Here is a 72089-nt window from a genome sequence, read left to right as displayed (position 1 = left end):
GCAGGCACCCTGGCTGAGATACATGAATTAGATAGAACTGCAGATGCTGGTTTAAACAGAAAATAGACACAAAAAGCTGGAGTAACTCAGCGGGACGGGCGGCAACTGGAGAGGAGGAATGGGTGACGTTTGGCGTCTAGCTTTTGGAATAAGTCAAACCTGTGCTCCATCTACACTAGTCCCACCAGCCTGACCTTTTCCTTAATACCTTCCACTTCTCTGAAACAGATCAGCATGTGTTTCAAAAAGCAACAACCTTTGAAATTGAGAATGTCTCAACATTTTCTATAACCCTTCCAGAGCTGCGAAGCAACACAGGTATAAATCTCATTACTTGAGCAAAATTAAAACTCAGTTTAATACTGCTCATGCCCGACAAAGTTTCAGCACATTATTGTGTTTTCAAATCCCTTGGTGACCATGAAATGATGCCCTTAAGAAAGCTTCCTCTTCTCCTGAGCAGCAAATGTAGTTTGTACAGATTGTGCAGCCTCTACCAGCATATCCTGCTAAGTTTCAATGGCAACGCATCATAAGAAACGTTCAGAACTATCATTAGCTTTAATATTACATTTTGCTGGCAACCTTTGCCAATTTTGGAGTCACCTGCAGCACTCATGGGCAGGCAGTAATTCTGGTCTGCAATATATCATTCTTATGGAAAAAAAATGCTTTTAGTTTTGATTCGGAAGAACCCTGGACTATAATTGCATAAAAGAGTAATGAAAAAATCCAATAATGTTACTAGGAAAAGATCTCTGATCTGGACATTCATTTAGCAATTCCTGTATTAGTTGACTCACTGCGTGGCCCCTACAGTGTGCAAAAGTCACATCCACTATCACGCTTACTCCATTACATAGTGTTACAAGTATTTTCCTGGAAGCCCGTTGGACTGATATTGATGTACTGGAAGAGAACGGAGAAACTGCCCTCTACTGGCACGAACTAGCATAACGGGGTGGTGCAGCTTCAGAGGGGCATAGACAAACAATAGAATGCTAACTAAATGGACCTCCAATAAAAGCTCCAGTCACTAGGGTAACTTCAGATCATTCCACAGTCGCCAACATTGGCAGCGAGCTGCAGGAAGGCTAGCCTTTAAAGGAGACAATCTCCTTTATGCCTATGCATAATACCTGTGACATTTCTTGTTATAATTTATCTGTGGTCACCCGTCCATTGATGCCTCAACTAGAAAAACCTCACAAACCTTTTAGTTTTAGTTTAATTTAGAGATACAGCGTGGAAACGGGCCATTTGGCCCACCGATTCCACACTGCCCAGCGATCCCTACATATTAATACTATCCTACACACTAGGGACAATTTAGATTTATACCAAGCCAATTAACCTACAAACCTGTATGCCTTTGGAGCGTGGATAAAACCCGAAAAACCTGGAGAAAACCCACGCAGGTTATGGGGAGAACGTACAAACTCCGTACAGACAGCACCCATAGTCGGGATCGAACCCGGGTCTCTGGTGATATAAGATAGCAACTCTACAGCTGAGCCACCTTCTACTTGAAAAATGTTTCACTAATCTCTCACAGTCTATCTTTGTACAAAATATACTCAGTTCAGCAGCTGTTATTTTCACGCTTGTTCTTCAACGACAATCCGCTTTGAAAGCATATACACGCAACTCATAATAAATATGCGTTTTAGTCAATCGGAAGCAAATGAAAGCTCTATTTATTTTATATGCATAAATTTCAATAAACGAGTTTGCTTCTGATCACAAGCAATAACTCATTAGTCACAAAAAATCCTGGTAGATTTTAAAACCTTCAATTTAATCTTGTAAAGTATTCTGCTTTACAATCTAAAGGCCACTATTACAAGTAACATCACAAATGTTTTCAAAGATGTATGCCTGGGGAGGCGAGGAGCAGAGGCAAGAGGACAATTGCCGTGCCTCTTTGTGTGAAGGGAACACCATGCTTTTGCCATCTTATTTCTTTCTGACATGATTTATCGCCCACTAAGATTTAAACTTGATAAAGCAAATTAATCTTTTATTGCAGGAGCCACAAGAGGTTGCCATTAGGAATCTGATTTGGTAAGGTGGCGTGCGTTTCATTTACCAGTTGTGCTGCAGCAAGAGCCCAGCAGGGATAACTAACTGCAGTTTCAAATGGACAGGGGTCTGAGGGGCTCGGGTAGCGAAACACATTCAGTGGACAGGGTGCCAACATGGCGTATCTTTTTTTAAATGAATTTGTTTCCGATACCAAGATTATTGGATTTATTTTAAGAATCTGGCATAAATATCTAAACATGAGTATGCTTCTTAATTTGCCTTATCAAGTCGAGCCCTCAGAAAATAATTTAATTCTGCAGGAAAATCAAATATTCCCTTCATTTTCTGTTCCAAATTTCACCTTTTTTTAAAATGTCACATTCTAAATATTTTACAGTGCCTCCAAATAGACTTTGAGTGTTAATCATTTAGATTGTCGAGCTGGCAATGAGAGGTTGCTAGAGACAGGCACAAAAAGATGGAGTAACTCAGTGGGTCAGGCAGCATCTTTGGAGAAAAGGAATAGGTGATGTTTCCATGTCGAGACCTTTCTTCAGACAGAGAGTCAGGGGAAAAGGAAACAAAAGATATAGATGGTGATGTCGAGAGATTTAGAACAAATGAATGAAAGTTATGCAAAAAAAGTAACGACGAGAAAGAAAACAGGCCATTGTTTGCGAGGTGAATAGGAGTTGCAGCCAATGGGACTCAACATGACGTCTTTGTAGATGCTGCCTGATCCTGCCGTGTAATTGCTGCCTGATTCTGTGTCGTGAAACACAAGGGGCTGGAAATAGAGAGACTAAAGTGAAATATTCTTTTCAATCCGTGAAACTGGAGCTTGAGCTATAGTTAGTATATGTTATTGCCGCGGTGATCCATGATGCTTCCTTACTCAAAGGTTTTCAATGAACATTGTCTGGCACTAAAACAGAACAAGGAATTCACATACCAGTCTATCCCCTTCAACTTCACAGCACTTAACTGAGAGATCTGTGTTTTTACATGGTGAATCCAGATAAATGGTTAATGACTAGTGTGCCCTGCAGAGATAACTGAATGGGAAAAGATACAGATGGAATAATACAGATGGAGACACCATCCTTGGGTTTTAATAGACCATTAATTCAGTACGAGGAAGACATTAGTTGAGTTCAGTTTAGTTTGGAGATACAGCTTGGAAACGCGCCCTTTGGCCCACGCCGACCAGTGATCCCGCACATTAACACTATCCAGACAGAGCGTCTGAAACAACTGACAGACCATAGACACCCATTACACAACCATGTGCTCCCTCCTAGGTGGTTAAAATCCCGTAAGAGCTTCCTAACCAGCATCACCCCATTGGAAACAACACCAACTGAAGCTGGCCTCCAGATGTAGAAGAACAGACTAGCCACTGTCCCTATTTCCACCAAGATGGGCACATACCAGCAGCAGAGCGCTAAGCACCAGGTGATGATGAACACTGGCTGAACTGGAGTTGTCTCAACGGACTGCGAATCGCAGTCGGGCGTTGAAGGGTGACAATGCACAATGGGGCTACATCGAGGGTACAACAACCTGTGACTGTGGCACACAGACCCAGACAATGCAACACCTACTGCAATGCCCATTGCTAGATAATCCATGTACTACTGCAGACCTTGCACTTAACACTCCAACAGCACATCGATGTGTACAGCAGTGGCGAGCCACTATATAGCATAAGGACATGAAAGAAGAACACTATCCTACACACGCTAGGGACTATTTTTCAATTTATACCAAGCCAACCTTCGGACCTGGATGTCTTTGGAGTGAGGGAGGAAACCAAAGATTTCGGAGAAAACCCACGCAGGTCACGGGGAGAACTTACAAACGCCAGACAATCCCCCGTAGTCAGGATCGAGCCAGGATCTCTGGCTGTAAGTGCTGTAAGGCAGCAACTCTACCACTGCGAAACCGTGCCTCCAACACCTACCAACAAAGAAACTAACTGCTATTATACAATTCCTCTACATGTCAAGATACTAAAATGAATCAAACAGTTTGAATTGTTAACACAGTAATCTTATGAACAAACACAATGGCTTGGCTTAGATAATCTGCTTTAGTAATGCTGGTTAAGGATTAAATATTGCAAGAATTTCACTGCTTTTCTTACTCCACAGCATCATTTATATCCACAGGAAAGGACATATAGTTTCAGCTTGATATCTTTCTGAGTTATGCATAGAAATGTCTGCATTTTCACTGGGCTTAAGAGGTAGACTTGCTTTAAACCTACCGTCATTTGGCTCAATGGTGAGAACTGCACCAGCTGAGCCAAGGTGATACTTGACTGACAATGCATTTAACAGTCTCGTCCAGACGTCTCGACCCGAAACCTCACCCACTCATTCTATCCAAGCGGAATGAATATTGACTTCTCTAACGTTAAGTAACCCTTGAAAAGGATAAAACCACATCTATTGGAAATCTAAAATTTATCAGAGAATGTTAGAAATGCATCACAGATTATCTAGCATCTGTAAAGCGCGAGACATGCTAGGACTTGAAAGATCATCAAACTGTAAAACTGATCTGGGGTTTCTCTCATTGTTGATGCTGCCTGATCCACTCAATTCGTCCAAAATATTTCCTATGTTTAATAACCTGGTTATCCATTTAAACTGCGTGACTCAAAAAACACATAGGCGGTACAGTGGCGTAGTGGTAGTGCTACTGCCTCACAGTACCAGAGGCCCGGGTTCGATCCCGGCTACGGGTGCTGCCTGTACGGAGTTTGTACGTTCTTCCCGTGACCTGCGTGAGTTTTCTCCTAGATCTTCGGTTTCCTCTCACACTCCAAAGACGTACAGGTTTGTAGGTTAATTGGTTTGGTGTAAAGTAAAAAATTGTCTCTAGTGTATGTGTGTTGGACAGTGTTTTCCGCGCTGGATCTTTCCGCGCTGTATCTCTAAACTAAACTAAACATTTTGTTCCTCCCAAACTTGAAAGATAGCAAATAAGCAAACTATTGTTAAAATAGCAACCATGTCATACTCAAAAACAGGCAAGTCAATAAACTAAATCTTTTCTGACTGCCAATTAACTTATATCACCCTCGTGAAATTGTTACCATCTAGTTTTGCGACACTTGACTCATGTTTACTTCCATCTTGACATCTATGTTATTGGGAAAGGAAAGTGTATCACTAAATTGGTATCAAATTTAAACTTTTCAATTTAATACCATGATAATTTTCAAAAATGTTTATCCTTCCTATATTCACTATTCCACCTTTCCAAGCCGCCACCACCCTTTGATGAAGGCAAGTGACATTGTGTATACTTTCACAAATACAGAATATCCTCTGGTACCTCTTTCAGATATCTATATAACCCAAGAGAGTGTGCGAGTGCACACTTTAAAATGAATCATTTGGAAATGTCACAGAAAGGTTTAATGAAAAACAGCCAGTGGTGCTAGATGAAGGCTTTTGGTCAAGAAAGGTAAATAGTACTTTATAAATATATAACTCAGCAGTCTTTTGGGGGGGATAATTGCACGGCATAAAATCAAATTCCTTGTGGTCTATTGTCAAGCTTGTCTACGTTATACGCTTACTTATAAGTAGTCTTACTCAATCCCAATATTCCATTCTTCCTTTATTAGGCAGCAGACAATATATGTACGATGTTTGCCATTGTTGATTGGAAGGGATATTTCATTTGTAAAGTGATGAGATTATAACGAATATTCAACCACCGTAATTTATATGCTGATGCACATAATGAATTATTTTTTGATATTTTCAATTCTGCTTTCGAAATCAAAACTAAAATGGAATGATATTAAAAAAAATGAGTAAATTAGTTTGTCCAAATGTAAAGAACACTGCCAAATTCTAATAAAAACGTAATTATTCCAGACCATTACTCACCACAATAAAACACTTTCTGAAGATTTGCTGTTTTCCAATTGCATGAATGCTTCCGTAGACTTTCACATGACAGCTGAAAACATCACCCCATGTACCAGGAAAACCAGCGGGATATACATTGTAAATGGCTCGATCGTAAATCATGTATTGTTGTTCTGCAGACTGGATAACACACGACAAAAACTTTTCACTGTACCTCGATACATGTGACAATAAACTAATCTGAATCTGATACCAAACTGATACAGATTCAACGTCTTAAGGATAAACAGAAAAGTGGCATGCAATGTAGACTGTGTCCATATGTGGCTAAAACGGACAATACTGAAAAACACTGTGAGGATTGTTTTGTGTGATTAATGTATGCCTGTTCAACACAGTGCAAGATGCACATTGAGACTGTGCTGTTTACTGCCTTAGTAGTTATAAAGGAGTAGGATTTCATGGATGACAAACATCAGTTGATGAAAGCAATGGGCCAGGGAGCATCTGTGGAGGTAAAAAAGAGTGAACTCCTCTGGTTCATGACCTGTTATCAGATACATATTTCCACCCCTTTTCAGTATTCCTTTCAAAGTTGCAACGGTGTTTTCTTTGAAGATCAGTTACCACTAGCTACCTCTGATCAAAGCCATGTCAGCAGCAGTGAAGAGGGAGGTGTTTTACGGCTGCAATTGCATGTGGAAATAATTCTAAAGGTCTTTGGAGCAATAGGCAACAATAATTCAAGACTCCTTTGCACAAAACTATAAATCATCTCTCGAGCACTCCAAGCAGCAGGAACAACTCTTCAGGAATCTATAATTTTTTTTAGTTTTAGTTTTAGAGATACAGCATGGAAACAGGCCTTTCAGCCCACCAAGTCCGTGCCGACCAGCGATCCCCGCACATTAACATTATCCTACACACTAGGGACAATTTACATTTATACCAAGCCTATTAACCTACAAATCTGTGCGTCTTTGCAGTGTGGGAGGAAACTGAAGATCTTGGAGAAATCTGCTTGGAGAGCTTTCAAATTCCATACAGGCAAGCACCCGTAGTCAGGATCAAGCCCGGGTCTCTGGCGCTGTGAGCGCTGTAAGGCAGCAAATCTACTGTTGCCCCACCGTGCCTCCCTTAAGTTTGTTCCATAAAGGTCTGGCTAGCAGACTGATTCTTGTTAAGTGGAAGTTCCCTTTCTGAGCACAGCCTCTGAATGTATATGAGCTGAAAGTGCAATGAATATGGTCCCCAGGTAAACATCCTTTGCTTTGATCCTGTTGCTGAAAAAGCGAGTGCAGTATAGATTCTTGTTGCAAGTGGATTCGGCCCTTTCTGACCGCCATTCACATGCTGATCATCCAACTCAGATCCCGTACCTGCCTATATGATCCCCTGCCAAAGGGCAATGAATATAGCCAATGAACTGGCCTCAACTACCCTCTGTGGCAGAGAGTTCCAGAGATTCACCACTCTCTGCGTGAAAAAAAGTTCTTCTCATCTCGGTTTTAAAGGATTTCCCCCTTATCCTTAAGCTGTGACCCCTTGTCCTGGACTTCCCCAACATCGGGAACAATCTTCCTGCATCTAGCCTGTCCACCCCCTTAAGAATTTTGTAAGTTTCTATAGAAAGGTAAAGAAATCATAGCTCTTTACTGGTTTGAGACGTTCATCATTACTATTCTTCAGGCATGATCACAGATCAGCTCGTCCATCTGTTTCAGCTCCTGTGAATCTCTAGGTATTAGAACGGCAACATCAAGTGATGTGGATTAAATTAATGTGAGGAAACTGAAGATCTTGGAGAAAATCTGCTTGGAGAACTTACAAATTCCATACAGACAAGCACCCGTAGTCAGGATCAAGCTCTTTCAAAACCAAAGGCAAGGCAGCTTGCTTTAGCACTTGCTTTAGCACTTCAAAACCAAAGCTTGCTTTAGCACTTTCAAAACCAAAGGCAACACAGCTTTAGCACTTTCAAACCAAAACACACTTTTGCATTTTCAAACTACATTTTCAAACCACATTAAGGGCACTGACAGGTCAGTAAAACCACTCACAATTTAGTAGACATGTATTCAGTATTATTCACAGCTCAGACTGAGAATTGCGACCTCTCGCTCCCCCATCTTGCAAAGAACTGAGGCACCTCCACACTTCCGGGTTTTATAGTCCCTCTGGATGGGGCGCGGCCTTCAGGAGAGAGAATCTCAACATTTTTTAAACACTAATAGCTCTTTTATTTTTCATAGAAGAGAAAAATCCTCTTGTCCTGCGCAGCGGAGGGGGACAATGAGTAAGATGGTCAAAAATCACAGCAGTAAGTGGCAGCGTTTTTTTCTAAAATCAATATACAGAACAACAGGAAGTGGTCAAGATCAGACTTTTAGTAATATTGATGAACGATAGATATGCAAAAAGGTAACAATGATAAAGGAAACAGGCCATTGTTCACTGGCCCATGCGTAAACAAGTTCACTGTTGCCTAGGTGTACACGAGTTATGGACAATGGGACTCAACAAGATGACTTTGAACCTAGTAAGACAACTTGTGTGGGGGAGGGACTGAGAGAGAGGGAATGCAGGGATTACTTGAAGTTAGAGTAACCCACAAGGCTCAGACCTCGGCTGCTCCATGGCCCGCCGGGACTCGGCATTCGGTCCTGGCAATCGGAGAATCAGCTGATCTGAGAGGAGCTTAAGAAGAGCATAGTTAAGAAGACCATGGTTAAAGTAAGAAATGCTGCAATTGAAGTAGAGATTTAAAAGAGAAGAGTGATTGGAATGCGTGATTACAGATCCATTTCTGGGACCAGCATGCAGATTGTCGCTTGGTTGGGGCAACATCTCCCATCGACATGTAGTCCATGTATTTTAATTGTTTATTTATTTTACCACTTTAATAGTTTCGTGATGTCCTGCACTTTGGAAATTCCCTTTACTTACTTTGTTTCCTTTAAACTCTCCTTTTTGTCTACCTTCAATTTTTCCAGCATCTGCAGTTTTTTTTAAACATTCCCATATTACCCGGTCCCTCTTCCACCTCACCCGCTGACTTCACATCTTAATTCTTGCAGAAGCCAAAGTCAGACCTTGATTATCCGAGTCTGGCTTTGACCAACAGTCAGGCTCCTACTTCTAGCATTAACACCCACCATTCACCCCCATCCCTCTTCCCCACCCTCCCCACCCCCTCAAATCCACTCAGCTTCATTTCTGTTATTGAAACCTGTAACTTAGGTATTGACATCCAATTGGCCTTCCTGACTCCTCATTCCCCTGCTCGCCTCCAATCCCAGCCATTCAAGAGTCAAGATTGTCAAATGCCCCAGATAATAGCGCAGTAATAACAATAATAGTCTATGACTCTTGAATGGCTGGGATTGGAGGCGAGCAGTGCTTATTGGTTGTAGTGTTTATCTACTCAATTGCACCTCCACCCCACAAACTCTGGTTGTGCCTTCAGTCAGCTTCCCAATCCTGCCCCTTGCTCAACCTTGCCATTAATTTAATATCGGCAAGCTGCCTTGCCTTTGGTTTTGAAAGTGCTAAAGCAAGCAAGCAACTTGCACCCTGCTTGCGATGGAATTTCAAGGAATAGCCATGAGTCAACTGCGAGCCCACCAGCCGTGAGTGAGCTGCCAGCACATCAGGCTTGAGTGACTGAACTGTCAGCCCAAGAATTCATTCGGCCCAAAATGTCCATATTAGCCCTCTGGAAAACCAGTCCCTTCAGTGCACAACATCCATACTAGCGCTCAAGAAAGCCCCTCCCCCTCCCCCCCCTCAATCTCTCTGTATTGCCAGTGATATCTCTCTTTTCCCTATCCCCTGAGTCTCAGTCTGAAGAAGGTTCTCGACCTTCACATATTCCTCGAAACCTCACCTATTCTTTTTCTCCATAGATGCTCTGACCTGTTGAATTTCTCCAGCTTTTTGTGTCTATCTTCTGTTTAAACCAGCACCTGCAATTCCTTCCTACTACCTTCTATAGACTCCATTTCTACCGCACTCTGCCTCAGCAACATCACCAGCATACTCAAGGATGAGTCTCACCCAGATCATTCCCTCTACCTTCCTCTCCTATCAGGCAAGACGTACAGAAGTGTGAAAACGCACACCTTCAAATTCAAGGACAGTTTCTTCCCAGCTGTTATCAGGCACTGAACAATCCAACCAACAACTAGAGAGCAGTCCTGAGCTACCATCTCCCTCATTGGAGACCCTCAGACTATCTTTAATTGGACTTTACCGAACTTAATTTTAAACTGAACGTTATTCCCTTAGTCCTGTATCTGTACACTGTGGATGGCTCAATTGTAATCATGTATTATCTTTCTGCTGACTGGATAACATGCAACAAAAGCTTTTCACTGTACCTTGGTACACATGACAATAAACTAAACCAAACTAAACTAAACTACAATATGTTTAAGAACGAACTGCAGATGCTGGAAAATTGAAGGTACACAAAAATGCTGGAGAAACTCAGCGGGGGCAGCAGCATCAATGGAGCGAAGGAAATAGGCAACGTTTCGGGCCGAAACCGTTCTTCAGACGGGCGGGAAGAAGAAAGGAAAAAGGAGGAGGAGGAGGAGCCCGGGGGCTGAGGGATGGGAGAAGACAGCCCGAGGGCTGAGGAAGGGGAGTAGACAGCAAGGGCTAACAAAATTGGGAGAAGACTCCCCAAGCAGAATACGAGGTGCTGTTCCTACAATTTCCAGTGTTGCTCGCTCTGACCATGGAGGAGACCCAGGACAGAGAGGTCGGATATGGAATGGGAGGGGGAGTTGAAGTGCTGAGCCACCGGGAGGTCAGGTTGGTTATTGCGGACCGAGCGGAGGTGTTTGGCGAAACGATCGCCCAGCCTCCGCTTGGTCTCCCCGATGTAGATCAGCTGACATCTAGAGCAGCGGATGCAATAGATGAGGTTGGAGGAGATGCAGGTGAACCTTTGTCGCACCTGGAACGACTGCTTGGGTCCTTGAATGGAGTCGAGGGGGGAGGTAAAGGGTTCCATCTCTTGTGGTTGCAAGGGAAAGTGCCCGGGGAGGGGGTGGTACAGGAGGCAAGGGAAGAATTGACAAGGGAGTTACGAAGGGAGCGATCTTTGCGGAAGGCAGAAATGGGGGGAGATGGGAAGATGTGGCGAGTGTTGGGGTCACGTTGGAGGTGGCGAAACTGATGGAGGATTATTTGTTGTATATGACGGCTGGTGGGGTGAAAGGTGAGGACTAGGGGGACTCTGCCCCTGTTGCGAGTGGGGGAATGGGGAGGGAGAGCAGTGTTGCGGGGTATGGAAGAGACCCTGGTGCGAGCCTCATCTATGATGGAGGAGGGGAACCCCCGTTCCCTGAAGAATGAGGACATTTGAGATGCCCTGGTGTGGAATGCCTCACCATGGGAGCAGATGCGGCGTAGACGGAGGAATTGGAAGTAGGGGATGGAGTCCTTACAGGAAGCAGGGTGGGAAGAAGTGTAGTCCAGATAGCCATGGGAGTCAGTAGGTTTATAGTGGATGTCAGTCAGAAGTCTATCACCTGCGATGGAGATAGTGAGATCAAGGAATGGTTGGGAAGTGTCGGAAATGGTCCAGGTGTATTTGAGTTCTGGATGGAAGTTGGTGGTGAAGTGGATGGTCAGTCAGTTGTGTGTGGGTGCAGGAGGTGGCACCAAAGCAGTCGTCGATGTAGCCGAGGTAGAGGTCGGGGATGTGGCCCTGGTACGTATAGAACAAGGATTGCTTGACGTACCCGACAAAGAGGGAGGCGTAGCTGGGGCCCATGCGTGTGCCCATAGCTACGCCTTGTATTTGGAGGAAATCGGAGGCGTCAAACGAGAAGTTATTGAGGGTAAGGACCAGCACCGAATTCAATGTTCATGCCTACATAACTACAATATGATTGTTCTGGGAGTGCAGAACAATTGTTGCACCTTTCAACACCATGAATTAATTTCCCAAGATGAAGAAGGAAAAATTCATCCATATTAAAACAATCTGCTTTGTCCTTTTGGATACAAAATACTGCAGATGCTGAAATCCAGGCAAAAATTAAATGGCTTGAGAACTCAGTGGGTCAGGCAGAACTTACAAAGGGAAATGGACAATCGATATTCTGGTCGAGACCCTTCCTCTGTCCAAACAAAATATCGACTGTCCATTTCCACCAGAGATGCTGCCTGACCCACTGAGTTCCTCCAGCAGTTTGTTTTTTGCTTCTCTTGTTATCACTTACATATATATAACATATAACATATAACATATAACATATAACAATTACAGCACGGAAACAGGCCATCTCAGCCCTACAAGTCCGTGCCGAACAATTTTTTTTCCCCTTAGTCCCACCTGCCTGCACTCATACCATAACCCTCCATTCCTTTCTCATCCATATGCCTATCCAATTTATTTTTAAATCAAGAGTCAATTTAATTGTCATTTGGACCCCTAGAGGTCCAAACGAAATGCCGTTTCTGCAGCCATACATTACACACAAATAGACCCAGACACAACATAATTACATTTTACATAAACATCCATCACATAGCTGTGATGGAAGGCCAAAAAAAACTCCACTGCACTCTCTCCCCCCCGATGTCAGAGTCAAAGTCAAAGCCCCCGGCTGGCGATGGCGATTGTCCCGCGGCCATTAAAGCCACGCCGGGTGGTGCGAGGTCGCACACCGGGTCTTGGTGTTGGAGCCCCCGGTGTGCGCTCGTAAAGTCCCGCGGCCATTCCAGCCGCACGGGGCAATGGTGTTAGGCCCCGCTCCAGGAGCTCTTCGACCCCGCAACTCGGGCGGGAGAATTCGCCGTTGCAGGAGCCCCGAAAAGCGGTCTCTCTCTAGGGATCCGCGGGCTCCCGGCGCCGCTGTCCGCAGACCCGCAGCAGCAGCCTCCGACTCAGCAGCAGCCTCCGACTCAGCAGAAGCAGCAGCAGCAGCGCTCCTCCACCCGCTCCAACCGCTCCGGACTCGGCCAGCCCCGCGACGGCGACGGTGAGTAGCACCTGAGTCCCCGGCTTCCCCCTGTTGGAGGCCGCTCCTCGTTGCGGCCTCAACGACAAGGGGAACCCGACGAGAAAGGTCGGGTCTCCAGTGCAGGGAGAGATTTAAAAAGTTTCCCCCCCCCCTCCCACCCCACCCCCACCCCCCCACACACACACCCCAACAAAAAATAACAAAAACTACATTAAAACACAAACAGAAAATAATAAAAAACGCGGACAGACTGCAGAGGCCGCTGCTGGCCAGAGCCGCGCCGCCTACCTAAATGATACCAATGAACCTGCCTCCACCACTTCCACTGGAAGCTCATTCACACACCGCTACCACTCTCTGAGTAAAGAAGTTCCCCCTCATATTACCCCTAAACTTCTGTCCCTTAATTCTGAAGTCATGTCCTCTTGTTTGAATCTTCCCTATTCTCAAAGGGAAAAGCTTGTCCACATCAACTCTGTCTATCCCTCTCATCATTTTAAAGACCTCTATCAGGTCCCCCCTTAACCTTCTGCGCTCCAGAGAATAAAGACCTAACTTATTCAACCTATCTCTGTAACTTAGTTGTTGAAACCCAGGCAACATTCTAGTAAATCTCCTCTGTACTCTCTCTATTTTGTTGACATCCTTCCTATATTTGAGCGACCATAATTGTACACCATACTCCAGATTTGGTCTCACCAATGCCTTGTACAATTTTAACATTACATCCCAGTTTCTATACTCAATGCTCTGATTTATAAAGGCTAGCATACCAAAAGCTTACTGCATCTGGCATAAGGACATCATGTTTCAGAACATATTCATTGCCAAGGAACTGCAACCCTTCTCTCTGGTTGGGTCGGACCTATGATTTAAGCATAAAGACATTGGATGCAAAAAGTCAAGTGGCATATCTGCACGATGTTTAGAGTTTTAGAGGCAACAAATTCTTTTTACAGTGCCTGCTAATTTGTAGATACCATTTTCTACGAATTTTGGCAATGACCCACATAATATTTTAATGCAATTGATTTAGGGATGAACGTGAATAGGCACTAAAGGGAACTCAGTGTTTTCTCTTCAAATCCATATCAACGAATGCATTAACTGTGAAGGGGTTTTGCAGCCTCAGTACATTTTGTTTCCTGCCCATAATATGAACATTGCTAAACTGTGTCCTTGGATTGCTGAGCACCATATGTTTACATAAGCTTCTCCTGTATTGTGATTATCCTTTTCTTCTACCATTCTCCATTACTCCTCAGCCAAATTCATTCATAGAGCTCCTTCCTTTCATATATAACCATATAACCATATAACAATTACAGCACAGAAACAGGCCATCTCCGCCCTTCTAGTCCGTGACGAACATTTATTCTCCCCTAGTCCCAATTACCTGCACTCAGACCATAACCCTCCATTCCTTTCTCATCCATATACCTATCCAATTTATTTTTAAATGATGAAATCGAACCTGCCTCCACCACTTCCACTGGAGGCTCATTCCACACAGCCACCACTCCCTGAGTGAAGAAGTTCCCCCTCACGTTGCCCCTAAACCTTTGTCCCTTAATTCTCAAATCATGTCCTCTCGCTTGAATCTTCCATACTCTCAATGGGAAAAGCTTATCCACGTCAACTCTGTCTATCCCTCTCATAATTTAAAAACCTCTATCAAGTTCCCCCTTAACCTTCTGCGCTCCAAAGAATAAAGACCTATCTTGTTTAACCTTTCTCTGAAACTTAGGTGCTGATTTCATTATACCTTTCCTCTTTAGTCTGCTCTCCAAAGTTCACTTTGCCTCAATAGCTTTATCTTGCTTCCAACACTTTCAAGTGTGTCTTCATTTTTCTTCAACAGTGACTCCTCTCACCCAGAAAAACAATGTGAGCTTCTCATGAGCCAGGCAGACTTTGTCTCATTTAAGCACAAGACTCATTTTCCTTATAACATTCTGATTATTTTTTTGTGACTCTTAATTGTGTCTTCTTACCTGTAATGATATTGCACCTCATGTACCTTGGCATTGTGACCATCCTTGCTCTGTTGAAACCTACACGTTGCAAAGTCTCCATCTCTAATGCACACACAGTAAACCTTTCAAAACCTAACCTCTGGAATTGCCCCATCAGTGATTCCTGAGTTTTCACGTTCATAAGTTCATAAGTAATAGGAACAGAATTAGGCAATTCGGCCCCTCAAGTCTATTCCACCATTCAATCATGGCTGATCACACAAAGGGTGTTGGATGTATGGAACAAACACAGGCAGGTGGGAGTAGTGTAGCTGGCACATGTTGGGCAAGTTGGGCCTGTTTCCACACTGTATCACCCCCTTGAGCCTGATTCCACCATTCAATCATCATTGATCAGACTCAAAAGGGTGATCGATCCTATGAACTAACACAGGACAGGGGGAGTGTGTAGCTGGGAACAGTCATGTTGACATTGATAAATCTTAAGTAACAAACTTAGGCTCAATCTCTGGAAACAATATCACGTCTCAGACTCAGACGATCTCTGCCTTAAAAATTCCATAACCTTGGATCCTCCACAGACATTGGTGGCAATCTCATTATCTCTGATTTAAAAAATCTCCTGATAGACTTGGCCTCCACAGCAGCATGGTGGAATGAATTTATTCAGAATCTCACCACTATGATACTCTGACTCTCCCTGGCAATGTGGACTGGAACCTCATTTTAGAAACTGTTTTCAACTAGACAGATATTGCAGTACCTGACAGGTCCCTGCAGGCATCCTATGACTCTTGACAGACATAAAACAGAGTGACCCATATTGGACCCATAAATTGACAGAAATTTGATTACCAAGGACACCCACCACAGGAGCAAGACAGAAGATGAGAGTTGAAAGATTCTTTTCACAGGCTTTGAACCAGAACTTTCCCTTAAACACAGAAGTTGACTTCTACCAGAACAGGCATTAAGGTGACATTTATTAGCCAACATTTTTTGTAGCTTATGAACACAGACAGAACAGAACAGTTAGAAAATTCAGATATAAGATTACAGCACAGACAGACAGTAATGAAACAGAAGACAGGAAGACCAGACAGATGAAAACACAGAAACAGACAGCAGACACCTCCAGACCACTGAGACCAAATCAGAAGTCATGACAGCACAGACAGGAGAATTCCCACACCCACAGAACCAGAAGAGGGACAGAAGATGATCCAGGAAGAGAAGAGACCAGAACCAGCAGACAAGGAACAGAAAGACAGACAGCAGAGAAGACTCAGAGGATGGAACATGACACAGACAGGACTCAGCAGACAGAATCCAAGGAACAGACAGCACAGAAGAGGAGACAGGCAGAGAGGAAGAGAAGGAGAGATGACCTCAGAAGAGAAGAAGTAAACAGACCCATCAGACGAAGAAGTCATACAAGAGAAAGTTGTGAAAGCAAGACAGAATCAGAAGACAGAAAGATGACAGAAGACAATTGAAGAGGACGAGAGACCCAACAGACAGACAGACAGGACTCTCAGACAGGCATACAGACAGACAGACTTCAGACAGAGGCAGAACAGACAGACTAGAACCAGACAGATGACATATCCCCCCAATCATGAGCAGCAGAAATTAGAATCGATAATATAATAGACAGGGAATAACCAGACAACCGGGAGAACAGATAGAAAGAACAGGAAAATAGCAGATAGAAGAATGAGACTTAGGAACACAGAGGCCCAGACAAGCAGAACATAAATAGAAGACCACAGAGACTGCGAGACAAGATTAGACAAGACCACAGACAAAGACAGATCAGACAGAATCATAAATTACAGAGCAGAAGACAGAAGACAGGTCAGAAATGAAGACAGAACAGTTTCAGCCTAAGCACAGAAGAGAGAACAGACCAGAGAGAACAGACCTAGATCATCACAGATGGCAGAGCAGGAAACCTCAGAGCACAGACAGAACAAAAAGACAGAAGTGGACAGATCCTCAGATTTATGCTGAGAAACAGAACAGGAAGACAGAAGTTGACAGAGCAGAATCAGACAGAGACCAGAGGAGCAGAGAATAAGAGAAGACACAGACAGAATAGACAGACGACAATAGGAGAGGTCCAGAACAGATTACACTCATTTACAAGGCCAGACAGAGAAGAAGAACAGAATTAAGGATGACTCAGGAGATGATAGACAGAGACAGAGACAGATGGAAAGGGACATCAGAAGACAGAATTGTGAAAGACAGGAGGCATCAAGACAGACAGACAGGACAGACAATACAGACAGATAGACCAGACAGAGACAGTTGAGAGAGGGACCAACATGACAGGGATGTACAGAGAGAGAGACAGAGACCAGAACAGTCAGATGAGGACAGAAAGACAGACAGACAGACAGGGACAGATGGACAGACAGACAGTTCAGAAGACAGACAACAGAGACAGACAGAAAACAGAAAGACAGACAGAACAAGATTGGAGACACAGACAGACAGATTCTGAGGAGAGTTAACTGAGTTAAGAGACAGACAGACAGAACAGAAGAAAGAACCAGACCCAAACAGATAGGACAGAGAGAGACAGGACAGAGAGAACAAGTCAGACCACGGACATCACCAGACACCAGACACAGACAGGGAGGAGACACAGACTGGGACGCAGAGACAGAAAGATGACCAGGGGGAAATCCAGGGACAACAGGGAAAGACAGGGGACAAGAAATACGAGACAGAAGAGACAGACACAGGACAGAGACAGACAGAACAACACAGACCCAGAAAGACAAGACAGGAGGAGCCCATGCAGACAGGACAGACAGACAAGGACCCATTCAGAGAGAAAGACGACAGACAGCAGAACAGCAAGAGAGGAACACACACAGAGAGACAATAGATGACAGAGACAGAGAATTAGAGAGACCGCAGGGAGAGAGATAAGACAGGACAGACAGCAGGCAACAGACAGAAAAGACAGAGGGAGAGACAGACAGAGAGACAACAGACCAGACAAGGACAGACAGACCAGACAGAGCAGAAGACAGACCAGACAGACAATGACAGAGAGAAGACAGAGACAGACAGAGAGAAGACAGACAACAGAGAGGACAAAGAAAGAGAGAAGAACAAGAGAGGCGAGGCATGCGACAGATGAGAGAGCAGAGCAGAACCAGAGATACAGTAGACCAGATAAGCAGAGAACAGACAGAGAGCAGAGCAGACAGAAGAGACAGACAGGAGAGAGGACAGACAAGACGGACAGACAGAAGACCAAGAGAACAGACATCAGAGACACCAGACAAAGATAGAGGCGAAACAGACAGACCAGACAGAAGGCACACAGAGGAGCAGACAGACCAGATGAAGACATGAAAGCAGAAGAAGAGCAGAACTGATGGGGAGAGAGACAGACAGAGCCAGATAGATGAGAGATAGATAGAAGAGCAAGAACAGAGAGATTCAGAATAGACCGACAGACAGAAGAGAGATCAGAAACAGAGACAGACAAGACAGACAGAGTAGAGAGCATATATAAAGAAAGAGAACAGACCAGACCAGCCAGACAGACAGAGACAGAAAAGACCTCATGGCAGACAGACAGACAGACTCAGACAGAGACAGACAGACAGACAGATGTTTTAGACAGACAGAGCCTACCAGACAGAAATCAGATAGACAGCGCAGGGACAGGACAGACATAGACATCAGCCAGGACAGAGACAGAGGAGAGAGGCAGAAACCAGATAGAACAGAGGGGATTAAAGAGCAGAGAGAGAGAAGATCAGACAGAAGAGAACAGACAGAAGACCAAGCAGACAGACAGGACTTTGAACCTCAGACCCCAGAACCAGATTCAGCCAGGAGAAGAGAAAACAGAGAGAATTGACCAGAGATTTACAGATAGAAATAGACAGAACAGACACAGACAGAAGACAGACAGACAGACGAATAGAAGACCCACCAGACAGATAGACACATACTTATTACCCAGATCCAGATAGATAGACCCTCAGATTGACAGACAGATGAGCAGGAACAGACAGACAGACAGACACAGCCAGACAGACAGACAGCAGATCTGCAGACAATCAGTATGCATGAGACAGCAGATAGGAAATCACTTAATTACTCTCATTTACATCCAGACGAATACTGAGTTGTCATCAGCAGTGATTATATATTGCATACTGGGAATATAACACCACAACTATACACAAATAACATAAATCACTTTCCACTACTTCAAACTTCTTGATTAACTCCCCACATAAATTAATTTGACATTAAATTGAAGGCTGAATTTAAGACCAAGGTCTTCGCCCTATTCATATTGACCTAAATGTCTACAAATCTAAAGGGTGGTTATCCTTGCCTGTCTGCTAAACCCACGTTTAAATCAAGCAGATTGCCAATTCATACTTTGTCAGACAAAAAAAATGTCCCTGATCTGATCGTAGGTGGAGTAGAGCTGGCAGAATAGCTGTCTCCAAATTCCCGCAACCAAGTCAAGTCAAGTCAAGTCAAGTTCATTCGTCACATACACATACGAGATGTGCAGTGAAATGAAAAGTGGACTTTGTGAAAAAGACAAACAAACAAACAACCGAACAAACTACAAACAGAATGGAACAGAATCACATATTCTTTTACATATTACATATTGAGGGCGGAAGGAAAAACGGAAAAAAAAAAAAGAAAAAAAAGATGAACTTCATCTTGTCCTCCAGAGCTACCTGTGTGAAGTTGTCCCTGTGATTACATATGGTTTCCCTTCCAACCTCTGAAAGACATTCAGGTTGTTAGGTCCGCTGGCTATTATCCACCACCCCTCGTGTAGGAGGCTAATTAAACATATTTGTGGGGGAGTATTAGTAGGCATGTATGAGAGAAAATGTAGCAGAGAAATATTTAGAGAATTGGGCTGGTCTGAGAGCTATCACATCTTCGATGGGATGAATGGTCTTCTAATCAGATGCTTCCTTCCATCAACGCCATTCTACTCCTTTGAAATAATTGAAGTTGCTGATTAAAAAACCCCAGAAAATGCTGGAAATACTCAGAAGAACTGACAGCATCACTGGGGAGAGAACATTTCATGTCACTGAACAGGAATTCACCTGAAATGTCAACTCTGATACATTTAGGGAGATGTATTTGCCATAAATGCTGTCTGATTTGCAGAACAACATTTTTAATTTTAATTGTAGATTTACAACAACTGGAGTGTTTTGCTTGCTGTTAATTAGGAAACAGGCACCCCCCCCCGCCCCCCCTCCCCCCTCCCGAGAGCTACATATGTATGTGAAAGAGTGCAAACGTTTGCACTCCTGTGTTGTGCCTGGTGTCAAGGTACAAATGAAATGACAGGACCAAAGTATGATGTAGACGTTCTGGATTTCACTCGGAGCCTCAAACAGAATGTAGATTTTCAGTGGAAATGTCTAACTATTGTTTCCATTAGTCATTTAATTATATTTACTTGAGTCGTGAAATTACCTCTCTCTAGCTTCAAAATCCGCACTCTTCAAACTTGTCTGGCACCTTCCTTCCTTTCCCTCCCCCCCAAAATCCGACTGAAGAAGGGTCTCGACCCAAAACATCTCCCTTCCATGTTCTCCAGAAATCCTGCCTGTCATGCTGACTTATTCCAGCACTTTGTGCCTTTCTGTCTACAATCATCCTATCCATACCCATCATCATTTTATACCTCTTTACAAGATCACCCCTCAGTCTCTCACACACCAAGGAATAAAGACCCAGCCTGCCAATCTCTCCCTATACCTCAGTCCCTCAAGTCCTGGCAACATTCTTGTTAATCCTTTCTGGACTCTTTCCCACTGAATGGTATTTTTTTGTTCAGCATGGTATCCAAATCTAAACATCATATTTCAAGTACGGCCTCACCAGCATCCTACACAACTTTGACATAACATGCACACTTCTATACTCTTTTACCTTATTGATGAAAGTCAGCATGCCAAAATCCTTCATCACCACCCTGTCTACCTGTGACGCCTCGTTTTAGGGAACGATGGATTTGTACTCCTGGGTCCCTCTGTTCTTCATTCTCATTAGGGTACCACTGTTGAAAATGCAAACCTCACACTTAATTGAAATAAAATCAGTTTGCCATTCGTAAGCCCACTTACCGTTGATTAAGATCCCACTGCAATGCTTGATAATCTGTCTATAATACCACCTTCCATTGGAATTTTCAAACTTTTACAAACTATATATATCACCAAGTTCTAGAGTAACTACTATTCATGCGCCTAGTATGGCCATTTTTAAAAACATATGAAGAGCATTAGAAGATCACTTGTAGCAATATTCACAACAATCTAAGAGATAAAGTGAATTCAGAAAATGAATTTGTAGTGCATGCAATAACCAGAGTCCATTAACATAGATGAGTGAAATTGAAAGTCGAAGCAGATGACACCAAAATTGATGGCATAGTTAAGAAGGGCAGTTGAGTAGACATTGGGATGCCATATTAAAGTTGTAAAAATCATTGGTTAGAGTACATTTGGTTGTTATGTGTGTAATTATGGTCAGCACATTATAGGGTGGCTGTGATTTAGTTAGTGGGGGATATATAAAAGACTCACAATGATGTTGCCTGGCCAAGGGGTATGAATTACAAGGAGAAGTTGGATTGGCTGGAACTGTTTTACCTGGAGCCAAGGAGACTCAGGGGGTACTTCATAGAGGTTTATAAAATCATTAGAGGCACAGGTAGAGGAGATAGCCACAAGATTTTTCCCAGCGTAGGAGAGTCTAAAACTAGAGGGTATAGGTTTAAGGTGAGTGGAAAGATTTAAAGGGAATCTAAGCAGCAGATTTCACATACAAAGCATGCTGCATAGAAATAACAAGCTGCAAGAAGAAGTGACAGTGGCAAACTGTCCAAAGGTACATCTTTTGGACTGTATCATCAATAGGAAAGGTTGAGAGCAACAAGGGTCAAACACAGGCAAACGGGACTAGCTTAGATAGGCACCTTGGTCAGCATGGTCAAATGCAGCTGAAGGGCCTACTTCCATCCTGTACAACTCCATGACTAAGGTAGTTTAGGTAGAACCTCATTATCAAAGTATGGCAAATGCTTGGAATGATCCAGATAATCAAATAATTATCCAAGTGAAAACACTGCAGCCATCCAAAATGTAATTGAATATTACACCTGGGAATCATGTAGACATGGTTAAATTATCTTTGTGTTTAGGACTTTCATTTTTATATAGTTCTAGGAATTTACCATTGAGTGTGTTAGAATGTTTTCCCTCAGACAAGATGAGTTATCATCAACCTCCAGAGACTCAGCCAATAAAATAAGTATTGGAACAGAAGGCCATTCAGCCCCATGAGCTGCTCTGCAATATAATCATAATCATAATATTTTATTAGCCAAGTATGTTTTGCAACATATACGAGGAATTTCATTTGCCATACAGTCATACCAGTAAAAAGCAACGGAACACATAAAATACATTTTAACATAAACATCCACCACAGTGACTCCTCCGCATTCCTCACTAATGGAAGGTTTAAATCTTTCCCTTCTTTGTTCTCCAGCGGTCGGGAGCCTCTAGCCTTTCGTTGATGGGACGATCTTCTTCCCGTAGCGGGCGGCGGGCCTACCTCGTCGGGGCGATCAAGCTCCTGCATCGGAGGGGTCGGGGCAAGCCGATCGTCGTGCGGCTTTTGGAGCTTCCCAATGTCGGTCTCAATCCGAGACTGCGAGCTCCCGACGATGAAATCCGCAGGCCACGGTTGGAGCATCAATCCCAGGTAAGGAATCGGCTCCGATGGAGCTCAAAGTCAGTTCAAAGCAAGGCCTCCTCTCCGCGTTGTTAGGCCGCAGAGCAACCGGAGATATGATCTGGTAAACAATCGCATCTCCGGTAAGGTAAGAGATTGAGAAAAAGTTTCCCCCTACCTCCCCCCCCCACCCATCCACCATTTTAAACAAACCAGAGAACATTAAAACATACTTTTTAAACACATTAAAAATAACAAAAATAAGACGAAAAGGACAGACAGACTGTAGGCGAGGCTGCCATCGAAGCGCCACCCGATGGAATCATTATTGAACTACACCTCAAAGTCACACATGGAATTGCCTTAGCTCTATATTCATTGATATCAAAAGGTGCAACCAATTCATTTCTGAAAGTTTCAATTACTTCAGATTAAAAGCCTGAAAAAACACCATGATGTATTTCAGAAGTGGACATCTGGCACAGCTGATGGAACGTTTAACATGGTCACCACACAGTTAAAGACTGAAATTATAACTGCTACATTTCCCAAGCTCCAAATACAAACAGGAACAAAGCAAGAGAACACTCAGCAGAATTGTGAAACCTACCACAACCGGAAAAATAATTGGAAATTGACAGCACGCTTGTCAAAATATGAATGTTTCAAATGAAAGATACCATTCCCAAATATTTGTCTCAGAAACCAATTCACCTATAATAATTTCCTAGTGTTTTCTGCTAAAATAATAGATTACTGGCATTCACATTCGTTATTCTTTTCATCTCCATTCCCTTGAAATGGAATATACAATTGTTTTTGGGCAGCCTACAAAACATGATGTAACGTTCCATAAATTCAATTAAAACAAATGGACCTGTCTGGAAATAGGTGAGTGCACTCTATCATAATTGCTACAAGACAGAATAATTTCTGCGTTTTCTTTCAATCAAGTCTTCTCAATGTGTCCAACACTAGCAATAGTCTTTGATGTGGGAAGAATAAAGATTGCACTGCACAGCAGCGATAGATGACTTTTATAATGTGTTTTCATAGAAAATGTTAATGAAATAATTAACATTTAGAGTCAATGAAGAATTCTTAATGAAAGCTTTTTATTACACTCTGGTCTCTGCTTTATTGCTGATGCCCGTTAATGCTTCCTATCGACTTCTGAAAAATTATCCTTCATTGATTATAAGAGAATAACTAACAAAGCATGGCAAATGGCCCACAATTTTCACAGACAATGCATAATATGCTCTGTCATGGATTTTACACAAAACATCTGCCATTTTAAGTCAAAACTAAACACTCCAGATGCTATTGCTTAAGAATAATGTTTTTCTGTTTGGCTTAAGAATGTTGTTATTAAATAGCTGTGTACCTGCCTTTGCTTTCTTGGTTCTTCGTCCTCCAAAAATATTTCAAATGGAATTTAAACTGGAGGTGGCGGAGGGTGGACTTAAGGAATAAAGGGTTCTTGCTTCATGGCTTTGTAACAACCATCTTCTTAAAATGCTTTGAAATTCCCCTTTATTGACCTCAATTTCAATGTAAATAGTTATTTATCAAACTCTGTATAAGGAAATTAATATAGTCTTTAACTAAACTAAAAACTAAACTAAACGTTGTCAGGAGCATACCTTGCATATCAGCCATTGTATTTTCTTTAAAATCTAATTTTCAGTTCTCTAATTATGTTGCCACACTGCAGCTTTAAGAATGTGTCTGTACTGGCATTAGGAATTCCTGTCAGCATTTTCACAATGATCTACCTGCTTTCTACAATAAAACAAATGTGCTCACTCAAGTTCCTCACTATCTCTTTCTGATCTTAGCCTCCAACATGCCTCCTTCCTCTTGATTTTTCCGAAGTATAGCTTCTTCACACTGCCTAAATACCATCTGATTCATGATAACATTACAATCCTTTAGGGGCTTGACTTTTGCTGGAAAATGTTCTCTTCACCTGGTGTCCCAATGCACGTAAACATTCATTTACACAAGCAGCTTCAGATACAAGTGTAGTATCTTCCTATTGAGACAAAATCTCATTATCATATGCTGTGTGGCACTAGCACTATGCAAAAATGGGATAGGTTCAAATGGAAACAATAGCTTAAAATTGGGAATCTTCAGCAAGAGAAGGAATGTACCTTTTAATGTATTTACCTTCAGGACTCTGCATATTCCAATTTGCAACATTGCCATCAAGTCAACATTCCAAATGTGGTTCAGTATATTGTACAGCATGTCAACAGCAGCACCAAGTTTATCTAAAAATGACATACATGGCAAACGAAACGCATCATAACAGCAGAAGTGGTGACTTTAGATATTCCACACAAATGGTTTATTTAAATTTCTGTAGTTCTGCTAAAATCATTGGTGGCACAGTGGTGTAGCAGTAGAGCTACTGCTTTACAGCGCTAGAGAGCGGAATTCAATCCCGCCCACGGGTGCTGTCTGTATGGAGTTTGTACGATCCCCTCGTGACTGCATGAGTTTTCTCCGAGATCCATGGTTTCCTCCCACATTCCAAAGACGTACAGGCTTGTCGGTAAAGGGCCTGTCCCACGAGCATGCGACTGCATGCGGCAAGCGCGACCTAACGTGGTCACTTGAGCCGTACAGCCTCGCGGGGCCAGTCCCACTTCAATCGCCGGAGCCGTATGGAGTTGTGCGGAGCTGGTCCCGACATCGCGCGGGGCTCCGAAAAACTGACAGTGTTCAGAAATTCCTGCAGCCGCCTCGACGGGCATACGCAGCGTCTCAACGGCGGATGCAGCGTCTTGACACCGTACGCGTGTACTTCCCGCGGACTTCGCTCGAACTTTACGTCACTCACTCGACCCCTGCACGGCCCCCGCTTCCGGTTTGGTCGCGCTTGCCGCATGCAGGTCGCATGCTCGTGGGACAGGCCCTTTAGTTGGCTTGGTATTAGCGTAAATTGTCCCTAATGTGTGCAGGGTAGTGCTAATGCGTGGGGATCGCTGGTCGGTGTGGACTCGGTGGGCCGAAGGGCCTGTTTGCGCGCTATATCTCTAAACTAAATTAGTCGACAAGTGTATTTGCCAATAATAAAACTAAACTATACTAAACAATAATCCTACCTGTTCTCCTGAGGTTCCCACCATCACAATAGACAATAGACAATAGGCAATAGGTACAAGAGTAGGCCATTCGGCCCTTCGAGGCAGCACTGCCATTTATGTGATCATGGCTGAATGGCTGAAGAATCACAGAAGGCGATATTCACAATTTTCTCCATGTAATATCAAAAGTTGTTTGGGTGCACTGCAGTGTAGGCAACATCTTGGGTGTCATGCATTGGACTATGCTTCAGACTAGCAATGCCTCTTGCAAAGCTCATACAGTACATGCACAATAATGGCATTCACCAGACAAAAGGAAGAATGATAACATGGCCACAAAAGCAGAAGATATCCAGTCTGTCACTTCCCCATATATTAATGTAATCTCATTCAGCAAAGCAATGGAAGGTAGAGTCATTAGTGGTAAACTACTCAATGAGGCTCAATTTACAGATGGCTCCAGTCCTCAATTCTGCAAATAGAGACAACGCAACATAGATTGCTTTTGAGATCAAGGCAGCATTTGCTCAGACGCGCATCAAGAAATTGGAATAAAAGTTAAGTAAATGGGAAGGTGAAAGTTGTGCAAGGGTTGGAGGCTTACCATGACCAAAGAGGATGGTTGTGGCTGTTGGAGAGCATTTCCCTAGACCCCAGGAGATTGTTACAAGACGACTCGAGTTGTTGTCTTGATGTAACCTCATTTAGACTTTCCCTTTATAAGGTCAGAGTGGGAATGTTTGCTGATGGCTGGAGTACCTATCAACTGGGTGGTGAAGCAGTCCATGTCCACATACAGCACAAAGTAGACAACATTCAGTTAGCTTTCAGTTAACCTCTGCAGCACACACATGCCAAGCAATGACCAAGAGATGGCACCACAGCACAGCTAGAAGAACTGCCACCTCACAGCTCTGGAGAAGCAGGTTCAATCCTGAACAAAGGTGCTGTTTGTGTGGAGTTTGCATGTTATCCCTACGCAAAGGGTTTCTTCATCAACACATCCAAAGTTGAAAACACACTGAAGGACAAGGATAGTAGGCTCATGAGTAGCTCACCTGTTCCAATTTTCCTCCAGATCATCGAACATACTCTCTTATAAATATATTAAAAATCCAAACAATGCAGATGCTGGAAATTTGAAATAAAGATAGCAAAGACTCAACAACTGTACTTTAATTTATTCAGTTTATTTTAGTTTATTGTCACGTGTATCGGCTAACCAGTCAGCAGAAAGACAATACATGATTGCAATCGAGTCAGATGCAAAATTAATAATTTTAGGAATGTCAGAGGTCTGCTCTAAATTAACGACATTTCAAAGACGTTTCCTTGACTACGGCTTAATAATTGCGAAAAAACTTATACTCAAATTCTGGAAAAAGATAGCAGTTCCCACAGTGAAGATGTGAATTACAGAAATGGCAGAGATACTACATTTAGAAAAAATAAGGCTTGTTTTGGCTGATAAATCAGACCAATTCTCCAAAACATGGTTTCTTTTCAACAAAATTCCTTTGAATTTCTTCAACAATAGAATGGTCCAACACAAATTTAAAACTGACGCTTGGGATGGGTGAGCAGGGGGAGGAGGGGTGGGGGGAGCGAAGGATAGTGGGGCATATCTCCATCTTCTTTTTTGTCTTTCACTTCTTCGGCAGTTCAGGGGTCTTTTCTTCTCTCTTTTTTGTATTTTTCTTCTTTCTCTTCACTCTTTTCTTTCAACTTTTTTTTTCACGATTCACTTACCAATTTATAAAATGTTAAAAATGAAGCTGTACGAAAATTGTATAACTGTTATGCCGATTGCGTTATTCTTGTACAATTGCTTCTAATAAAATAAACATTAAAAAAAAAAGATTGCAATTGAGTCATTTATAGTGTACAGATAGAGATTGATGAGTGTGGAGCGATTGTAATAGGTGATTGTAGATCTGCTTCTGTGACTAGCACACCAATAGTTGCCTGGATTGGGCGCCATCTTGGAGTTTCTCCAAGGTAAATGGTAAATGGTACATGGTAAATGGTAGGGAATTGAAGAATACAGTTGAACAGAGGGATCTGGGTATAACCGTGCATAGTTCCTTGAAGGTGGAATCTCATATAGATAGGGTGGTAAAGAAAGCTTTTGGTATGCTAGCCTTTATAAATCAGAGCATTGAGTATAGAAGCTGGGATGTAATGTTAAAATTGTACAAGGCATTGGTGAGACCAAATCTGGAGTATGGGGTACAATTTTGGTCGCCAAATTATAGGAAGGATGTCAACAAAATAGAGAGAGTACAGAGGAGATTTACTAGAATGTTGCCTGGGTTTCAACAACTAAGTTACAGAGATAGGTTGAATAAGTTAGGTCTTTATTCTCTGGAGCGCAGAAGGTTAAGGGGGGGACCTGATAGAGGTCTTTAAAATGATGAGAGGGATAGACAGAGTTGATGTGGACAAGCTTTTCCCTTTGAGAATAGGGAAGATTCAAACAAGAGGACATGACTTCAGAATTAAGGGACAGAAGTTTAGGGGTAATATGAGGGGGAACTTCTTTACGCAGAGAGTGGTGGCGGTGTGGAATGAGCTCCCAGTGGAAGTGGTGGAGGCAGGTTCATTGGTATCATTTAAAAATAAATTGGATAGGCATATGGATGAGAAGGGAATGGAGGGTTATGGTACGAGTGCAGGCAGGTGGGACTAAGGGGAAAAACATTTGTTCGGCATGGACTTGTAGGGCCGAGATGGCCTGTTTCCGTGCTGTAATTGTTATATGTTATATGTTATATATATGTTATATATATATGTAGCATCGTGGAAGATTAACCGTGTTAACATTTCAGGTTAAAAATCAAAATCCTTCATTGGAAAAGTACGGCCTTTCTTCAACTCAGACTGAATAGACAATCTGACAGTATTTACACAACATGCACTGCAGTGATTCAAATGACTCACTACTATCTTCCTGAAGGCAATGAGGAATTAACAATAAAATGCTGACCTGGCAAGCGATACCTTCATCTAATGAATGAATAAAAACTTCAAGTTGTCTTTCATTATTTAATGAAGTGTGGTAACACCTTGATTACGTGACTGGCATCACCACAAAGGATCTGGGAAAATAATCAGGTATAATGACTTTGGGTTTCACTATTGGAGCTGGAGAGTTTAACAACTGCTAATTACATAAAGTCTGGATAAAAAGTCAGTATCATTTATGGTAGCAGTTATGAAATAATGTGTGTCCTGCAGGGAAGGGAATATGCGGAAATATATCTTAACAATTTTCTGAAATATTCCTTGTCCACTTGGATGTTTGAGAACCTCTGCTTCTTCTTGCGAGTGAAACATAAATAAACCAGATGAATAGTTAGATCTCAAGTCGGGTGTTGAGCAGCCAATTTAGAACTAATTCCGATTATAGAAATGATTATGATCAATGCTGGCCCTATCAGTGATGTTCACATCTTTTGAAAACATAAAAATAAACTTATTTGACACCAGCACAGAAACTGATAAATTGAAAGATATTCTTCTATTGAAAATTTCTTTCATTTTATTAAAAATGTTAAGTACCATTATTAAATGAAAAAAACACCAACGCCACCAATTCTAGCATTCAGTTGTAAAAAGCTTCATGTGTAATGTTCTGAAATTAATTCCCAAAATCATAAAAAAACAGCTGTGTTGAATACCCCATCAATATGTCAGAATACTCTATTAGAATAGAAACAATTCTGTACATTCTCTATGCCCATCTGACACTATTCTTTGCATTTTTTTCCAAATTTCACTTTTTAAACATAACACTGCATTTTTTTTTTAAATAAAAGAAGTCAATATTCTATACCATCCCATCCTTTTAATGAACTGCTGCTAAACATTGGCATATATGTTCAATACCACATGTCTAAGTACTTTTGGAAAGCATCTGAATTTAGAATCTTTCCAGATCAAACATTTAGCTCAGGTCATTCTTTTAATGTATTATGTGGAGGAAGAATGTTCATAGTCACTTTCTGGAAACAAAGAAATAGGCTGATCGTAGCTGAGGTTTCAAAATGTTTTCAAATTTCTTGCTTGTTACAGCAATCAAAAAAGTTCAGTTTAGTTTATTGTCACTTGTACCGAGGGACAGTGAAAAGCTTTTGTTGCATGCTAACCATTCAGCAGAAATACAATATATGATTACAATTGAGCTATTTGCAGTGTTTAGATACATAAATAGTGTTTAGTGCAAGGTAAAGCCAGCAAGGTCCGATCAAAGATAATCCGATGAGGTAGATAGTAGTTCAGGACTGCTCTCTGGATGTGGTAGGATGATTCAGTTGCCTGATAATAGCTGGGAAGAAATGTCCCTGAATCTGGAGGTTTCCGTTTTCACATTTCTATACCTTTTGGCTGATGGGAGAGGGGAGAAGAGTGAGTGGCCAGGGTATGACTCAGCTTTGATATGCTGCTGGCCTTCCCGAGGCAGTGTGAGGTATAAATGGAGTCAATGGAAGGGAGGTTGGTTTGTGTTGCCTCCACAATTCACTGCAATTTCTTGCGGTCTTGGAAGGAGCTGTTCCCAAACCAGGCTGTGATGCATCCTGATGAAATGCTTTGTATGGCGCATCTGTAGAGGTTGGTGAGGGTTGTTGAGGACAATCAAAGATTAAAATTGATCATTATAACTAAAACATGGTGGTATACTGGGCTCATTCAAGTTAGTAAGGACGCAGCTTTGAAGCCAGGCAAGTGCTAAATCTATGATCCCATCTTTGCTGAGCATCAAGTTGAGCCTCTGTTATTTCAGCAAGAGAGCTCAGTGACATTGGATGCAGGACAAAATAAAGGTTTAGCAATGGTCTTCATTCTGAGCTGGGGCTCAAAGGTCACTTTGCCCAAATTTCGACCGACAGCCAGAAATTTGTCAGGTGAGTTTTTTTACCATAATAAATATGTCACTTAATTTCACTTATGAAGCAAGGCTGAGGTTCCTTGGGTGAGGTAGCAGAGAGATAACCTTTTCCATCTTTGACATGGATCTGATACATCTGACTTACAATTGCTATGAAAATATTTTGGATGTCCGCTGATCCACAAACTATTCAGGAATAACACAGGGCGTAAAGTTACAAATAAAAGTTTTTCTTACAAGATCAAAGCATATGCACCCCGGGAGCTATGTACAAAATTAATTGTGGCATTTAAAGGAATAATGACAAATTATTAGATTAAGTCAAATGTGGCTGACTGATTTCAGCGTAGTGATTTGCACAATTAATAGTATGCATTTAAAAAGTGCATTTATTAGAGTGAGACCTATTATCTTTGGGAAAGGAAGAAAGGATTCTAGTTACAAATATATATAATACTGCAGACATCTTGGAGAAAGAGTTATTTTTACATGTAAAGAAAGATTTTAATTTCAAGAAAAGTTAAATAACAGGGTTCTAATTGATTGATGCCAGAAATAACTTGGTTATTACATTTGCTGCATTTTAGGTGAGGCTGGGGCTTCTATAGAGTAGTTTTTAAATGACATCACCAACGGTAGGTTATTGAAAGCATTGTAATGTTTTAAAGTGAAGCTGACAAAATGATGCTGTATTGTGCAGCTATCCATCTTTGCTGTCCCAGCCTGCCAACTTATTGAACAGCAAGCCTACCAATCCTGGTTCAAAAGGTTAATTATGGCCCAGCCACAGCCTCCTCCTGAAACATGAAACTGATTGCCATATGCCAAGCTAATGAAGACATACTGCTGGTATTATGGGGAAAAGCTGACAGATGATGAGCTGCTGAGAAGGCATCATATGAACTGGAAGCCATAACAGTCGCACAGATCACATTAACTGTCAGCTGCGTAGTTTATTTTCCTGCCATCTGAAATGGCAGTGTCGTGATGCATATGAGAACAGCGACTTGATAAACCATTCCTTTATGTCTATTTATATGGAAAGCATTTCAGGATAGCCTGCGCTGAAAGACCCACCCAATCAAGGAGGAGACATCATTGTTGATCACATTGACTGATCCATTGCCAAAAATATGATCTCAACTGATTCATGGCCACACTGCATCTGTTTGTCAGCATGCTCAATGGGGAAGATGATGCAAAAGATGCTGGGACACTCATAGGTCTCTGTTACCAGCTACGACAAAGATAATGCCTAAAACAGATGTCAACAGTGCATTAAAGCATGACAATGCAATCTCATTCTCATGATATCTGAGGAAGGATTGCCAAAGATAATAGGAAGTAATAATGTTAATCTCTTGCACTTGAACCATAACTATATTTGTCACTGGGAGAACAGCCATACAACGGCAGTATATTCCAAGATGGCGTCCAACCCAGGTGACCAGCCACAGAATCAGATCTACAATCACATGTTAACATCGCTCCACACTCTTCAATCTCTACAGCAATATTTCTTACTTTAACTAACGTTCATTCGCACGTATGTCAGGTGACGCACAGCTCGCTGTTGGCTCCTGTCATCGTCCAACATGTCGCCAGAATTGGTCGCCCAACGCGTCACTGAGTGCATCGTGTCGTCGTTTCCAGGGATCGCCACGAGGAAGCTTCTGTCATGACCCCCACTTTAACTATGATATTATGTATCTATACACTGTAAATGGCTCAATTGTAATCATGTATTGTCTTTCTGCAGACTGGTTAGCACGTAACAAAAGCTTTTCACTGTACCTCGGTTCACGTGACAATACACTGAACTGAATGAAACTGAACTGAAATAGGCATGGAACTGCACAAGAAAAATGGCACAATCATCATTGAAAATGATAGGACACTTATTAGTACAATTGCATGCATTGTACACACATTTATTAACAACAACACCTAACATAGAAGAAATACTCTCCCACGACACATCTCCTGACAGCCGTCTTCAACAATAAACTGAAATAGCTGAAGATGAATTATCTTTGAATTTCCAAGCCTGTTTGGGCTATGCATGAAGTTGTCAAAGGTCCAACATGAACTACCAATAAGTCATTCTATGTCCATTGTGAGAAGCAGCAGTAATCCAAGATACTCTTGGACATACTTGCTCTTGTTTTTCTACTGGGTAAAAGGTGCCTGGGAATCGCTCAGTAAAAGCAAATTACTGGAGGAATGCAACGGTTTCTGTGGAGGGACTGGACAGATGATGTTTCGGGTCAGGGTCATTCTTCAGACCTATAGGTTGGGGAGAGAAAGCTGGCAAAGAGCAGTAGGGGCAGGACAACCCCAGTAAAATAATGGGTGGGATACAGGTGGGGGGGGGGGGGGGGGGGGGGGGGGGGGGGGGGTGTGGCAGATGGAAGGAGTTAATGACAAAGGCGAGAGGTGAAAAGGAGACAAAAGATGTGAAACGTAAAGCTGGAGGAAGGGACATGGGTGGGTGGAAGGGACATGGGGTGGAAGGGTAGAGGTGGCATACAATAGGGGAATATGGGACGTGGAAGGGATGGGTGGAAGGATACAGGTTGCATGTAAGAGGGGAATATGAGACGGGGAAGGGACATGGATGGAAGGGTACGGCTGGCATGTAAAAGGGAATATGGGAGTTGGGGAAGGGACGGAAGGGAGATGAGTGTTCAGAGGAAGGGAAAGGAGCAGGGTGATGGGAGGAATGTGTGAGCACAGAGATGGGATCGCAGGTGAAACTGAGGTGGGGTTTTACATGAGATTCTGGTCTCATTAACGTACTGTATTTCTTTACAATTTTGATTCCGTTTACATTGTTTTTGGCAATATACCCTTGGTTTTCCAGGTTACTTCTTTCAAGAAGATGGATGATGTTAAGTACTAGTTCTTTATTCCGCAGTATACATTTTTCTCGCTCTTGTGTGGGATCCACATTAGCCCTCACAGGTTGCACATAAGAGGGGAATATGGGACGGGGAAGGTGAAAAAAATGTCACCTGCCGTCCCTGATCACAAACTCCGAGAAATTCCGAGGGTAATCAATATTTTTCATGTTCAGTCTGATGCCATGTCTCAGTCTCGTTTTAAAAAATCAATTTCTTGGTCTTCCTTAGCTGAATTCCTCAATGCTCCCAATTCTCAGATTCACTGTTTTTCAAGCAACTTTACGAGTTTTTAATGCTATCTTTCATTTCTCAAGATTGGAGCAGTTTTCTGGTTTGTACATTGAAGGAATGTCGATTTGTTGCTAGTCATGAACTATGTCATTAAATACCAGCCAATGCCTTGTTCTGTCATACGCTTCAAACCAACATGCTCCTTACCCCCTCGTAGTTTCTTTTGTTTAGATTGAAAACCCTACTTTCAGATTGAACTACATCACTTTTGAGGCTAATGTAAAAAATTACCACATTATTGTCACTCTTTCCTGGAGGTCCCTTTACAATGGGATATTCAATTAACCCATTCATAGTTTCAAGGTTTCAAGGTTCGAGGCCAGTTAATTGTCACATGTACCAATTAATGTACAGTGAAATTCAGATTACCGTACAACCACACTAAAAAAAAAAGAATCAAACCACACAACTACATAAAAGTTAACATAAACATCCACCACAGCAGATTCCCTACGTTCCTCACAGTGATGGAAGACAATAAAGACCAATATTCTTCCTCTTTATTCTCCCGCGATTGGGGCAGTCTAACCATCTGCAATCTGGGCGATCGAAGCTCCCGTAGTCGGCGATCAAAGCCCCCTGCGTCAGGGAGACCAAAGCTCCCATGTGAGGGCGATCGATGCTCCCTCGATCGGGGCAGTCGAAGCTCCTGCGGCTTGTAGATCTGAAGTCGGTCTCGAACCAGAGACCGCGAGCTACACGATGTTCAAGTCCGCAGGCTCCCGTGGCTGGAGCTCCAAAGTCGATCTCCGACAGGTATCGAGAGCTCCACCGTGCTAAGTCCTGCAGGCTCCCGAAGTTGGTCTCCAGCAAAAGGCTGCCAACTCCTCGATGTTAGGCCGCAGTGCGGACGGAGATACGATGCAGAAGAAAATTGCATCTCCGTCGAGTTAGGAAATTAAAAAAAGTTTACCCCGACCCCCACCTCCCACATAAAAAAGCCAAAGAGCACACCAAATATACAATTTACATATACTATCAAACAACAAAGAAGGAAGGGACTGACAGACTGTTGGCGAGGCAGCCATTGCTGGCGCCACCTGGTGGTTAACAGCACAAGACCTAAAACCGTCTGTCCCCTCACAGTTCCTCAACATTCTGATCTTGCAAACCAATTCCTGTATATCTCAAGAACCTATCCTCTCCCTTGTGCTAATTTGATTTGTCCATTTTATGCAAAGCCGATGTACATCAGGCTGTTGTTCATCCACTATGTTCAACACCAACATTTCCTCCAAACTTGTTATCAAATTCAGGAACAGGGTCTCTGCTCATCCCCATGCAACTGGATCATCAACTTCCTCATTGGCAGACCATAATGAGAAAAATTGGTAACAATACTTCCACCTAACTCACCATCAGCATAGGAGCACCTCAGGGCTGTTCACTCAGTCCCCTGGTCTAATCAATCTATACAGTTCCAACATTTGCCGATGACACCACTGCTGTAGGATGCTTTGAGATTTCCTTCAGAAGAAATCTTTTCATATTCCTTATGTTTGCTCTTACTTATTTTCCCATACATTTTAATTATCGGAAAAAAAAGAGCAAATACAATAAAAGCAAACAATATCATCTTAAATGCTAAATGGCAATGACATATTGAATAAATTACCTGCAGCCTTCTGGAAACCCAAACTGCTAGACTGGGATGTTTAGTTTGGTTTAGTTTAGAGATACAGCGTAGAAATAGGCCCTTCGGCCGACCGAGTCCGCACTGACCAGCGATGCCCGCACATTAACATTATCCCACACACACTAGGGACAACTTACATTTATACCAAGTACTCAAACCCAAGCCAATTAACCTATAAAGCTGTACGTCTTTGGAGTGTGGGAGGAAACCGAAGATCTCGGGGGAAAACTCACGCGGTCACAGGGAGAACGTACACACTCCAGACAGACAGCACCCGTTGTTGGGATCGAACCCAGGTCTCCAGCGCAGTAAAGGGCCTGTCCCACTTGGGCGTCATTTGCGTGTAATTTACGCAACATAATTTACGCATCACGACGCATCACGCGTGCGTCGTGCCACGCAAGTGATGCGCGCATGGTGCACATTACACGCGCATGGTGCACATTACGTGCGCATGGTGTGCATTACGCTCGCATGGTGTGCATTACACGCGCATGGTGTGCATTACGCATGCATGGTACATGGTGACGTAGGCAGTGACGCGCGGTTGCGCCAGGATTTTGGGATGTACAAAATCTTTGCACGCCATCTGCGTGACGCACAAATAACGCCCATGTGGGACAGGCCCTTAAGGCAGTTGCTTTACCTCTGCGCCACCTGGGATGTGGGACAAATTCAGGATTGGTTCTGCAAGATTGCTTGTTTCTAACATTGTCAGTCTTTTGCAGAAATTTGGATCATGAATCAGATCTTTGTGGCCTTTGGGTTTCAGGAAAGGAAAATTAGAAATAATTTGGGAACGGAATGCCTACAATGGTGCCCTGCTGTTAGACAGAAAACAGAAACCAAAAGTATACAATGTATCAAATATGCACAATCAACCTGACAGAAGAATGCATCAATCAACAGTATGGATCAAAACCGTTGATTATCAAGAGTACATTTAGCATAATAGTTTTTTTTGTTGATTGTATTAGTTGTACTTGCTACTTCATATTTATTAATGAAGCTTCCAACAAAATGGGTCAAACCATATTCACCCTCAGTGATTCATAAGAGAACCACCATCAGCATGTTCATATATTATGGGGCTGAACAATGAAGATCTTGCACACCTCATGGGACACAGCTGAACTCTCACTCCACTGCTCGGCTCACCTCCAAATCCAGATGTGGATCCAGACAGTCCTGAGCTGCTGGGGCAACTGCTCGACACCATTGGAACTATGATGTTGTGGCCATTACGGAGACTTGATTGCAAGAGGGACAGGACTTTCAGCACAATGTTTGGGGAGGACTTGCTCGACTAATCAGGGAAAACGATGTGGTGGCTATGAGAGGATATGCTAGAGGATTTGTCCACTGAGGGGATATGTGTAGAGATCAAAATAGGAAAGGTGCAATCACTCTAATGGGATGAGATTATAGACCCCCCCAATAGCCAGTAGGTGATAGAGGAACAGATATGTATTATCGAAAGATACAAAAGCAACAGTGGGTGACATTAACTTCCCCAATATTGACTGGGAAATACTTGGTGCAAAAGTGTTTGATACGGTGAAATTTGTTAGAAGGATCCAAGAGGGTTTTCTAAAACAATGTGAGGACAGTCCAACTCATTGAGGGTCCAAACTGGATCCGGTATTGGGAAACATATCTGACCAGGTGATTGGTGTTTCAGGAAAAGAGCATTTTGAGGATAGTGATCACAACTCTATAAGTTTTTAGACTGTGATAAATAGTGATAAGTCTGGACATTGGAGGAAGGCACTAAATGTCTTTGGTCAAAACCTGTTGAGTTACTCTAGCCTTTTGTGTCTATCTACAAGATTACAAGAGTTGCAGACAGTGAGAAAGACTGTCAAAGTATTCAGCGAGTGATCGTTTGACTTCAGAAAACGGGCAGAGAAAGGGCAGATGGAGTTTATTCTGAGCAAATGTGAGGTGTTGCATTTTGGAAGGTCAAATGTTAAGGGATAATATATGGTTGACAACATGACTTTTAGTAGAGCTATCTTGGGATCCAGGTCCATAACTCCCTGAAAGTAGCAACACAAGTAGATAGAGTGGTAAAGAAGGCATATGGTATGCATGCCTTTATTAGTTGGAGCATTGAATAAAAGGGTGAGGAAGTCATGATGCAGCTCCATAAGACTTTGGTTGGGCTGCATTTGGAGTATTGCATGCAGTTCTGGTCACCCCATTACAGGACGATGTGAAGGCTTTGGAAAGCACATTTGCAATCTTTCCTGTTCTGATGGCGCCGCCCACCGCTCAGTAACTACCGATCGCAATATTGTCATCAAATCTGTTGACAAAGGAGGTGCTGTTCTAGTTTGGCAGGCTGACATCTACTGGGCTGAGGCCCTGTGTTAGCTGTCAGACACCTTGCCAAACCCATCCCATGACCCAAACCAGCCCACCATCTATCAAATTATCACTGATCATATCGCTTACAGTAATCTGCCCTCTACAGCATCCAGCTCTGCAGTTCCCCTGCCTCTCACTGCCCATCTCCTCCCCAAAATCCACAAGAAGAATTCCCTCGTAGACCCATTGTTTCTGCCCGCTTCTGCTCCACCAAACTCATCTCCAAATATCTCAATTCTATCTTGTCCTCCCATATCCCGTTCATTAGGACAGTGAAGAAGACTGTCTCGGGATACAAGATCTAGATCAAATGGATCAAGGAATGACAAATGGAATTTAAATCAGACACGTGCAAAGTGATACATTTTAGGAAATTCAACCAGGATAGGACATACACAGTGAATGGCAAAGATCTGTGGAATGTTGTAGAACAGAGAGACTTGGGTATAGAAGTACATAGTTCCAAGAGAATGTGATGCAGGTAGACAGCGTGGTTAAGGATTGGTCAGGGCAACGAGAGCAAGAGCTGGGATGTCATGTTACAGTTAATGCAAGAATGTACTTGGAGTATTGAGTGCAGCTCTGGTTGTCATGTTGTAGGCAGGATGTGAGTAAGCTACAGAGATTGTGGAAATATTTCACAAGCATATTGCCTGGATTGGAGGGATTGAGTTATAAGGAGAGTCTGGATAGACTGGGACTGTTTTCACTGGAGCAAAGGAAGTTGCGATGCAACCTCATAGAGGATTACAAACGTATTAGGGGCTTAGATAAGGTAAAGAGTCATAGTCTCTTTTTCCAGGGTAGGGAGTTTAGAGGTAGAAGGTGCAGATTTAAGGTGAAAGGGGGAGGATTTAAAGAGAACCTCTGGAGCAGAGTGGTGGGGGTTTGTGGAAGGTGCTGCCAAAGATAGTAGTGGGCACAATTACAATGTTGAAAAGACATTTGACAGGTGCATGGATAGAAAAGATTTAGAAGGAGATGTGCCAAATGCAATCGATATTATCTCAGCTAGGCACCTCGGTTGGCTTGAGCGAGTAGGGCTGAAGAGCCTAGTTCTGTGTGGTATGAACGCAACTATGACTATTGTTATTAAGAAGAAACTGCAGATGCTGGAAAATCGAAAAGAAAATCTGATCTCCCGGTGGCTCAGCACTTCAACTCCCCGTCCCATTCCGAATCCAACCTCTCTGTCCTGGGCCTCCTCCATGGCCAGAGTGAGCACCACCGTAATGGAGGAGCAGCACCTCATATTCCGCTTGGGGAGTCTGCACCCTAGCGGCATAAACATTGAATTCTCCAATTTCCGGTAGCCCTTGCTGTCTCCTCCCCTTCTCAGCTCTCCCTCAGCCCTCTGGCTCCTCCTCTTCATTTCTTCTCTCCGCCCCCCCCACCCTACATCAGTCTGAAGAAGGGTTTCGGCCCGAAACGTTGCCTATTTCCTTCGCTCCTTAGATGTTGCTGCACCCGTTGAGTTTCCCCAGCATTTTTGTCTATTTATGACTATAGTTACATTAGTTTAGGGACACAGCATGGAAACAGATCCTTCAGCCCATCAACTTCACGCCGACCATCCCACTTGCTCATCTATTCCTTACACATTGTGGACAATTAACCTGCAGATGCCAATTGATTTATAAGCTCATACATCTCTGAGATGTGGGAGGAAACTGGAGCACCAGAGGAAAACCATGTCGTCATAGGGAGAACGTGCAAATTCCACGCAGACAACACCGGAGGTCAGGAACGAGCCGGGATCACTGTCGCTGTGAGACAGCATCTCTACCTGCAGCTTTACGTAAGAAAAAAGAAGAAAGTGAGAGAGAGCAAGTAGCCAGGAAGAGAGATGAAATGCAGGCTAGAAATGTCTAGAGTGTATGAGGATGGCACAAGAATGATAAAAATATAAACAATTGCATTTGAAAAAGTAGGTGGCAAGCCAGGAAAATGTGAGAAAGCTCAACAAAAATAAAATCAGAGCAAGAGACTTTGAGGTTGTTGGGAAGAAATAAACAAAACTGCATTATTAAATGAGCAAAGCATTTTTAACCATCTATAACAGGAGTGAATTTCTAAATAACAAAAGTTAATAAGGTAAATTATGCCTGCTTAGATTCAAAATATGCCGTTTCATGTCAGGTGTATTGAATGATGGTACAGAGAGTACAGCAGAGGGCACTGTCCTGTAGTGTATTCCAGGGGCAACTCTGTTCTGCGATATTCATTGGACCTATTCATTGGTGAGTTCATACTGTAATCACAAAAGTGAGCCCAAGTGTTTATCAGTACTGTCTCAATCACAGAACTGGGAAGAAAGGAAAATGACCGTCATACCTATTCAACGGCTCAAGTCATAATGCCCTGTTTAGAGAGAGTACAGAGGAGATTTACTAGAATGTTGCCTGGGTTTCAACAACTAAGTTACAGAGATAGGTTGAATAAGTTAGGTCTTTATTCTCTGGAGCGCAGAAGGTTAAGGGGGGACTTGATAGAGGTCTTTAAAATGATGAGAGGGATAGACAGAGTTGATGTGGACAAGCTTTTCCCTTTGAGAATAGGGAAGATTCAAACAAGAGGACATGACTTCAGAATTAAGGGACAGAAGTTTAGGGGTAATATGAGGGGGAACTTCTTTACTCAGAGAGTGGTAGCGGTGTGGAATGAGCTTCCAGTGGAAGTGGTGGAGGCAGGTTCATTGGTATAATTTAAAAATAAATTGGATAGGCATATGGATGAGAAGGGAATGGAGGGTTATGGTATGAGTGCAGGCAGGTGGGACTAAGGGGAAAAAAAAAAAATGTTCAGCACGGACTTGTAGGGCCGAGATGGCCTGTTTCCGTGCTGTAATTGTTATATGGTTATATGGTTATATGGTTTCACACCTTACACTTCATTATCTAGACACTTCCTTATCACTGTACCTCCCACTCCCGACATCAGTCTGAAGAAGGGTCTCAACCCGAAACGTCACCCATTCCTTCTCTCCAGAGATGCTGCCTGTCCCGCTGAGTTACTCCAGCATTATGTCTCTATCTTCAGTGTAAAACAGCATCTGCAGTTCTTTCCTACACAGTATGATGCGTGTCTGGTTTTATGAAATATTTCGCAATTTGAAATGGATTCCTTTTCTCCTTCAAAATTACTGTCACTCACATTTTGTAAAGGCCAACACTCCTTGTACCTTGCACCTTGTACCTTCCGAAGAGTCCACCAGGGACTATACTGGAAGTTGGACAAATTTTACATTTATCAAGCCAATTAATTAAGCCAAATAACCTACAAACCTGTACGTATTTGGAATGTGGGAGGAAACCGAAGATCTTGGAGAAAACCCACACAGGTCATGGGGAGAATGTACAAACTCCGTACAGACAGCGCCCGTAGTCGGGATCGAACCCGGTTCTCCGGCGCTGCATTTTTGCTGTACGGCTGCAACTCTACCGCTGCACCACCGTTCCTCCCACACTCGGTAGCCAAAGTAATTTTAATGCAACATTAAATAAATTGACATTAATAATATGCTGAGCAGCATTGGTGGAATAAAGTAACATCCATCAATTTGCTCTTCTGAAACCACCAATCCCGTGATGTTCAGGATATGGTTAATCACGAAAGATTGTATTCAAAATTGAAAATCAGAAACTGATGAGTGGTTTACTTTAAAGATTTCTATTGGGAAAATTGAGCCTTGAGAGCATGTGAACAGGTGCTAAGATGGCTGAAAAGATCATGCAGATGCCAGATCACCAAAGGATGAGAATAACCCCCAGTTATATAGGAAAGGATAGATGAGAGAACTGTGACGGGCTAGGCTACAGAACGTACCTGATGGATATCTGTAATCAAATACTCCGTACTCTGGGAAAGGCACATTTACTGTGATGGGGAATGGAGGAGAAATGCAGCACCAACTTGGCACAAACTTTTAAAACAGAACTTTTCAGAAGTGATGTCAAAACAGAAAAACTGTAAAAGCTCAGTCCTTAGACAGCATATGTGGAGGAGAAAAATGAAAACAATGAAGGATGGTGAAATCTAAATTAAAAACAAAAATGCTGGAAATACTCAGCAGGTCAGTCTGTGTCTGTAATGCCCCTGTCCCACTTAGGAAAGCTGAACGGAAACCTCTGGAGACGTTGCGCCCCACCCAAGGTTTCCGTGTGGTTCCCGGAGGTTTTTGTCAGTCGCCCTACCTGCTTCCACTACCTGCAACCTCCGGCAACCACCTGCTAACTCCGGGAACCGCACGGAAACCTTGGGTGGGGCGCAAAGTCTCCAGAGGTTTCCGTTCAGGTTTCCTAAGTGGGACAGGGGCATTCGTCTCATTGTAAGAAGACAGGAGGATACAGATAGGTCTGAGTGGGAATGGAAGTGGCTAAGGATGGGCACGATGGCGCAACGGTAGAGTTGCTGCCCCACAGCACCAGAGACCCGAGTTTGATCCTGACTACGGGCGCTGTCTGTATGGAGTTTGTACTTTCTCCCTGTGACCTGCATGGGTTTTCTCTGAGATCTTCGGTTTCCTCCCACACTCAAAGGACGTGCAGGTTTGTGGGCTTGGTATGAATGTAAATGTCCCTGGTGTGTGTAGGGCAGTATTAATGTGCGATGATCGCTGGTCGGTGCAGACTCAGTGGGCAGAAGGGCCTATTTCTGCACTGTATCTCTAAACTAAACTAAACTAACAACATTGAAATGTTCACTGCTTCTTTTTCCACAGATGATACTGGATCTGCTGAGTCTTTCCAATAGTTTCTGTTTATATTTCCAACATATAACATCTGTAGGTTTTTTCTGTTTTCACTTTCGAATGATCACTTCAATCTACACATCCATGGAAAGCACAATGGGAAATCTGAGAGGGATTTGACAGCTTCTCCACCACGAGTGTCATAAATAATAATTGTTGCAGCTTCATCCCTCCAATTATCAATATCCAACAGGGCTTCCGAGTCTTCAGGCTAGTATCACAGAAAATCTACCATGCAGGTTAGTACCTGTGGCCGTGTAGGATAGGAATTTGCTTGCGGAGATGGAAGAGACAGCAGATGCTAGAATCTGGAGCAAAAACACGTTCTTGGAAGAACTCAGCAGGCCAGGCAGCATTCAGGCAGCGCGTGTAGACAAACTGATAGTGAATGTTTTGGGTTGAGACCCTGCATCGAGACTAATGCCCCTGTCCCACTTAGGAAACCTGAATGGAAACCTCTGGAGACTTTGAATTGAATTCGAATTGAATTGAATTCCTTTATTGTCATTCAGACCTTACGGTCTGAACGAAATTTCGTGCCTGCAGTCATACATACAATCATACAATAATAAACAACACTAAACACAAATTAACATCCACCACAGTGTATCCTCCAAGCACCTCCTCACTGTGGTGGAGGCAAAAATCTTAGGGCTGCAGTCTCTTCCCTCCTCTTCTCCCTCTGCGCTGAGGCGATTCCCCACCGGGCGATGGCACAAACAGTCCCGCGGCTCACCGAACCCCGCAAACGGGCCGGCTCAAACACCGCGGCCCGGGGTGGTCGAAGCTGCCGCCCTCCAGTCCAGCGGACGCAGCCGCTGGCCCGCGGCTGAACCCAGGACTCAGGTCATAGCCGCCAGAACGGATCGTCCCAGCCACCGGAGCACCGTTCCAGCCCCGAGCCGGATCGCCCTCACGTGAGTGCCGCTCCTCCCTCGGGTGGGCCGCTCCGACGGGAGCGCCATTCCACCCTCGAGCTGGGCCACTCCGACGGGAGCGCCATTCCACCCTTTGCGCCCCATCCAAGATTTCCGTCCGCTTCCCGGAGGTTGCAGGTGGTTGCCGGAGTTTGTAAGTAGTGGAAGCAGGTAGAAAGACTGACAAAAACCTCCGGGAACTGCACGGAAACCTTGGGTGGGGCGCAAAGTCTCCAGAGATTTCCGTTCAGGTTTCCTATGTGGGACAGGGGCTTAAGTGTAAAGGGGTGATAGCTCCTATAAGGAGATGAAGGGGCGGGACAAGGCAGGAGCTGGCTGTTGACAGGTATGTCCAGGTGAGATGAGGTTGGTGGGCATATGGAGTCAGGTGTGGCAGGGAAAGGTGGAGGAAGCATTAGAGATTGTAAAATGACAGGTAGAGGCAATAGAAGCCCCCCAGATTATCAGAATCAGATTTTATTCCCAAAGTGTGTTTTGCAACATACGAGGAATTTCATTGGCCAGGTCAGACATACAATTAAAAACAACAGACTCAAAAACACATTTTAACATGAACATCCACCACAATGACTCCTACACATTCCTCACTGTGATGGAAGGCGAAATAAAGTTCTTCCCTTTGTTCTTTCTCGGTCGGGGGAGGCTCGAGCACTCCATTGACGGGATGGTCTTGATTCCCGTAGTCGGCGGCGTTCGGGCCCTCCGCGTCGAGGCGTTCAGCTCCTGCATCGGGGGGATGTCAGCTCCCCCACGCCGGGCGATCAAACCTCGCATCGGGGCTGGATGAACCTTCTGCGGCGTTGGAGCTCCCGACCAGCCTCTCCCGAGACTGTGAGCCCTTGATGGTAAGTCTGCAGGCCGTGGTGGGAGCGATCCCAGGCAAAGGATCAGCTCCAATGTTAAGTCCACGCCCTGCGGTGGGGCTCACGATAGTCCGAAGAGGATTCCAACTCCAACGATGGTAGGCCGCAGAACCCGGAGAATGTGATCCGAAAATCAATCACATCTCCGGGGAAGGTAAGAAGTTTCCCCCGATCCCCCCCTCTCCCACTCACCCCACTTAAAACAAAGTGAAGTACATTAAAACAAACTCTTAACAGACGTTAAAAATAACAAAAAGATGAAAAACAAACCGGCTGCCTGCAGGGATGGCCATCTCCCCGGCGCCCCTGGTGGTCATCTATGGAATCTCAGAAGAAAGGAAGGTGGTGAGTGGACCCTGAAAAGGGAGGGATGGTGGGCAGATGGAAACAAACAGGAACACAATGGGATGAGTTGGTACGTGTTGGGCAAACTGAACCAGGTGGGAAAAGAGAAAGAAGCTAACAGGGGGTTTGGGGGAGATGGATGGGAAAAAAAAGGTGTGTCATGAGAAGACCTTGGTGGATCAGTCGGAAGGAGAAATGAACAGAAGGGTGTGCATTTAAATAAATCATATATGATTGGGAAGCCAACATATTCATTTCAGGTGCAAAAATGCAGCAGGAAAAGGAATGCATACATGGGTGGCAGGAGTTTGCCACAGATACAGCAAGGACATAAAGACCCAGAGCATTCCCAAAGGAGGGGCAATAAACTGATAAATAATAAGTGAACAGAATATGAGAGCAAATGGATACGAAACGATCGACTGTAAGGATTTCCACTGCTACAAAAAATGGAAAAGACCAGGGAAGTCATTCCTCACTGCTAGATGAGTCATCAAGAAGGTAGCAGATAGGAGCAATGTGGAAGTGCTTGCGGTTATCTACTTTAGTGCAGAAACAAAAAGGCTGACGACTCTTTAGTTGGAGACAGATTGGGAAATGTTGATGTACAAAGGGTCCTGTTCACAGGTTAGTGGAAGTTAGCATGCAGGTAAACGCAGGTACCCCAGCTTTTAATCTCACCTTATTGTTTCCTGAATTGACCTGCCAATATGTATATTTATCCTCTTTGTTTTCTAAATTCCCTTTCTAATCTTAAGGTTCAATTTTTAAAATTGCTCCCAGGTTGCACATTCGACTGGTTTGTATTTTTCTAATGTCAGAAGGAGATCAAGGTGATGGTCAGTCATGTAGGAAAGCAAGGAGCATGTTGTTTGGTGAATGAGGAACTTCTGTTCCTGCCTCACCACTCACTTCACAGATACTTCTTTAGTTCCTCTGTCTCCCGGCCCGCTTCCTCACCACATGTTTCTCAACTTCTCTACTGGTGTAGAAAAAGGTATCCTCAAAATGGCCATTTTCATAGTGTAAGTAAGTAAGTAAATGTTATTTATATAGCAGGTTTAAATTAACTCGCGTTGAAACCAAAATGCTTTACATAAAATAAATAATTATGTTTCCGTACATCCATAGAAAAATTTTAAAAAGAAAAATGACACAACACATTATAGAATTCAACATGAACACCCCCCCACAACAGAATCAACATTTTCCCCTGTGGGGAAAGGCATCAGAAAGTTTAGTCCTCTTCCTCTTTGATCTCCCAAGGTCGGGGCCTATTTGTGGCCTCTGCAGCCAGTCCGATGTTTTCAGGCCCTCATGCCGGGAAGATGGAGCTCCGCCGTCGTGTGAACACTCCTCAGCGGCTTGGAAAGTGTGGAGCGGCTGCTTCGTCCCCGGAGATCGCGGCACCCGAAGTCCTCCACACTCCGCGCTGGTTGGAGTTCCGACTGGCGATCTCGGATCCCAGATTCCGCGGTGTTTTAAATCCAGCGCCGCCGCAGTGGTTATTGTTAGGAGCGTCCAGACTGGTACAGGCAGCAAAACGGGCAGTTCCAATGGTAAATGTAATGGCATTTCTTGTGGTAATGTAGACTTGGTGCACACATCCAGATTGGGGTCTCAATTGGAGTCATGAGTTATACCACAAGTTGAGAAAGCCTTTATTTCACCAGTTTCAATGAAGAAAAAACAGGTGACTAGGAGGATAGCTGCAGAATCAAGGAAACGATACTTTTACCTTCATTGCATGCAGCTTATGGTTGCACAGCATATGCACGAAAGACATTCATGAAATTGTCAGCAGATGCATGGAAGGCAATGTGCATGTGGTCAATGATAGCTTGAACCACAGGGAAGTCTGCGTGGTTGTATTGGAAAGGATGAAGCAGGTGAAATGATGTGCCTTTCCACAAACAATCTCTACAATCACTTTTATGCAGGAGATTAGTCTGAACTGTGTGATGACTCTCAGCTCAAGCAGCCAAGGAGGTATAACAGCCTACCAGGCATGGGCACACAGTTTCTGAGTTGGTTATTAGAAATACAACCAGCAATTACAGTTACAAACTCTTTTTTGAAGGAAAAATGTTTTCAGTTTAGTTTAGTTTAGTATAGAGATACAGCGCGGAAACAGGCCCTTCGGCCCACCGAGTCCGCGCCAACCAGTGATCCCACCAAACTAACACTATCCAACATGCCCTAGGAACAATTTTACAATTATACCAAGCCAATTAACCTGCAAACCTATACATCTTTGATGTTGGAGGAAACTGGTGCGCCCAGAGAAAACATACACATTCATATGTACAAACTCCTAATAGACAACACCCACAGTCAGGATGGAACATGGGTTTTTGGCGCTGTAAGACAGCAACTCTACCGCTGCACCACCGTGCTGCCCAACATTGTCTTGAACATTGGTCTTCATTGAATTAAGGTGACTACTCTTCAAAGATTTTCCTGCTCAGACCCCTTCTCCTCTCCCTTCTTCCCACACTTCTCTAAGTCTTTGCCCCACTCTGCTTGGCATTCCCATTTCTCCCCATCATGCTAAATGCTAACAGGAAGCCCCATAAATGTCTCTATATGTTTGAAAACAATCTGTTTCAACTCAATGTTAATGTTTCAGGTCAGTATCTATGCTGATAGAATCATAGTGTTATGGTCACACAGCACACAAACAGGCCCATCAGCCAAACTCATCCATTCCAACCAGGATGTTCCATCTCAGCTAATCCCATTTGTCCATGTTTGGCCCATATTCCTCTACATCTTTCCTATCCATGAATCTGACAAAGTGTCTTTTAAATGCCATCATAGTACCTGCCTCAACTACCTCCTGTGGCAGCTCATTCCATATACCTATACCCTTTGATGAAAAAGATGCCCCTTGGGTTCCTATTAAGTCTTGCACCTTTCATATTAAATCTATAACCTTGAGTTTTTGATTTCCCCACCCTGGGTAAAAGACTGTATTTGCCTCTTTATTCACCTGTTGGCGGAGTCGAGACTGTGAGTGAATTCAATGAACTTTATTATGAATGGTAAAACAATGAATAACGGAGTCTGTAAGACATAAATGATGTTGCATCCACAAGTCTGGCGCTAGAATGAATGCTCGACAGGAAGCGCGCAGAACACGCTCCCCGCACCCACGTGACTGGAGTAGCCAATCCGAGGGTTTGACTACCCCAAGGCACCAGCAGATGCCGCTAGAGGACCCCCACCCCAGAACCCAAGGTACGGAATCAAGCAGGGACCCGTACACAATGACCAGAATGCGCGGTCAGCGGAGGCGGGGCGGGTGTTACAATTGGGACAGGCCGAACATAGCCAGGAGACCGCAAGGGGGCGGGCATGACAAGGGGAACTGGTCGAACTGGACCAGGAAACATCAATGGGGCGGAAAGAACGGGTATGACCGGGTCGGGGGAAACAGGCACAACCGGTGCAGCTGGATTGGCCGGCGGCCGACCTCTACGTTGGGTAGTGCGATCACCATCGGGGTTATCCACGTCAACGTGGGCGGGCTTGAGACGACCGACAGAGACGAACTCCAAAGGCACCTACGTCCAAGGTGAAGATGGCGACGCCGGACCGGTGCACCAGGAAGGGCCCCTCGTAGATCCGCTGCAAGGGGGATCGGTAGGCGTTCCTCCGAACAAAAACATAGGCACAATTCTGTAGAATCGACGGCACATGCACCACAGGCAAACCATGCCGCGAAGTGGGAATGGGAGCTAGCCTGCTCACCCGCTCACGGAGGTTTGCCAGCAACGCCGGGGCAGAGTCCACCCGCCCACGCACGGCAGGGAAAAAGTCCCCAGGCACCCGCGGGGCTGAGCCGTACACCAGCTCGACGAAGGAAGCGGCCATGTCCTCTTTGGGGGCAGTGCGAATACCGAGGAGCACCCACGGCAACTAGTCCGCCCAGTCCGGCCCCGTGAGCTGAGCCTTCAACGCTGACTTAAGGTTCAACGAGCCCGTTGGCCTGCGGGTGGTAGGCAGTGGTATGGTGTAATCACGCCCCGTAGAGCTGAGCCAGGGAAGACCATAAACTGGGCCCCCTTGTCAGTGGAGATATCTGACGGAACCCTGAACCGGGCAATCCAGTTGGCTGCCAGGGCCCGAGCGCAGGCCGCAGCAGAGGTGTCCGAGAGCGGGATTGCCTCCGGCCACCTCGTAAAACGGTCCACGATGGTGAGTAGATGAGTATGTCGGCAATGGACCCACCAGGTCGACATGGACATGCAGAAAATGGCCCGCGGGGATGTCGAGATCCTGCACCGGAGGCCACATGTGCCGCTGGACCTTGGTGGTCTGGCAGGGACTACAGGCACGGGCCCAGGCTGCCACCTGCTGGTGTAGCCCATGCCAAACAAACTTGGCCGCCAGCAGTGCAGAGGTCGCCTGTATGATTGGGTGGGCCAGCCGGTGGATGGAATCATAAACCCGACAACACCAACTGGTGGGAACGATGGGGCAAGGCCGGACCGTGGAAACATCGCAGAGGACCACGGTGCACAAAGCTCCACATGGGACATCGGCCAACTGGAGGCCAGAAACAGCGGTACAGTAGTCCGCCATACTCGTGTCTGCACGCTGTGTCGCAGTCAGCTCGTCGTAGTCGGCGCCATGGTACACGGCTGAAATGGAGCGGAAGGCGGGGCAAGATAAGCAACAACAGTGTTGAGCTTGCCCGCGATGTGCTGGACGTCTGTAGCGGGGCGGCGCCTTGAGGCGTGATGCTGTGCCCCAGAAAGGAGATGGAACGGAGGCCGAACTGGCACTTGGTGGGGTTGATTACGAGGCCGTGGTCGAAGAGGCACTGGGAAAGGGTCTGCAGGTGGATGACGTGCTCATCCTGGGTGGGGGTTGTGACCAGGATGTCATCGAGCACCTGCGGACCCTTTTCCAGAGTTTGGCGGCTGAACCCGAACGTGCGAAGAAGGAGGACGTTGAGGCCTTCCTATTTAGTGAGTGCCAGTAGGTCTTGCAGGAAAGGCAATAACCGCGAAGCCGTCTTCTGCGTGAGCGCTCCGACGACATGGAAGTACTTTGTGTCGTTCACCACGATGCTACGGAGGTGGATTTGTGCCTCCACATGGGCGAACCAAAACTGTGGCTGTTCGGCCCAGAACACCGGCAGCTTAAGGCCGATGGCATTCTGTTGAGCATTGGGAACGGCGGCAGCTTGCATTGTCGGTGTCCAATAATGATTGGACACGTCGGGGTCACCAGTTTGGCAGTCGGGACTGTGAGTTAATTCAATTAACTTTATTACAAACGGTAAAACAATGAATAACGCGAGTCCGTAAGACAGCCAATTAAATAATGTTGCATCTACAAGTGTGGCACTAGAATGAATGAACTCGACAGAAAGCGCGCAAAACCCTCTCCCCGCGCCCACATGACTGGAGTAGCCAATCCGAGGATTTGACTACCCCAAGACACCAGCAGGTGCTGTTACAACCTCATGATTTTATACACATGTATAAGTTCACCCCTCAGACTCCAGCACTCCAAGGATTCAAGTCGTAGCCTGTCTAACCTCTCCCTTGTAGCTCAAGCGCTAAAGTCCTGGCAACATCCTCATAGTCTTCTCTGCACTCTTTCTAGTTTAATAACATCCTTCCTAGGGCAGGGTGACCAAATCACAACACTGTACTACAAATATGGCCTCGCCAGCACCTTGTTCGAAAGTAATTTAATATCCCAACTTCTGTACTCAGTACCTGGACTGATGAAAGCCAATGTTTCAAGTGCCTTCTTTATAACTATATCTACCTGTGATGCCACTTTGGAAGACCTATGTACCTATACTTTGAGATTAATTTGCTCTAAAACGCACCTTAGGGTCCTACCATTCACTGTGAAGGCCTTACTCTGGTTTGACTGCCCAAAATGCGACACCGAGCATTTATCTGCTTTAACCTCCATTAACCATTCCTCGGCCCATGGGCCCAGATGATCAAGATCCTGTTGTATTCTTTGAAACCATCTTCACTGTCTATGATACCGCTTACTTTAGTGTCATCTGCAAACTTACTAATCGTGCCTTGTACATTGCCATCCAAATCGTTGACAAAAAACCGCAAACAGTAATGCGCCCAGCATCAATCCCTGATGCACAGCACTACATACATGCCTCCAGTCTGAAAAGCACCCTTCCACTTCCTCTGCTCCCTTCCACAAAACGAATTCTGTATGCAGTAAAAGCCCTGTCCCACGGTACGAGTTCATTCCAAGATCTCTCCCGAGTTTGCCCTGATTCAAACTCATAGATTTACGGTAATGGCCACTCGTCGGTACTCGGGGCTCTCGTGAACATTTTTCAACATTTGAAAAATCTTCACCAGTCTACCCGTGCTTACCTGCCGTTAGCGAGTCTTCCCGAGTACCTGCCGTTTAGCGTTACGAGCCGCAAGGAGACGTCCCCGAGCTCCAACGTACCCGCTACGTTCATTCTCCGTGCTTACCGCAAGTTTGATTTTTTTTAAACTGGGGAGAATTATAGGAATGAACTCGTACCGTGGGACAGGGTCATTAGCTAGCTTTTCCTGCATTCCCTGCGATCTATCTTTCCAGAGCAGCCTCCATGAGAAATCATATCAAAGATCTTGCTGAAGTCCACATGGACAACATCAATGAAACATCATTGACCTGAAACCTGAACAATACATCTCTCACCATAGCTACTGTGTGATCGAATGATTATTTCCAGCACCTTCTGCTTTTATTTCAGATTTTCAGCATTAGCAATGTTTTCCTTTTCATTTCCAGTAACTGGGATCCTTTTGTACAATAAGTATCATGTAAAAGAGTGTTAAACTTTATTTTGAGGTCTGCAAATTCAAAGAAAGGCCATTTTAGTAAGAGATGCCGTGTCCTCATGTTATATATAAATACTAGTCTAAGTGGGACCCGTTGGGTCCCATTTTCACATGGGAGGCCTGGTCCCCAACACAATATTCCACCACTCACGCATAGCCCCCAATTGCACAGGCATGGCTGACGTGTTCCCGTTGTGATGCCCTTGTTCCCCCCTCCTCCCCTCACCACCCCCCCCCACTCCCACCCCTTGCCCTTCCCACCCCTAACGCACTCACTCCATTTCCCCTCAACCCCCCCCCCCCACATCCACTCTTAGCGGCTCTCCGGCAATGCAGCTCTTCCTGCCCATTGGATTCCCATTGTGACAGCTGAACAAGCAGGGGATTACTGCGCAGTTGCGTCACTTGTTGCGTCCTGCAAGCCGGGGGAAAGGGCACTTGTTCAGTTGGGGGCCTGTTGGGGGCCTGCAGGGAGGGGCAAGGGGGAGGGCTTCAGGCGGGGGCTGTCGGGGGCCGGAAGGGAGGGGGGGGGGGGGGGACGCTGCAGTGGCTAACCACTACCGTGGCCAACTGCTGCCTACCCCTGCCAATGCCTACCCCTGCCGTGGACTACCGCTGCAGCCCCCTGCCGCTGCCACACGCTGTCACACGCTGTCACACGCTGTCATGATCTACCACGGCCCTGGCCGCTCTCCACCGGCTTCTGGCAGGGACCGGTGGGGAACATCCTGCAGCTGGGGATGGGACAACTTCAGGCAGCGGCTGGTGGGAGGGGAGCGTCCTGCAGCAGGGAAGGGGGACAGCTTCAGGAGGAGCATGTCAGGGGCCGGTGGTGAGGTGGGGGAATGCTGTCATGGCCTACGCTGCCTACCGCGGCCTAGGCCTCTCTCCACCAACTACAGGCGGTGACCGGTGGGGAACATCCTGCAGCTGGGGAGGGGGATGGCTTTAGGCGGGGGGGGGGGGGGCGGGGGGGGGGGGGGGGGGGAGCATCATGCAGCTGGGGGGGGGGCAGGGGGGGGCCTGTCAGGGGGAGGGGGGGGGTGCTCTGAGGAGGGGTGCTCTGCCATGGCCTACTGCTGCTGCCCCCACATGAAGCCGTCCCATCCCCAGGGGGATGGCTTTAGGCGGGGGACGGGATCATCCTGCAGATGGGGACGGTGGGGGGGGGGGTGTGCTGTCGTGGTCTACCACTGCCATTGCCCGCTACCGCTGCCTATGTTGCCTACCGCTGTTGTGGCCTACAGCTGTTGTGGCGCTATTGTGGGCCTATCGCTGTTGTGGTCTATCGCTGTTGTGGCCTATCGCTGTTGTGGCCTATCGCTGCTGTGGCCTATCGCTGCTGTGGCCTATCGCTATTGTGGCCTATCGCTATTGTGGCCTATCGCTATTGTGGCCGTGGCCCACCGCTGCCTTGGACAACTGCTGCCGCAGCTTCAGGCGGGGAGCATCCTGCAGTTGGGGATGGGACAGGTTCAGGCGGGGACCGGTGGGAGCGTCCTGTAGTCGGGGAAGAGAGAACGGCTTCAGACGGGGCCTGTCGGGGGGGGGGGGGGGGGGTGCGCTGCCGTGGCATACCGCTGCTGTGGCCTACCCCTGCCTCCCTGTAGCCTCCCGGCTCCGGCCTCACTCAACGGCTCTCGCCCCGGCACAGCGGTTCCCGGGCTCTGCGGTTCCTTGGTTCAGCGGTTCGTCATGGTGGTAGTCGGCCCACCCGTTCTCCACACTCCGCTCCTTCAGCTTTATTCTCCTCGCCGCCGGTGATTGACAGCGGGTGCCAGAAGGGGTGTCGCCATCCCAGCGAATGGCAGGAGAGAAGAACAAAAACCTTCATAACTTTTGTAATATTCTACTGATCGGAACAAAACTTGGTGCGCTTGCAGCATAGGAGAATGGCGAGCAAGGTGGCGAAAAATCACAGCGCTATCGGGTACCGTTTTTGCACAATTGTAAAACCAATGCAAACCAGATGAGGACAAGATGAGAGTTTGAGAAGTATAGATACCACCCTTACATCCTTGAAGGAAATGCAAATAACTATTTACTAAAATTAAGGTCAACTGTTCATAGTGTTTGGATTTGGCACTCATAGAGTCACAGTCATATATTGATACAGTGTGGAAACAAGCCCAACTTGACCACACTGGCTAATATGTCCCAGCTACACTAGTCTCACCTGCCTGCGTTTGGTCCATATCCCTCGCATCCTGTTCTATTTATGTACCTGTCTAACAGTTTCTTAAATGTTGGGATAGTCCCAGCCTCAGCTACCTCCTCTGGCAGCTTGTTCCATACACCCACCACCCTTTGTGTGAATAGTTACCCCTCAGATTCCTATTAATTATTTTCCCCTTCACCTTAAACCGATTTCCTCTGGTTCTTGATTCCCCTACTCTGGGCAAGAGATTCTGTGCATCTATCCGATCTATTCCTCTCATGATTTTACACACCTCCATAGATCTCCCATCATCCTCCTACGCTCCAAGGAATAGAGTACCAGCCTACTCAACCTCTTCCTACAGCTCAGACCCTCTAGTCCTGACAACATCCTCATACATCTTCTCTGTACCTTTTCCAGCTTGATAACATCTTTCCTATAACATGGTGCCCAGAATTGAACACAATACTCTAAATAACATCTTGTACAACTGCAACATGACATCCCAACTTCTATACTAAATAGAAGATAGACACAAAATGCTGGAGTGACGCCACGGGACAGGCAGCATCTCTGGAGAGAAGGAATGGGTGACTGTTCAGGTTGAGATCCTTCTTCAGACTGATGTCAAGGGAGGGGGCGGGACAAAGATAGAATGTAGTCAGAGACAGTAACACTAGTGGGAGAGCTGGGAAGGGGAAGGGCATGGAGAGAGAACACGAGGGCTATCTGAAGTTAGAGAAGTCTATGTTCATACTGCTGATGGAGAGAGAAAGCAAGGGCTATACTCTGACTGATGAAGGCCAATGTGCCAAAAGCCTTTTTGACCTCCTTATCTATCTGCGACTCTATCTTCAAGGAACCATGCACCCATATTCCTCGATCCCTCTGCTCTACAACACTTCCCAGAGCTCTGCCATTCATAGAAACATAGAAATTAAGTGCAGGAGTAGGCCATTCGACCCTTCGAGCCTGCACCGCCATTCAAAATTATCATGGCTCATAATCCAACTCAGTATCCCGTACCTGCCTTCTCTCCATACCCTCTGATCCCCTTAGCCACAAGGGCCACATCTAACTCCCTCTTAAATATAGCCAATGAACTGGCCTCAACTACCTTCTGTGGCAGAGAGTTCCAGAGATTCACCACTCTCTGTGTGAAAAAAGTTTTTCTCATCTCGGTTTTAAAGGATTTCCCCCTTATCCTTAAGCTGTGACCCCTTGTCCTGGACTTCCCCAACATCGGGAACAATCTTCCTGCATCTATCCTGTCCAACCCCTTAAGAATTTTGTAAGTTTCTATAAGATCCCCTCTCAATCTCCTAAATTCTAGAGAGTATAAACCAAGTCTATCCAGTCTTTCTTCATAAGACAGTCCTGACATCCCAGGAATCAGTCTGGTGAACCGTCTCTGCACTCCCTCTATGGCAATAATGTCCTTCCTCAGATTTGGAGACCAAAACTGTACGCAATACTCCAGGTGTGGTCTCATCAAGACCCTGTACAACTGCAGTAGAACCTCCCTGCTCCTATACTCAAATCCTTTTGCTATGAAAGCTAACATACCATTCGCTTTCTTCACTGCCTGCTGCACCTGCATGCCAACTTTCAATGACTGGTGTACCATGACACCCAGGTCTCGCTGCATCTCCCCTTTTCCATGGAATTCACTGTAGGTCCTGCTTGTGTTAGACAACCCAAAATGCATCTCCTCAAATTTCTCATTATTATTTAATAGATACTGATCTGAAAGCAAAATGCAACAATAATAATCATAATCATAATCATAATTTATTAGCCAAGTATGTTTTGCAAAATACAAGGGATTTATTTTGCCATACAATCATACCAATAAAAAGCAACGGAACACACAAAATACATTTTAACATAAACATCCACCACAGTGACTCCTCCACATCCCTCACTGTGATAGAAGGCGAAAAAAAGTTCAATCTACCCCTGCTTTGTCCTCCAGCAGGCGGGGGCCTCTAACCTTCCATTGACAGGACGATCTTACTCCCGTAGCCGACGGTGGGCCTACCTCGTCGGGACAATCAAGCTCCTGCATCGGGGGGGGGGGGGGAATCTCAGCTTCCCCACGCCGGGTCCGGGCTTTTAGAGCTTCCCGAGACTGCGAGCTCCTTGATGTTAAAGTCCATATGCTGCAGTTTGAGCATTCATCCCAGGCAAGGAATTGGCTCCGATGGTAAGTCCACACCCCGCGGTGGGGCTCAAAGTCAGTCTCGTGCAAGGCCTCCAACTCCACGATGTTAGGTCGCAGAGCAACCGGAGATACGATCCGGAAAGCAATCGCATCTCTGGCAAGGTAAGAGATTGAAAAAAAGTTTATCCTGACCCCACCCCCCACATAACACAAACCGGAGACCGTTAACACAAACTTTTAAAACACGCTAAAAATATTTTTTTTAAAGACGAAAAGGGCAGATAAACTGTTGGCGAGGCCGCCATTGAAGCGGTACCCGATGAATATATATTCTTCACCCGGTGAAGATGTATACTTTCCACACAACCATATTATTAATTAGCCTGATTGAGCTTTTTTATAGTATAGATAATATATTTGCAGAAAGGTGTGCACAATTGGGCAAATAGATGAAAGGAAAGGTTGAAGAATTGTTCAAGTGGTGGGAGAGATTAAAAACATATTAGTCAATCTTACGCAGGAATATTTCTAAAGACATTTATTATTCAAGATCAGCATCATTGTAACAACAGATCTCTTCCAGTAAAATTGACCACATGTAATGTCTCAGCACTAATGACTTCTGGGTTTATGCTATGACATCTTTATGGATTGCTCAAATGTTTTCATTAATTATAGCAAGCATTTCTGGTTTGCAGTGTCTGTTCACGCTCCTCAATTTCAGTGCTTTCATCTGACCAAATTTGAGAATAGATAATATTCTTTTAGCAAAATTGTTTTGGTCTTTAAAATAATTTGTTTTTAATATTGATCCAACGATCAATACTAATATCGTGGGCTGCAATTATGTTGCTAGTTTTATGGCTGGTTTTGTTGTGGAAATTGTGGAAATAATATAGTTATTGATTCCCATTGTCAATTCCCCAAATCATATGTATAATATATGTATTCTACATTCTGTAACTTATTAATTAAATAAAAATATTCAGGAAGCAGAAAACTGAAAGCTTCCCATAGGAGCTACAAATTCTGAAAAGGTTAATCTATAATTGGCAACATTTAGATTTCCCTTTTTTATTTTGATATAAAAGATAGGTTTGAGAATGCTTTGAAGATGGATGCAAAATGCTGGAGTAACTCAGCGGGACATAGCATCTCTGGAGAGAAGGGATGGGCAACGTTTCGGAAGTCTTTTGCCTGGATTGTTTTTCCTTTAAATTGATAACCAGAATTGCTTATTAAGTCAAAACATGCAAAAACTGGAAAACACGATGCCTGTCACCCATCATGTTTTCATTAGTATGAATATAAATATAAATATAGATATGAATTCCTCCGTTACACAATATATACCAAATTGTTGTACTGATTATATATTCAGCACACATGGAAAATCAGGCAAATATATAAAGATGCCATATGTCTAAAGCTAGTGGTGAACATCAGTCTCAACCACAAATTAATCACGTCTAAACTCGTATTAAAAATAAAAATAGCCCCCTGTTGCCTGTACCAAAAGTTGTGACCGTGGCAGATTTCAACCTTATTAGCAATTAACATGATCATTCCTTGTAAAGAGGCAAATTGTTCTGGCATTCAATTGTCAATCAAACCTCCACATTAAGAGCATTCAGACAAATGATGTGGACTCACTTTGAGAGTTGTAAATAAGATGATGTAAAAAGTTTCCGGAAATACAGTTCCTTAATGTGATGCCAGCACTTATTTCGAGAGGACTAGAATATAAAACAGGGATGTAATGCTGAGGCTTTATAAGGCACTAGTCAGAGTTTGTAGTATTGTGAGCAGTTTTGGGCCCCATATCTAAGGAAGGATGTGCTGACTTTGGAGACGGTCCAGAGGAGGGTTACGAGAATGATCCCAGGAATGATTGGGTTAACCTACGTGGAGCATTTGATGGCACTGGGCTTGTACTTTCTGGAATTTAGAAGAATGAGGGGGGACCTCATTGAAACTTACTGAATAGTGAAAGGCTTACTTAGAGTGGATGTGGAGAGAATATTTCCACTAGTGGGAGAGTCAAGGACCAGAGGCCATAGCCTCAGAACAAAAGGATGTACCTTTAGAAAGGAGGTGAGGAGGAATTTCTTTAGTCAGAGGGTGGTGAATCTGTGTAATTCTTTGCCACAGATGGCTATGGAGGCCGTCATTGGGTATTTTTAAGGCACAGATTGACAGATTCTTGATTAGTAGGGGTGTCAAGGGGATATGGGAGAAGGCAGTAGAATGGGGTTAAGAGGGAAAGGTAGATCAGCCATGATTGAAAGACAATAAAGGCCAACCAAAGTTTTTTAGTTCAGAGAGGAATGCAAAAGAACATGATGGGAGCAGTCTGAACAGGAGAGGTTTAGAGGGAAATGGACGAGATGTAGGCAGGTGGGACTAGTGTAAATCTGGCCGCTTGGTCGGCATGGACAAACTGTGGTGAAAGGCCTGTTTCCATGCTGCATGACTCAAGGAAAGGCACCAGCCCAGAGAAGGTACATCAAAGAATTTCGTTCATGCTAAATAGCAAACATAGCATGCAATAGACTGGGCTAATGGCTCGTTTTCACGGGGCGACTTGACGCAAGATGTAGCCAGAGTGGAGTGGTCGTGGTCTAGTACGATATCACACGATATAACGGGGGGTAGAGTAAAGAGTTCCCACGGTACTCGGCAATTCTGTCATTTGTGCGAGTGACTTGTCCGTCTCCCGATCTTTCCCGAATCAACATCGTGGACTGTAGTGTAGTTAATCACGTGGCACAAATGATGTTACTTTGTTGTCACACACTATATTGGTTTTTTTCACCCGAGCTCTTTAATGAGCTGAAGCATAATTTGTGTTTTTTTAGACAAATGTTGTTTGGTGTGATGCACCTTCTCTCAATATGTGCAAGAAGTCGTCTTTTTATTTTGTCAAATATGAATAAACACTGTATCTCACATTGACCGTGATGATTGTGTTATTTTATGATCTACTGAGGTGAAACTTTCAGTCTGAAGAAACTTTCAGCCCGAAACGCCACCCGTTCCTTCTCTCCAGAGGTGCTGCCTGTCCCGCTGAGTTGATCCAAGCAACTGGTGTCTATCTTCAAAGGACTGACCAGGACTGACCAGGACTGCCCCTCTCTCTCTCTCTCTCTCTCTCTCCCTCCCTCTCTCTCACACAGGCATGAATGGATGAACTCCGCGGGCCAGGCAGCATCTACGGAGTTAAATGGACAGGCGACCCATTCTTCAGGCTGCCTTATGTCTCTCTCCCCCCCCTCACCCCAACTCCCACCCACACACGCGAATGCTGGAGAAACTCAGCGGGTGCTGCGGGGCCGAAACGTTGTCTATTTCCTTCGTTCCATAGATGCTGCTGCACCCGCTGAGTTTCTGCAGCATTCGCGTGTGTGGGTGGAAGTGGGGGTGGGGGGGGGGGGGGGGGGGGATGTGAGAGACACATAAGGCAGCCTGAAGAATGGGTCGCCTGTCCATTTAACTCCGTAGATGCTGCCTGGCCCGCGGAGTTCATCCATCATGCCTGTGTGAGAGAGAGGGAGGAGAGAGAGAGAGAGAGAGAGAGAGAGAGAGAGAGAGAGAGAGAGAGAGAGAGAGAGAGGAGAGAGAGAGAGAGAGAGAGTCAGTCCTGGTCAGTCCTTTGAAGATAGACACCAGTTGCTTGGAGCAACTCAGCGGGACAGGCAGCATCTCTGGAGAGAAGGAACGGGTGGCGTTTCGGGTCGAGAGCCTTCTTCACACTCTCCCTCCCTCCCTCTCACACAGGCATGAATGGAGGAACTCCGCGGGCCAGGCAGCATTTACGTTCCTTCTCTCCAGAGATGCTGCCTGTCCCGCTGAGTTGCTCCAAGCAACTGGTGTCTATCTTCAAAGGACTGACCAGGACTGCCTCTCTCTCTGTCCATTTCCCTCCGTAAATGCTGCCTGGCCCGCGGAGTTCCTCCAGTCATGCCTGTGTGAGAGTGAGGGAGGGAGAGGGAGAGAGAGAGAGAGAGAGAGACGCACACACAAGGTGGATGCGAAATCTCACCTGCCTGTTTCAGTGACAGACACCCACCGCCAGTAAATGAAGTCACCCCCATCTGTCTCCCCCTCCTCTCCCTCGACTCCCCCACCTTTCCCTCCCAACTCCAGTCCCGTCCCGACCCCCTGGGAAACTGAAGGTTTCCCGCTGTAATTAAAGAGTTCCCACGGTAGACTGTAAAACTGGGACCCTGGTTCTGACCTCCCCCAACATCGGGAACATTCTTCCTCCATCTAGCCTGTACAATCCTGTAGATACGATTAGACAGGTATCTAGTTATTTAATTCAATTAATGATTTATATCGCCCAGCCTCTCATCTTTCAATCGGGTTCGGCCAGGAAGGAACTGCAGATGCTGGATTAAATCGAAGATAGACACAACATGTAGCTCAGCGGGACAAGCAGCATATCAGAAGGGTCTCGACCCGAAATGTCACCCATTCCTTCTCCCCAAAGATGCTGCCTGCCGTCGAACTCATTCTCTTTAAACCGGCATCTGCTGTTCCTTCCGACACATACACAAGAAATAAGCAACTTTTCGGGCTGAAACGTTGCCTATTTCCTTCGTTCCATAGATGCTGCTGCACCCGCTGAGTTTCTCCAGCATTTGTGTGTGTGGTTGGGAGTTGGGGGGGGGGGGGGGGGGGGGTAGAGAGATAAGGCAGCCTGAGGAAAGGCTCGCCTGTCAATTTCCCTCTGTAGATGCTGCCTGGCCCGCGGAGTTCCTCCAGTTAGAAACTGCTTTCAGACAAAAAGAGACACACTGACATTAATGAAATGCTTAGCTAGTTTTATTAGATTTGTATGTAAATAGCAAACTGGCTGGATTCACTCTATCCAACTTCCGGGTTCACCGTTGGCAGGAGTTCCCACGGTCACCGCAAGAGTTACTACGGATATCGCACGGGACACTTCGTTCATAAAATGTTGCAATGCTTAACCACAAGTGCACAAGACACTCTTGGACAAATTTAAACATGTTTGAATTTTCTCCCGAGTACCCAAGCTCGCTGCCGTTAGCGCCACGGTGGTCCACGAATGCCGTATTGTTACCGCACGAGGTTCCCACGATGTCAAACTCTGGTTACCTCTTGCGTCAAGTCGCACCGTGAAAAGGGGGGTTTAAGCATGTATTATAAGGATCAGATCAAGACTCCGCAGAAAGGTGGTGGATAATTCAACAAATAGTTGGAGATGTGTGTCCAATCACACTACCCATCGATGTTGGTAGGGGCCAACATATGAGTGCTAAAGTCAAGACCATGGCATTCGTCCCCATGTTCTGCCATAAATGGTGAGTGGATAATGGAGAGAGATACGGCAATGGAAAGAGACCCTTCAACCCATCGAGTCCATGCTGATTATCAATCACTGATTACTCAGCTTACATTCATCCCTTTTTAATTCTCCTCACATTCCCATTCACCTTCATTCTAGGAGTAATTTACAGTGGCCAATTAACTTAACAACCTGCACATCCTTGGGATGTGGGAGGACACACGGCCCCCTGGAGGAAACCCATGCAGTTTCAAGGAGAATGTACAAACTCTGTGCTCACCGCACCTTAGATCGGAATTAACTCCGGCTCTTTGCTGTGAGATAACAACTCTACTATCATCTCTCACATGATTTACCTCAATTTGTGCTTGAAATTCCTTCCGTCACAGATGCTGGCCTTCATCCATAGCAATTCACCATGCTTGATATCGCTAGCTGAAAGAACTGGGTACTACACAGGTTATGGAACCAGCCAACATCCCGGTTGTTAGGCTGAAGGCCATTACTGGCTACTTCTCCAGCACAGTTACAACAGTCTGACAATGTGAACAATTGCTCAGGTATGTTCTGTTCATAAAAATCCAACTTTTCGTATTATTGGCCAATTATTCTCCTCCCAATCATCAGAAAAAGTGTTTGAATACATCACCAAAAGTGATCAAGATTAGTCTGAAGAAGGGTCTTGACCTATTTTCTGCCGACCCAAATATTAACCAAAGAGCAGATTTTCAAAAATGAGGCGAGAGTGACTGCCCTCGGCATCAAAATAGCATTTGTCAGAATGTGGCATCCTGATGAAACTGGTAAATCAGCAACAAGAGTAAAACACTTCAATTGTCGAAGTTATAGTCTGCATAAAGGAAGATGGTTGAGGTTGCTGGACGCCAATCATCACCGACCCTGGACATCACCACAAGAGTTCCTTAGGGAAGTGGCTCAGGACTGAACATCTTTGACTTTTTCATCAATGAAGGCGTCTATAGATGGTACATGTATCACCTATTATCCTCTATCCCATCTCCCCCTCCCCATACCCATACTGCTAGATACTGGCAATCTTTCCTCTTGAAATTTGAAACATTAACTTATGCATTTGCCTGCCCAGTTGCTGTTTGACCCGTTGAGTACTTCAAGCATTCTTTGTTCTAGATTCTATGAAGGTCAGCTGATCATCTCTACTTTGCTAATAATCAGAGGAAAATAATCTTATACAATAGCAGCTGGGCTTGTACACTCTGGAGTTTAGAAGGATGAGAGGGTCTCTCATTGAAACATATAAGATTGTTAAGGGCTTGGACCCGCTAGAGGCAGGAAACATGTTCTCGATGGTTACACAAAAAAGCTGGAGAAACTCAGCGGGTGCAGCAGCATCTATGGAGCGAAGGAAATAGGCAACAAGGACTTGCTGTCTCCTCCCCTTCCTCAGCCCCCCTGCTGTCTCCTCCCATCCCCCAGCCTTCGGGCTCCTCCTCCTTTTCCCTTTCTTGTCCCCGCCCACCCCCACCCCCGATCAGTCTGAAGAAGGGTTTCGGCCCGAAACGTTGCCTATTTCCTTCGCTCCATAGATGCTGCTGCACCCGCTGAGTTTCTCCAGCTTTTTTGTGTAACCTTCGATTCTCCAGCATCTGCAGTTCCCTCTTAAACATGTTCTCGATGTTGGGGGAGTCCAGAACCAGGTGCCACAGTTTACGAATAAGGAGTAAGCCATTTAGAATGGAGACGAGGAAACACTTTTTCTCACAGAGAGTGGTGAGTGTGGAATTCTCTGCCTCAGAGGGTGGTGGAGGCAGGTTCTCTGGATGCTTTCAAGAGAGAGCTAGATAGGGCTCTGAAAAATAGTGGAGTCAGGGGATATGGGGAGAAGGCAGGAACAGGGTACTGATTGGGGATGATCAGCCATGATCACATTGAATGGCAGTGCTGGCTTGAAGGGCCGAATGCCCCACACCTGCACCTATTGTCTATTGTCTATAACGTATTGATTTTCCAAAAAGCCAGTTTCCAGTTTGTTACTGTATCAGCCTAATGTTATTATCAAGTGTGCAATGGAAGCATGCCCCCAATGACAAAGACTTTGCATTGCTGCTGATCAGGTTTTGCTACTGCTTTGTTATTACTTTCAGGAGGCATGTATTAAAAAATAAATAAAACTATGATTCTGCAACTTTATCTGAAAGGATGACGTTCTTGATGTCAATACTGGTTACATCTCAATTGGCTGAAGAATCCAATATGATATATCTCATGCATTAAAAAATCTTGCTGACACTTTGAACACACATTTCCTAGTAAAAGGTTGAAGTCCTTAAGTAGCAAAAACACCAGTGTCCACAACGTCCATCATATTTAAACTCCATTGATTTTTTGCAGAAGATTTGAAAGGCCGTTAACTTACGTACTTCCTATCATTTGCTTCAGAGCTGTAACAGTTCTCTTACCACTGAGTAAAACTCTCATAGTTCTCCTGACGATTAAGGTCAGACAAAATGTCAAACTCCTACTAGTAAGTGCTTCCTCATAAAATATTGAAAACAAATCATTAAAATAATCTTGAATAAACAGCAGCCGCATGTTATGGACTAGATAGGACTCGACTATTTACATTAGGAAATTTAAAAAATGCCACTTTCTTTAAGAATCAAGATTCTAAACTTATGAAAATTTTAATGAAGACTTAGCTTTGGAGAAAAGACGATATATTTCATTTAATGGATTTTTGTATTTGAGTGGGATTTTCAAACATGCTGACAATTTGAAAATGAGAAGGTGAATAGCTGATCCTGGTCAGCAGATGATAACATTGCTCAGAAATAAATAGATCCCCAGAAAACTTACCAATACACAAAACATGCCAGCCCTGAAACCTTGAAGTTCACAATTTCTATATTCAGTAAACTCACGTTTATCTGCTGTTCATACACCTGGAAATCTCACGCACCCACCAAAAATGTCAAAGAATATTATTTTCATAACATTTTTCAAAATTTTGTTTGGATGTTGCCTTTCATAAGCCCACAGAATATCAGCCTGGCCTCAGTTATAGAGTCATAGAGTCATCCAGCACAGAACCAGGTCCTTCGACCAAATTTGCCCATGCTAACCAAGGTGCCCCATGTTTTGCACATCACCCTCTAAACCTTTCTTATCCATGTACCTGTCCACATGTCTTTACAATGTCATAATAATCCCTGCCTCAATTACCATGTCTGACTGCTTATTCCATATATCCACCACCCTTTGTGTGACAAGGTTGCCCCTCAGGTTCCTATTAAATCTTTCCCCTCTCATGTTAAACATATCTTCTTGTTCTTGATTCATCTACACTGGGTAAAAGACTGCCTGATCCACTGAGCAACTGCAGCATTTTGTGTCTATCTTTGGTATAAATCAGCATTTGCAGTTCCTTCCTACTCATCCATACTTCTATACTCCATGCCCTGACTTATGAAGGCCAAAGTATTAAAAGCCTTCTTGGCAGCCTACCTGCCTGAGACACTACTTTCTAGAAACTATGCACCTGCTCCTCTAGATCCCTCTGCTCTACCACACTCCCCGGAGTCCTGCTATTCACTGTGAAGGTCCTGCTCTGGTTTGACTTCTCAAAATGCAACCCTCACATTTATCTTCCTTAAACTCCATTAACCATTCCCCAGCCCACTTGCCCAACTGATCAAGATCCCTCTGTAATTATTGACAACCACCTTCACTATTTACATTACCACCCACTTTAGCTTCATCTGTAAACTTACTAATCATGTCTTCTATATTCTCATCCAAATCATTGATATAAATGACAAATAGTAATGGGCCCAGCACTGAACCCTGAGGCACACCACTAGTCACAGGCCTCCAGTTCGAAAGACAACTTTCCACCATCACCCTCTGCTTCCTTCCATGAAGCCAATTTTCTATCCAGTCGGCTAGCTCTCCCTGGATCCCATGCGATCTAACCTTCCACACAGCCTACCATGGGGAACCTATTCAAATGTCTTGCTGAAATCCATACAGACAATGTCTATGGCATTGCCTTTATCAATCTTTTGTTTACTTCTTCAAAAAACTAAATCAGATTCATAAGACAAGATCTCTAACATACAAAACTAAGCCGACTGTCTATCTGAAGAAGGGTCTTGACCTGAAACGTCACCCATTCCTTCTGTCCCGCTGAGTTTTTCAAGCATTTTGTGTCTATCTTCGGTGTAAACCAGCATCTACAGTTCCTTACAACATATCCTTAATCAGCCCCGTCTATCCAAATCCATATATATTATCCATTCGAATCCTCTCCAGTAACTTGCTACCACAGATATTAAGCTCACTGCTCTATAGTTCACAGGTTTTTTCGTGCAGCCCTTCTTAAATAGAGGCACAACAACAGCCAGCTCCAGTCTTACTGCAGGCTCCTGTAATTTCAACTCCACTGTGTCGTCGAATATATCTGATGAACAGCATCCTTCGGGTATGGTTACCAAACTCGCAGAACTGGGTCTCTGCGCATCCCTCTGCAATTGGATCCTCGACTTCCTCATCCACAGACCACAGTCTGTTCGTATTGGTGGAAATGTGTCAGCCTCGATAACAATCAGCACGGTAGCACCTCAAGGCTGCGTGCTCAGCCCTCTGCTGTACTCACTCTATACTCATTACAGCATAGCCAGTCACAGTGCGAACTCCATCATCAAGTTCGCTGACGACACCACTGTTGTGGGACGCATCACTGATGGGGATGAGTCAGAGTACAGAAGAGAGATCGAGCAACTGTCCATATGGTGCCAGCGCAATAACTTGGCCCTGAACACCAGCAAAACCAAGGCACTGATTGTGGACTTTGGAAGGAGTAGGAGGGGGACCCACAGCCCCATTTATGGTTGAAAAGATCAAGAGCTTCAAATTCCTGGGTGTGCACATCTCTGAAGATCTTTCCTGGTCCGAGAACACTAATGCAATTATCAAGAAAGCTCATCAGCACCTCTACTTCCTGAGAAGATTATGGAGAGTTGGATTGTCAAGGAAGACTTCTACAGGTGCACAGTAGAGAGAATGCTGACTGGTTGCATCATGGCTTGGTTCGGCAATTTGAGCACCTTGGAGAGGAAAAGACTACAAAAAGTAGTAAACACTGCCCAGTCCATCATCGGCTCTGACCTTCCTTCCATCGAGGGGATTTATCACAGTCGTTGCCTCAAAAAGGCTGGCAGTATCATCAAAGACCCACACCATCCTGATCACACACTCATCTCCCTGCTACCTTCAGGTAGAAGGTACAGGAGCCTGAAGACTGCAACAACCAGGTTCAGGAATAGCTACTTCCCCACAGCCATCAGGCTATTAAACCCGGCTCAGACAAAACTCTGATTATTAATAACCAATTATCTGTTATTTGCACTTTATCAGTTTATTTATTCATGTGTGTATATATATTATATTATGGTATATGGACACACTTATCTGTAGTAAATGCCTACTATGTTCTGTGTGCTGAAGCAAAGCAAGAATTTCATTGTCTTATACAGGTACACATGACAATAAACTCACTTGACTTGACTTGTTTATACATGGCAGTTGATTTCAACTGTGTTTGAAAAACTATTCTCCCATGATCTGTTATTTAAAAGGGCAAGGAGCTGACATGTAGTTTGACAAGTTATGTGCTGTAAAGTGTCCTCCATAAATTACTATTGTGTGATGCTCAGTGTTTCATTTGAGGAATAATTCAGGCAAGCGGCACCCCTAGTCCCCACAGATGCCGGTTGAAGAAGATACTGTCTTTTGTTGGCACTTACTTGCCTGTAATCTAATTATTATGTACAATGTACCTCAGAAATGTTTCTGAGTTCGATGTAGCAGCAGCCTTGTTACCGACAAAGATTACTGTCAGTAGCTACTGCATAATTTGCCCCATACACACGTGACTACTGTGATTTATCTCAATCCCACCTATTAACAATAAAAAGCACAGAATTAAACTCCCCTCAGAATTCTTCACATAAAGAGTATTCAAAACAACAAAGACACAATGAGCTGTAGATGTTGGAATCTTCAGCAAAATACAGTGGCACGGTGGCACAGCGGTAGAGTTGCTGCCTTACATCGCCAGCAACCCAGATTCCATCCTGACTACGGGTGCCGTCTGTACAGAGTTTGTACGTTCCTCTGTGACCCGCGTGGGTTTTCTCTGGGATCCCCGTTTTTTTTTTTCCACGCTCCAAAGACGTACAGGTTGTAGATTAATTGGCTTCGGTATAATTGTAAATCTGTGGCCGAAATAGACAGCCACTTTGAAGAGACCCGACCCAAAGCGTGCCCTGTCTATTTCCTACACAGTTGTTGCCTGACCCATTGTGTTCCTTCAGAACTTCATGAGCATTCAACAAAAATACATTGCAGCAGGAAACTGGATAGGTTGAAATAAAAACACAAATGCTGGAAATACTCAGCAGATTGGGTAGCATCTGTGGGGAGAGAAACAGAGTTAACATTTCAGGTCAAAGGTCAGTACTGGAGATGTTGGGTTAATAATAGAGCAATTGGTAGTGATCTGTTTGCACACTTGCACAAGACAGTAAACTGAAACTCCAAAGATGTGAGCACATAATCCAAACTGAAAGATGTCTTCACAGACATTTTTAACATCTCACTCAGCCAGGCAGTAGTGCCCAACTGTCTTAAGAGTGCCACCATCGTCCCTGTCCCGAAGAAACCAAACCCAGCCTGCCATAATGACTTTCGACCAGTGGCCCTAACACCCATTGTAATGAAGTGTTTTGAGCGACTAGTTATGCAGCACATCAAAAATAGTCTACCTGCCGACCTAGACCCACTGCAGTTCGCCTACAGAGCCAACCGATCCACAGAGGACGCAGTCTCAACAACACTGAACCTCGTATTGTCACATCTCGATCAGAAAAATACCTATGCCAGGATCCTCTTCATAGACTTCAGCTCTGCTTTCAATACAATCATTCCGCAGCAGCTGGTGGAGAAGTTGGAGCTATTGGGGGTTGATGCTGGCACATGCAACTGGGTCCTGAACTTTCTGTCGCAACGGCAGCAGACAGTCAGGGTGGGCAGTAGAACATCAAAAACCATAGCCGTGAGCACTGGCTCACCCCAAGGCTGTGTCCTAAGCCCCCTTCTGTTTAGTCTGCTGACACACGACTGTACTGCCAGACTCAATAACAACTTCATCAACAAGTTCGCTGATGACACAACAGTGGTGGGTCTCATCAGTGACAATAATGAATCGGCGTACAGGATGGAGGTGGAGCTGCTCACAGGTTGGTGCAAATCCCTCAACCTCATTCTTAACGTGGGAAAAACTAAGGAGATGGTGGTTGACTTCAGGAGGGCGGGGAAACAACACCATACACCTCTGCACATCGACAGAGCTGATGTGGAAAGGGTCAGCAGCATGAAGTTCCTAGGACTACATCTGTCTGATGACCTGACGTCCACGGCCAACACCACAGCTCTGGTCAAGAGAGCCCAGCAGCGACTTCACCCTCTCCGAAGATTACGTAAAGCAGGCCTCCCCACTACACACCTACGGACTTTTTATAGGGGGACTGTCGAGAGCACACTGACCTACGGCATCACTTCCTGGTTCGGGAGCTGCAAGGCGTACGAACGGCACCAACTAGACAGGATAGTGAAGACCGCCAGCAGGATTATTGGTGCTCCACTCCCCTTCCTGCTGGACATATACAGGAAGAGATGTATCAGCAGAGCCATCTCCATCATCAAAGACCCTTACCACCCATCGCATGACATTTTCTCCATCCTCCCATCTGGGAAGAGGTACAGGAGCATTAGCTGCAAAACCAGCAGGATGCTCCTCAGCTTCTTCCCACAGGCTATAAGACTGTTAAATGGACTTTGCCCCCTGCCAAGTATCGCGCACAAACCCCCACACTGCAGCAGAGCCACTGTTGTGCCGCTGCCGGTCGGAACGGCTGTTGAATGTTTAGTAGAGTGTTAAATTTGTTCATGATACATGTATTTTTTTTATTTCTATTTATTTTTCATGCACACTGAATGGACACTGGTTGAGCAACGTTTTTTTGTTTCCTCTGGGTATGCGAATACTCAGGAAATGACAATAAAGATATACAATACAATACAATACAATACAATGACTGAGGGAGCACTTCACTATCACAGATGAGCAGTTAAATCAAGTCCGTGTGTCTGTTCAGGTGCACAATCAAGATTCCGCTGCACAATTTGAGATTGAAAACATAAGAAATGGAACAGAGAAGGTTTCGCAGCCCCCTGCGTCCACTCCACCTTTCAGTAAGATATCAGCGGATCTGATCACAGCCTCAACTCCAATTTCCTCTCTGTTCTTCGTAACCTCTGACTGCCTTGATGATCAGAAATTGGCCAATGTCAACTTTCAATGTAGACAAAAGTGCTGGAGAGACTAAGCGGGTGCGGCAGCATCTATGGAGAGAAGGAAATAGTTTCAGGCCAAAACCCTTCTTCGGACTGATGTAGGGTGGGGGATTCACCCTACATCCTATCCCCTCAACTTTCAACGTTACCACTCCACAGTTCCCTGTGGTGGGGAATTGAGTAGGGAATACCTTATACTCTAAAGATTACTTTATATCCTGGGAAGAAAGAGACCTACATCCACCAATGTTGGAATGAAAATGTGAACCTCTGTGTCCTTAGGCAAGTTCAAATTTCCACCGGCAACCCACAGGACTGATCAAAGCAGAAATGTTGGTCTTGTAAAGATACATTCCCAAAAAGTGGCATTAAGGGATGGTGTGCAGGGCTTCATCAATTTGGTGTTAATTCACTAGTAACAACATTCTATTACACATGCATGCAGGCAAATGGGATGAGTGTGGATGAGCACCATGGGTGAGATATGTATCTCTTCTGTTTTTCTGTGATGTGTTTCTGTGCTGTACAATTCTAAGACATGCAAGAGAAGAAATATCTTGGGTGGAGAAGCAGAATGACACGACAGGAGCAGAATATTATTGATGAAGAACTAAACTGGGTCCAGATTTTGCGAGCACAGCATTGGAGCAAACAGGGAAAGACATCAGGGAAAGGGAATATTGAGCAGTGAGAGAAGGAAACACCAGGGAACAAGGGAGAGAGCAATGGAGACCAGAGGATATTAGCGGATCTGATCACAGCCTCAACTCCAATTTCCTATCTGTTCTTCATAACTTCTGACCTTTGTTGGTTATTTTCCCATCAAGCAGAAGATACAAAATGTTGAACGCACATATCCCAATCATATTCAAGAACAGCTTCTTCCCTGCTGTTGTCAGGCTACTGAACAGAAACTCTAATAAACAAAGGGTATTCCCGATCTTTCAATCTACTTTTTGCAGCCCTTGCACATATTTCTATCTGCACTTTCATTAAATGCTACACACTATATTCAGCACTTTGTTTATTTTCTCTTTAACACTACCCGTAGCACACATATACGATATAATCTGCCTGCCTAGTGTGCTAAGCAATATTTTTCACTGTATCTCAGTCTAGGTGACAATAATAAACAAACACCAATAGATGGTGTCCTGATCTCTTTATTTAATGCTGAAGCAGGTCTCAACTCTCCAATGGGACTATGTAATAATGGAATGGTTGCTCCTGGGCCTCTTTAGCAAAACTATTTTTTTAATGTGGTGTCATGTTATGCACTGCATTGGGTTTTACATCATTGTGTATCTCCATTGTACCCTGTGCATGTGGATGTCAGACATGCAATGAATTTACAAATTGTGCTACTTGGACAAACTGTATTTTGTAACAAGCACCCTTCAGTTTCATGGGGAAGTTTACTCATGTTGCACAAAAGAATGTTGCAAAACCTACAGGATTTCTAGCCTGCCAGATGTTTAAGGGATTTATTGAAAACTGATAATTATAAAGAGCTCTGGCTCCACTATATACAGAAGTCAAAAGGCACAAGTGGTTTCACTTTAGTACAAATTCCTGTCAATGCATTTCAAACACAAGTCTTCATGAGAGTGTTAATTGCTGTATGATTGTATGAGATGAACATTAATGTAATGCATAAGAGCTTAGTCTTAAAATAAGATACCTCTTTTAAAAGAGCCATCCGTGCATATAATTGTCTACATATTTTGAGGTAAAACAACTGGAACACACTTTCGGATCTCCTTCGAGACACAATGGGAAGATGAGTCAGCAGACGCTTAGTTTTTTTTAGTTTAGAGATACAGCACAGAGACAGGCCCTTCGGCCCATCAAGTCCGTGCTGACCAATGGTCACCCAGCACTATCCTACACACACTAGGAATCATTTACATTTATACCAAGCCAATTAACCCACATACCTGTCTGTCTTGGAGTGTGGGAGGAAACCAAAGATCCCAGAGAAAACCCATGCAAGTTGCGGGGAGAACATACAAACTCTGTACAGACAGCACCTATAGTCAGGATCGAACCCGGGTCTCGGACGCTGTAAGTGCTGTAAGGCAGCAACTCTACCGTTACGCCACCATGCCGCCCTGCAACCTAAGACCTACAACAAAAATGTTGACACTCTCCATTCCCTTGGATGAGTGCAGCTCCAACACATTGAAGAGGTTCAACACCATCCACAACATGGCAACACATCCACAGCCGCAAACATTATTTCTACCTATCGCAGGCACACTGTGTCTGCAATGCTTACCATCTGCGAAATCTCTAGATTATGTACCAACCTGAACTGGGAATATATTCCCTTTCTTTCATAGTCACTGGATCAAATTCACTGGATAGCTACCCTGGAAGAACGGCAGCAGTTCAACAAGACCTGGATCATTGACCCAGTTTTTCTTCGACTTTACCTGCTGAGGTTTCCAGCGTTTTATGTTTTTGTTTCAGCTATTCAATATCAGTTTGCAGCATTTGTAGCAAA

Source organism: Leucoraja erinacea, chromosome 11, assembly GCF_028641065.1.
Source record: "Leucoraja erinacea ecotype New England chromosome 11, Leri_hhj_1, whole genome shotgun sequence".
Classification (NCBI taxonomy): domain Eukaryota; kingdom Metazoa; phylum Chordata; class Chondrichthyes; order Rajiformes; family Rajidae; genus Leucoraja; species Leucoraja erinaceus.
Note: the sequence above shows the minus strand (reverse complement) of the source record.